Genomic DNA, 72,089 nt, shown 5'->3' with positions numbered 1-72,089 from the left:
CTCAAAATTCTTAACTTTGTTACTGATGTTGAATATATTTGAAATTTCCTCCAGGCACTGCTATTATACCCTTCCAAGGACATAATGCATACAGCACGGGAGGAATGGTTCCACAGAAAATTTCTGCGCTTCAATCATCATTCCAGCCTAATTTAGCAGTTTCCTGTGTTGCAACTGGGTCTTCAGTTAGGGAGTCTTCTGTTGCAGAGAGCTTGTTCACACAGCCTTCTTCATCACTCAAAGCTAACTCACCTAGTCCGAAAACCCCTCCACAAGCATGTATCACACAAGTTGACAACTCCATCTCTCCGGTGGAGAATTCTTCAGTTATTAACTCAGCCGGCAGCAATAACCCTAAGGAGACAAGTGCTTCAAACTGCGCTATGATTTCGTCTTGTTCTGAGTCTGTGTATGTGAGCCCTTCCAAACATATAGCATGTTATTCAATGGAGAGAAGTCATTACTTTACATCTTCATCACCTGGGAAAACATATTTGAAGAGGCCGGCAATGAGGGAGCATGTGAAAGGAAGACTGGATTTTGGTGCTTCTAATGTGCCAATGAGCTCAGATCAACCCCTGACAGATGATATACCAATGACTGGATCCAATGAGGATATTTTTGACATGGATGTCCCTAATTTTGATATATTTGGTTCAGATTTTTCCCTATCTGAGTTTCTAGTGGGTATTGACCTCAGTTGTGGCCAAGGCACAAATCCTGCTACTGGCGTTGTCTGTGGGTATATTTCTTTACTTCATAGCTGCTGTGCATTAAACCTATCTTATCATGATACTAACATAACGTTTCTTTTTTGAATTTTCTAAATCCCATCCAGAGAACCACATGAATCAGGGTTTGGGAATTTGGAGGCTACCCAATCTTTCTCTGAGTTTCCATCAAGTTTAACTCTGTGTGAGAAAGACATGAATATTCAAGGTAGTTGCAGCATTGTTACTCTTCTCTATCAACTTGGACGACTTATTCATTTTTTGTATAATGTAAAATTTCTCCAATTTTTTTCACATTCAGGTCAAGATTCTATGGCTTCAGTCAAATCCTACAAAAAATGCATAACAATATCAAGTCCTGGTATGGATACACCAACATTATTCCCTTTTATTTATTTCTTTTCTGTTTTTTGTGGATAAATTTACAATACTGACATCTGCATTTGCTTTTGGATTGCAGTTAAGAATAGAAGAAGCATTGCACTTGACCAAGAGAATGTGGTAACAAGAAATTGATTTCCTTTTACAGTTGAATGAGCTTTAGGGTTAACTATCACCAACAGTAGTTTATAACTAAAGGGGTCTTTGTTTGAAAGTTCAAGAAGCTCACAGGCTTGTGCAATGTCGCCTTTGTCTAACATCAACATGCCTGTCATTGTTGTCATCTTCATCTGTCTTCACTCCAAAAGTTTTTTCGTTTTTTGTCTAAATGCTTGCAGAACAACATTGTAGCTTCTGACAAATATGTATGTTCTCTAACCTTGCTAATTTGAAGATTTGTTCAGTACATCTTTGTTTCTTTTCATCTTGAATGTTTGTTATGATGTTGTGGTAAACATGTTGAGATCTTCCAGGATACATGGGTCTGACAAATGGCTGCCTAATCCACTTTGTGAGAAAAATGTTAGCTTAACAACCAAACAGCTTCTGGTCTCTTCCTGACCTTTTCAGACTTAGAACTTGGAATTTCTTTCTATTGGAATTTGGCATTTACTGTTAGCTTAAATGGTGAAATAGCCTTATTATTTCAGTTTAGCCATCTTCTTAAACTAAGCTCTCTGACATTTCTTCCAGAACCTTCTTGTTGTGAAAACATATTTCCAGTTTTGAAAACATTCAGTTCTTTTGGTGTACAGGTTTTGTATTCTTGCTTTGACTAAGTGTAAACTGATCGTGTTTTGGTATTCACCACTTATGTTCGACTGTATTTCTTTCCATCCTTTTGACTGTTTAGAAAATGTTGTAAACATGAATGGCTTAAAACTTGAGCAAGAAGCCAATATAATCATTGCCTGCTTACAAAATGGTTTGACAAAAAATTGTGGCAAATGACCAATTTTAGGCCTATCCCAAGCTTTTGTGTAACCTGGACTCGCAGTGCTCCATTAACATCATCTTCATAAATAAAGTTAAAGGTAGCCATTCTTATGATTTATCAAGCCAAGAACTTCTCCAACTTTTCAACTTCTTCGGTGCTTCCAATGTAAAGTGGAACACGCTGATGAATCTGCCAAAAGCATAACATAGGTCATTAATCCTTTTCTCGCTAACTGCTTTAGATTACTTATTTAACTGTGATCTTACCTCAGTTGGTTCAATATCGAGTACTCTTTGATGTCCATCTGATCCTTTTCCTCCCGCTTGTTCAACTAAAAAACTCATAGGCGCACACTCGTACAGTAGCCTTAGCTTTCCATTTTTGCTCTTCTTATCCCTAGGGTACCCATATATCCCACCGTAGAGAAGGGTGCGGTGGAAATCACCGACAAGGCTACCAATGTATCTTGCAGAATATGGCTTGCCACTAGGGCCAGGGTCCTTAAGGTCATCAATGTACTTCTTCAGCTTATCATCCCATAATTGGTAGTTCCCTTCGTTGAATGAGTAGATTTTACCTGACTTAGGTATCTGAATGTTCTCTTGCGTTAAGACAAATTCTCCGTACATTGGGTCTAACGTAAATGAGAACACTCCTTTTCCAATAGAGAGCACAAATATCACTGAGCTTGAGTACATGCAGTAGCCAGCAGCCAATAAGTTGTTGCCAGGTTGACACACATTAATGACACACATCTGCTGCACTTCTTGAAGCTGAATTATGCCATTCGTTGAACAATTAGGAGTTCTTCATGTTAGGTAAAACTTAGAAATTCAAAATGGCTTACATGTAAGATGTGAAAGAGTTTAATGATAATGTGAGAAAGTTACTGTGCTATTTTCATCGGATTCAGCAAGGCACTCATCATTTGGACTGTAAATCCCAAATATAGATCCGGTGGATACAGCAGCATCAATGTTGGATGAGCCATCAAGAGGATCAAAAACTACAATGTAGTTGCCAGAATAACTTTCTTCCACTGCAACTGGTACATCCTCTTCCTCTGATGCTATGATCCCCGTTCTTCCACTTGATCTAAGGCAGTTTGAGAATACCTGCATTTGCATTCAAACTATCCTGATTAGACTAAAGAAGGTGGAGGATTCTAGTCATGCCGTGGACATGCTATTAATAGGGAGTATGGACTGCCGATTATGCTAATGGGACTAAGTAGCAGGCAAAGGGCTTATTTAACTTCTCATCTCCAGTCTGTATGGTATTTCTCCTAGGCCATTCCCTATTAGGCCGGCGGTTAAGGTTGTCATTTCTGTGGACCTATTAGAAAACCAGTTTGATGCCTACATGTTAACGTAATATGTTGCAGGGGGTGTCTCCGGAGTCCGGAGTAACTGCTAAGGAGGAAGCTTTCATTCTGTTTCATGCACAAATAACAAGTTAAAAATGTGTCTCAAGGGTTTCGCTTGGGGCTTAGTAGGTGGTCCCATTACTGTGTCCATTATCAACGATGATGCAGTATAGCAATCCAATCAAAGCTTTGGTTCATCTCGCAAACTTTTTATCAAAATTTTAGTCGATATGTACACAGTACACTCAAACCTTTAGATAATTTTTTTTTTCATTATGTACACAGTGTTGGGGTTAATACCGATACCAATCGATCCCCACTACACAAATAACTTGTAATATAAAAGTATGAAACACTACAACTCCAGACAAATTCTAAATATTCACTACAACCTAGCTATTCTAAATATTCACTACAACCTAGCTAGCATGCCCAACTCTCTAAACAACTATCAACAACAAATAATAATATAAAGATAATAACAAGCATATCACAATACAAAGATATACCGTGGTTCGGCCAATGGTACCTACTTCTACAAGAGTTAATCTTTTTATAAAGTGGAAAAGAAGATTACAATCACTCCTTTCAGTCTCTCACCTTACTAAATCACTCATCTATCTTTACAGGCTATTTTCTCTACAAAGATTTTCTCTCAACCTTAATTGCTCTCAAAATTGGGTTTCAATTGTGTTTCTTCTTGTGTTAGGTTTTCCAAAACCTTGTTTTAGGTTTATATACCAAATACCAAAATTCGCGGTTACTATAGCGAATTAGAAACTTCAATTATAGGCATGGCATGGGCGCTGCCTCGCAAGGCCAATGTCGAAGATGCCCCCCCTCAACAACCTGTTCAGGATTTCCAAGATTACCAAAGGCGGCACGCCTTGGGTTTAGTCCAATCAGAGCGCGCGTGCTCAGACCTTTTCATGCAGAACTGATTTCTCTTCTTCCTCATTCTCATGTGAGGGATAACTCCAACACACAGTATTACACTCAAAACTGTTGTTCACCTTCACGAGACTTGTTGGCTCTGCATCTCAATGCACATTCAGTGATGGAGCTTAAAGGACTTAAGGACTACAGTCTTAATGATTTGCCAATCTATACATAACTACCACTATCCATAGAAATCATACATAACCTGAAACCAGTTCTTATAATTAAACTGATTACATTACAAAATTCAATTTCATTTCTCATTTCTTCGCCTCATAGAAATATAGCATTTAAATCATATAGTCGTCTATACTATATATACGACTATACCTTGTAATATATATATCCAATGGTCCTAAGAACTGGATATATGTATATGAGCTGTTCTGTTCATATATGTAACATGTAACGTACCTCATTAGAAACAACATCAAGCTTCTTCTGATCTTCACCTTGAATATTAACTGCACCCTGAATACCTGTTAAGTTCGAAATACTAGCTCTTTGCACCAATGAAGCAATCTGCTTACATGCCATAGAAATGCTTGACAGAACTATAGTGAGTTCTGCATCTATGTTCCCTGTTTGTTCTTGTTTCAATAACCACCCTGTTAATGTTTGTATCTCAAATGAACTTCTCTTCTTGGTTTCGGCCCCTGTTGTCACTGAAACTGCTTCACACCGTACTCCTACTGGGGTGCCAACTCCGAAGCCTAGGTGTTTCTTGTTAGTAGGACATGAGAACAGTGTTTTGTTATCTACATGAGAAGGTGATAGACGTGAGGTTGAAGAAGAAGAAGAGGAGAAGAGAAGTTGGCATGAAGTTGGGATAGCTGCAGCAACCATGGCTTCTCTGATTACCTTTATCTTGGGGACCTTTTTTTTTATGTGTTGGAAATTAATCTGTTTGTATGTTCATTTTATATTTCTTGTCATAATGTTGATATTTTAGATTGCATTATGAAAGTTTGTAGTGATTGTAAGGCTAGTAACCATTTCGGTTTTAGTGGGTCCCTACTTATCTCATCTCTAGCTACAGACGGTTTCTGAATTCTGATCCTTGTTTCAACTTGGAACTTCAATTCGATTTACTCTCGGAGTCTTGGGAGTTGCCTAAATTTTGCTATTTTTATTTTCATTTTCTTCTATGTGATGGATTGCTATACTTAGATTCACATGCAGAAGGATATTGTAAAGTAGCGTTTTAATTATCCCTTACAAATGTGATAGGGGAAGAGAATGGGTTTGGAAATGGGAAATACCGATTAGTTGTTGAAATTAACCGCCACGTATTTATCTCGATTAAGGGGAGAATCGAATCAGTCTGGCGTAGTTCATGTAGGGGGTATTTATAGCTGGTGAACGTGGAGATCTATCCAACACGAGTACTGACAAATACAAATGTATTGTTCAGATTGAGAAGGAGTATGGGAATGGTGTTGGTTGGAATTCTGTAATGATAGTGAGTGGTTACAGTGGTTCGTAATTTGCGGTGATGGAATGTGTAAGTACGACTTTAACAATGATTGCTTATAGAAAATAGGATGTGCCATGAGATAGAATGCTCTGTGTGAGGATGTGCGAGTCGATCTGTTCTGGAGCGATCTCATAGCTTGTGGGTGTGAGTTGATGATGTAGGTCGCTCTGAAGGCAGTTCGGGGAACGAGGTCAGAGGTCGGTGTGGTATTTCCGCTATGCTAGACACGTGCTTGATATTCCTGAATGAAAATATCACTCCCTCACACAACCACCTCTCAGTAGGGTATGCTGTTCATTGAAGCGACCTGCTGAGAGAAAACGGTGGTGTGTGTTGAGCATGAGTGAAGAAGCGAACCGAATCATGTGAAAAATACCCAAATGCTATGGAAGTCGATTAAATTGTTGTATGACGAACCGATGTGGGTGATAGTTGGCGCCATTTGGCGTGAGAATCTGGCAGTTGGTGAGGAAACGTGTCGCCGCTTTTTCTGGAAATTTGAAAAGATAGGTCTTTGGTAGACGTGTGCGGGCTAGGGCTTAGGTTGTAATCATGATGCATTGGGAACTGGAGAGGCGGTTGTATAAAACAACTTTTGGAGATTCGGAAAGCCATTTTTTGTTTCGTTTCCAGAAGCGCAGATACTAGAACTCTTCAGGTTAGTGCTTCCGCCATTGTTGGTGCTCATTTTTCTTGTGTTCTTGTTTGTTTCATTCAGTTGTTAGGTCGTCTTTAGCTTCCCTTGTTTAGGATCTGTAATCACTAAGAAAAGGGGATGTCTGATTCGGACGATACTCGATCTGAAGAGATTCGAGAAGTGTCGTTGAGTTGTGGGGAAATGGAGGATGAGAGGGAGGAATCAGTAGAGGTTGAGAGTGAGGATGTGAAGGAGGAAGTACGATCTGAATCTGTTGCTGCTGTAGCTAGTACGTCAGGTCGTGATGAGAGGTCGTCCTCTAGTGGGTTGCCTCCTAGGGCTGTAGATAAACGTGCAACAAAAGCTTTCGCTTATCTAAGGGAAGTGTATGGTATCCAGGGGGGTGACGACCTGGAGATACACGAACTGGACAAGAACGTAAAGGTGTTCAGTGAGAGGTACACACCACCGAACTACAAGATAATAGTATGCATGGGGCAGCTGAGGGGTATGAGGATACCGTTCTCGAAGCTGACTTGTGACTTTTTGAACTTCTGTTGGAAAGCGCCTTGCCAGTTTGTGGGTAATACCTGGCGGCTGCTTAGGGTATTTGATCTGCTGAATGCGAGTGGTGAATACCGCCTAGGGGTCGCTGACATTATTGAGCATTACTCAGTAAAGCGATCTCGTGCTTTTAACATTAGCTTAGAAACGGTGACAGGAAAATCTAGTGTGTTGGATGGTGTGAGCAATGAGGCTTGGGAGAGGAGGCCATTGTTGTTAGTGGGGAACTTCTGTGCTCGAGGATGTAGTTTGCAAACTAGGGTTTGCAATTTTTTGGGTTGGTAGGAGTGAATTATTCTGTTGGTTCAATGTTTGAGTGGTTGATATGTTAACTGACATGGTTTTGTGCTATTTTTGCAGAGCTCGTCATAAAGAAGCGAACTAATCGGGAGGTGATAGAAAAGTTTGCGAAGTTAACTAGGGCTTAGAAACGGGAGAAACTTCCTGAGGTCGCCCACTTCTTTGTGCAGCGAGAGGTCGCGTGGTTAGGGAGAAGAGGAGGAATCAGAAAGAAAGGGCTTGGGGCCAAACTGTTCGTGAATCTTCTAGTGAAGTAGCGATGGAGAAGAACAAGAGCGATCTGATGAAGAGGGAGGACAGGAATCGCAGCCTCTCTGGTCCTAATCGACCTGCCGGAGGTGCTGGAGCCTCGGGGGCTGGTGGGTCGGTTAGGCGATCTGAAGGGGGAGGGGGGTCTAGTAGCTCTCCCCTTGAGTTGGATGAGATGGTCTTCAAGCCTTGTGAGCGGAGCAGCTCGTTGAAGAGAAAAGTTGCTGAGGCTAAGCCTAGGGCTGCTAAGGTTGCAATGGCTGCGGAACTTGTTGTTGGGGGCAGCTCTGGTGCTGGTGGTGAGCGAGTTGGGGGTAAAACCACTCGTAGCACTAGGTCGAGGCCTGCGCCCGACTTGAGTCTCCTGGATCTAGAGACCTTTGGGGTCAGTCAGAGTCCACCACCAGTTCCCCGAGAGCCTAGCTCATCTACGAAGTTGAAAGTCTAGAGTAAGGTAAATGGGAAGTCTGTTATGACTGATGATGATTTGGAGCGCCAAGTGGTGTACTTGGACGACCAGGGGGTGCAGCGAACTGTGAAGTGAACCAATGTCAGCTTCAAGTCGAGTAAGATTGCATCTTGTTTGATTGATTACGTGTCTCTGGATGGCAGCCGTAAGGAACTGGACTCCAAAGGCCTTGCTAACAATCTTAGGCGAATGGATGTGGCTCATTGCCTGGTAAGTGATGCTCTTTAGATCTTGTTCATTACTTCTGTATCTGCGTCACAAATATCGACTATTGTTGTACTTTTATGTGTGTAGCTTGCGAGTGGATATCAGATGCTGAAGGAGATTGCTCAGATCCCTGAGTCAGAGAAGGAGTCCGTCACCAAGCTGAAGGAAGAGGTGAGAAATGTCTAGGACGCGTATGCCGTTGATCGCGAGGAGCTCGAGGAATTGAAGAAAGAGCACCAGAACGCTTGTTTGACGAAGATGGTGATGAGCACCGAGTTGGAAGAAACAAAGTTGAATCTGCATGTCACAAGGGAGAAACTTGATGCTGTGTAGGTAGAGATTGTCAAGGTGACTGGGTACGCCCTGCACTGTAAAGACGTCGCTCGGTAGGCTACTGAAGCATACGAAACCCCTAGACGTGGATTTCCTCGAGCTGGAGGCAGAGTATAAAGCTTTTAAAGAGGGGCATGAACACGGGGCTCCCAGTACACCAGTGTTAAACATACTGGGAGATGCATATGATGCTCCTATCTTGCCTGGAACTACTTTGGAGGTCCTTGAGTCCCAAACTAAAGATGTGCTTGTGGATGTAGATGCTGCTGATATGTGATAACAGCAAAAAATTGATAGTTTTACCTATGAATAAAATGATAGAATTCGAACGCAAGTAAAACTAAAACTGAACTAAGTCTACGGGACTATTTATCAAAGATTTTTCTACTTTTGAATCTATCAAAATAGAGTTGGAGTAAAAGATTCGTTCCACTCCTAGTTCTTTAGAATTAGAGTTTCCTAAGATTATCGGTTTATCCAAAGTCAATGAGAGATTTACGAATTTATACTACAATGCAAATTATACTAACAAGATATGAATTTATATGACTACGGAATACTAAATTGATACTAGATAAAGAATTAGGGGGGATTGATTCCACCTTAACTCGATTTAATTAACTAGCGAAGATTCGTCGTAATCCGAATTGCAATTCTTTCGCATAGCAATTGGTTCTTCCTAATCCCTAGTTGTTCATGGTAATCTCTACCAACTAACATCTAGCATATGAAACAATCAAACCCCTTCTCATGGTGAACTAATCGTTTCTAGAATGGAATAGAAATTATGACTACTCTACGCTAGCACAAATCAAGCTTCATTAAGGCTTCTTCAACCCCCTCTAATGGAGGTTTAGCCTAAAATCATTATGCTATCATTTCCAATTGAATTTAAACAAGACATAATATAAAGATTGTAAATTTACTATATTGAATAACGACATAATTTAAATCTAACTTAACTACTAAGAAATTATTAGCAACTAAGTAATTTAATTTAGAGCTAAGTACTTTAATAAATCAAAACCGAAATTATGAAGAACTAACTATTTTATTGATCTAATGAAGAATAAAACAATGATTCAATAACTAAATTAATAATCTACTTTGTTCTAAACTAATTACTTGAACATAAAACTAGATCTAGATCTAAAAAAAACTATTCTCTAATGGCTACTTGCTACTTAACCTAATTATTGCTTAAGAGTTAAGTCTTGTGTGTTGAAATGGAGGAGACCAGATCCACATTTTCGTGCATGGGCTGAGGAGCCATGTTTTGGGCCGAAAAATCGAGCCCAAAGCCCAATTTCTTCAGTCCACAGAGCCCTTTTCAGCTAGGATTTGACTTTAGTAGACTTTTTGTCCACTTATGTTCCTCTCATTAGGTCAAGACATGGACCAGTGGAAAGCTCTTTCCGAGCCGGTCGTTTTGACATAAGGTAGGCTCAATTCCGAGGTCTGAGTCCAAAGATATAGCCTTCGGAAGTTCTGCTGACTTTTGTGTCCTGTTTCTTCCCGCGTTGACTTTAACTTTTCAACTTTGACCGGGCTTTTTAAAGACTTTTTCTCCTTGAATCTTGGCCTTTAATCACAGGACTTCTTAGCGACCAACCCTTGCTCCTTTATCTCGCCAAAGTGACACATTTCTGCACATAATTGACTCCAATGCCTGAAATACATAAAAACACGTAATCAACATTAACTCTTATTTATTACTCGCATAATTGGTCTAAAAGTATTATTGTTAAGGAGTTAAAACTACAGTTTTGGGCTCTTATCAATATGCTTGTGGATGTAGATGCTGCTGGTCTCGCTACTGTTGCAGGTGATGGGAACGCTTCAGAGACTAAATTGGTTCCCCTGTCTACCGAAAATTTGTCTGTTCTTTCTTGAATGTGTGAGTTGTGAGTGAATTTCCCCGTCCTGATGTTGTATGTTGTGATACATTAGAGCTGGTTTCCTGGGGTAACATGGGCAGTTTGCCTTTCTTTCTTGGTTGTTAAAATACTGAATGAACTGGCTTCCCAGATTGTTCTAGGGAGCTCGTGGAATGATGAATGGTGGCTAACCGAGTTTGATTTCCTGAGTAGACTCAACAGCTCGGCTAGTAGACGAACTGGGGCCTGAGTTTGGTAAAGCAGTTTGTCCTTTTGCCTTTATGATATGCCTGTTTTGCTTCTTCGTTTATTTAACTCCTTGATGGTTTGAATGTGCGATTCTTGATATTTTTGTAATTGTCTAGTTGTGTATACGACCCTTAGTAAAAATGGGTGAGGCTTCGTAGCTTGTGAGCCTGATTGAGCGTTTTACTGCTTAATTCTAGCATTGTAGGGCTCGAATTGTGAAAGGATGGGTGAGCGTCTTGCTCTTATGAAGCGTTCTCCCTTATAGATTGCTCTGGTGAGAAGAGACCATAGTACATGCGTGGCTCGTGTAGGAATATAAACAGTTTGGGATACCGAATGATGGTTGCCAGGTGGCCTGACGTTTGGCGTCTCGATGTAATTATGATGCTCCTTGGGAAGGTACGTTACTTGAATATAAAAAGAACTGTTGCAAGCAGTTTAAGAGTATTAGCTCGACCATTTCTTGACGATGCTGCTCCAAGGTTCTTGTGCAAGCTTCTTGATCATTTTAGGTAGGTGTTTTTCATTGTTTTGTTCTTCTTGTCTTGTTGCCTTGCGTTGCTGATCGTTGGGTGTCTTTTAGCATAACTGATAGCCAGGCGTCGAGGAGGTACGGCTGATGATAGAGGGGCAATGGAAGCATCCCCCCTCGTAATGGAAGAGATAGAGTTTGAACCCCGTTGTCATTATGATCGCGGCAAAAGGAAGGCGGTTCCTCCTGACCCAAAGAGTAACAAGTGATCTAAAGGTGTAGGTCGCTCTACTGGAGGCATTGTGTTCAGGTCCCCCAGTCGGAGGGATGGGGACGACCTAACGGCTGAGGAACGTGGCGACCTGGGTTAAGGCCAAAATGCTGCTGGTGACAGCTCTGCACAACGTGTTGGTGACGTGGGGAGCGAGTTCTTCTACGTTGGGAGGACGGGGAAGAAGCGTATGGTCAAATATTCTGACTGTAGCTTCCACTCGGCACCCATAGCGACCTGGGGACCTGGGGACTTGGGGTAGTATTGGACGGTGATAAAGCAAAAGTTGAAGATGAAGACTTGGGGACGCTGTTAGGGACTATGGACATAGCTTGTTATTTGGTAAGCTCTTCATCTGGTATGGTGTCCTGTTGTTTGATGGGTGACTCTAACCTTGGTATTTTATTTGTAGTTCCTTGCTGAGTATGATAAGCTGAAAGATACTGTTCAACGTGCTGACAATGGTGATAGTGCTAAGGTTGAGTTGGGGCGTATGCGAATTACATGGGAGGTTGACAAGAAGAAATTGAAAGCTATGACGAAAAAGCACCAGGACATTGCTGATGAGAAGTCGGTGTTGGTTAGTTCAATGATAGACTTTCAAGAAAAGCTGGCGGTTGTGATGAAGTACGCTAAGCATTGCCAGGGCATTGCACGCAAGGGGCATATGACCGGGCACGCGGCGAATATATAGTACTGGAAGAGATGTACTTGCAGCTGAAAGAGGCATGTGATCGTGGGGCTCTAGGTACGAGTATGTGTATCGTACCAAGAGATGCGAGGAACGCTCCCTCGACCAGTGCTGCTCCATTTGTGCCTGCTGATGATAAACACATTGTTCCTGGTTATTGACTATGGTTGCTGGACTTGTCTTTTGAATGTAAGTTGTGAACTACTTTGAATGTTTTGCATGTTCCCTTCCCTGGTAAGAGATTTAAACTATAGAACTGGCTTCCCAGGCTTGTTTGGGCAGTTCGCTTTGCTTTATGGTTACATTGCTACAGAATGAACTGGTTTCCATGTAAGTGGCAGTTCAATATTTCCAAAAGTTGTATGCAGACCAATCTGGATTTCTGGATAGTCCCAGCAGATCGGTGAATTTGTGAACTGGTTTCCTGAGTTTGTTAAGGCAGTTCAAATTATAGATGTTTATGGAATGCATGTCATTTGCTTATGCTTACCTGCTAATACTTATTGTTTTGTCCACAATAAATAAGGTATGCAGGGGCTAAAGCGCCTGAAAATTAGCTTAAGGAAGCGTTTTGCTCATAGAGAGCGCTCTCACTTAGTTAATCCTAGAATTGTAGGTAGGCAACTAGTAAGAACTGTATAGGCTATGGAGCCTGGTAGCTCGAGTGAGCGTGGTAGCTTAAGAAAGTGTGTTGCTCGTGGAGAGCGTGTTGCTTACGGAGAGCATGTTAGCTTAAGAAAGTGTGTTGCTCGCAAAGAGCGTGTTAGCTTAAGAAAGTGTGTTGCTCGCGGAGAGGGTGTTAGCTTAAGAAAGCGTGTTGCTCATGGAGAGCGTGTTAGCTTAAGAAAGCGTATTACTCGCAGAGAGCGTGTTAGCTTAAGAAAGCATATTGCTCGAGGAGACCGTGTTTGTGGTTCGCATGTGTTGGTGGCTCTTTCAGTGTGAGTTCCATGTCTGTTGATGAACTTGAATGGAGTGGGTTGCCATAATACGCATACGTAAATTATACCAAACTTTGCAGCAAATAGGAACATAGATTGCAAAACATTATACTTTTATTGATAAAATTTCTTTAATAAATAAGTGTTCCAAGAGCGTGGTAATGGTTTCCCCTATTGGATCTTGATCCAGTACGCACCATTGCCGACGACTCGTTCCACTATGAAGGACCTTCCCATGTTGGTGCTAGTTTGGAGTCATCTTGAGTCATTTTCAGAACTAGGTCACTAGGTTGAAAGGATCGAGGATTGACTCGCTTATTGTATGACTTCTTTAGAATCTGATGGTAAGACGCCACTCTGATAGCTGTTAGGTCGCGGCGATCTTCCAGTAAGTCAACCTCTCAAGCTAGGGCATAGTCATTTTGCCCAGATTCGACAAGTTCTGATCGAGTCGTGGTGACTGTCAGTTCGGTAGGAATAACGACTTCCATACCATAGCATAATGAAGATGGTGACTCGCTTGTGCTAGAATGAGCTATAGTTCGATGAGCCCACAGAATGTTCTCTAACTGATTTGGCCATTGGCTCTGGTTCTTTTCAATCTTTTTCTTCAAGTTCTCCAAGATTGCTTTATTGCTAGCTTCTGCTTGGCCATTGCTTTGGGCGTACTGGGGAGTGGAAAATGCATGGACGATCTTCCACTTGGCTAGAAATTCCTTGACTGTTTTTCCCTTGAACTAGGAACCGTTGTCCATCACCAATGTGTGTGGCAAGCCAAATCTAGTGATGATGTGTGTCCATATGAAGTTTCTGACGTGGGACTCTTTGACATGAGCTAATGGGATTTACCCATTTAGTAAAGTAATCAGTTGCAGCTAAGACGAACCGAAAGCCAGTGCTTTTTTGTGGGATGAATGGTTCTATGATATCTAAGCCCCACATGTACGTGAAATGGCCAAGGGCTGGCGATATTGATTAACTCGCAAGTTGGTTGAATGATATTGTGGCCAAAAGTCTGGCATTTGATGCACTTAAGTACGTATTTTTTGGCATCGACCTACATTCGTGGCCAGAAGTACCCCTGGGAGATCGCTTTGTGAGCCAAGGAGCGACCTCCAGCATGGTTCCCGCATTCACCCTCATGGATTTCTGCAAAAATCAACTGACCTTGTTCTGGGCTTATGCACCTCAAGTGAGGTCCGCTAGCAGACTTTCTGAATAGTTTGTTGTTGATTAGGCAGTAACGACGTGCCTGATATTGAACTTGTCTCGCTTTGGTACGTTCTTCTGGGATTGTACCATGTTGGATGTACTCTATTATGGGATGCATCCATGTTTGACTCATCTGACTGTCAGAGAGTGGGCACAGGTCACTGATTTCCAGGATGTGTTCAGTTTGATAAGTAGGTCGGTTAATTACTTAGATGAGTAATTGTCTAGGGGCGCAGTTCGGTGTTTGAGTAGCCAGATAAGTTAAACTGTCCACGTGACGGTTCTCATCACGCAAGAAGTGGTGTATGGTGGCTTTCTTAAAAAAGGAAGTAACTGATAAACAACTTGAAGGTATTTAGAAAGGTTACCTCCATGGGTAGTGTACTCTTTAGCAATCTGGCGAACAACTAGTTGCAAGTCACTAAAGACTTGAAGTTCCTGTACACAGAGCTGTAGGGCCATTCTGAGTCCCATGATTAGTGCCTCGTACTCCGCCTCATTGTTAGAGGTCGCGAAGTCGATGCGAACTGACTTCTCAATCATAGTTCCATCTGGGGATACTAAGATGACTCCGATTCCACTTCCTCCGGGGTTATTAGAACCATCCACAAAGAGTGACCAGATGGACTTGTCCTATTTTTTCATGGATAGGGTATCTGTTTCTGGTTCCCAATTCAGGTCATCGACAAAAAAATCTGCTAGAAAGTCTGCAATGACCTGTCCTTTCTGAGAAGTGCGTGGGACGAACTAGATGTGATGTTCACCGAGCTCTTCTGCCCATACTGCCATGCGAATTGTCTTATTTTCTTTAAGAAGGATTTTCTTCAGTGGGAGGTCGGTGAGTACTTTGATTGGGTGTGCCTGAAAATATGGCTTGAACTTTCTTGCAGAGTATAGCAATGCGAGTACTACTCTTTCAATGTAAGAGTAGTTCTTTTCAGCTGGTGTTAACGTCTTACTTGTAAAGTTGATCAACTTCTTTGAGTTGTTGTCCTCCTTGAAGAGAACCGAACTGATAGCAAAGTCTGACAGGGCAAGGTAGAGCCCCAACATTTCCCCATCTATTAGTTTTGCTAGGACGGGCGGTGTTGTCAAGTATTCTTTGAGAGTGGAGAACGCATGGTGGCACTGGTCGTTCCATGAGAACTGTTCTCCTTTTTTGAGAAGCTGCAAGAAAGGTCAGCATTTGTCTGATGCTCTTGATATGAATCGGTTGAGTGCTGCAACCATTCCTGATAGTTTCTGTATTTGATTCTTTGTCTTTGGATTGAGCATTTCCAAGAACGTTCGGATCTGGTCTGGATTGGCCTCGATCCCTCGTTGTTATACCTGATACCCAAGAAACTTCCCGGAGGACGCTCCAAAAAGGTTTCTTTTGGAGAACTTCTGCTCAAGGTGAGTGAGGTGGTCAACCGGTTTCTTGCTCTTGACTACCATGTCATCGATATAGACTTCCATGGTGTCACCTAACATGTCAGTGATGAGCCGTTGATAGGTCGCTCCAGCATTCTTAAGGTCGGACGGGAGGACGTTGTAGCAGTAGATTCCCTGTTCTGTGATGAATGACGTTTTCTCTTGATCTTTTTCAGTGAGTGGGATCAAGTTGTATCCACTGTATGCATCCATAAATGACAGGAGCTTGTGGCTACAGGTCTGGTCCACAAGTCATTCGATTCTAGGTAAAATGAAGCTATCTTTAGGTGTTTCTTGGTTAACATTGGTGAAGTTAGGGCAGAGGCGAACTGTGTCATTCTTTTTTGGAACTGCTACTATATTAGCGATCCACTCTGAGTAGTCGACCTTCTGGATAAAGTCGACTTGTTTGAGTTTGTCGATGTCATCATTGATTGCTTTTTGGAATCTCAGGGATAACTTCCGAGGTTGCTGCCGAACTGGGCTAGCATTAGGGTTGACATTTAACCGATGACATGCAACACTAGGATCTATGCCAGGCACATCGATATACGACGAAGCAAAAACATCTTTATTCATTGATAAAAAGTTTACAAGCTGGGCCTTGAGTGTAAGGTCAAGGTTAGCCCCTACGTAGACGAACTTGGGATCGTCTTCTGTTCCTAAGTTCACTCGCTCCTTTTCTTCAGTTTGAACTGTTGCTTTTGAAGATGAGGCGACCTCTGGGGAACTGGTCTCTAGTGGTGCTTTGTCGATCTGAGGAATGGAGGTCTTAGCAATAAGAGTTGGAGCGACCTCTGTGGTTACGACAATAGGGGCTGATACAACCTCTGTGGTCATGACAACTAGGGTTTGTGCGACCTTTGGAATCTGCACTGGTGGACTAACAAGTACTGGGGCGACCTCTGGGGTCCTTACTGACGAATGGACTTTTTTGATAAAGCCCTCAGCGTTATGCTTTGGTACTTTGGATTTGACCTCAGCGATTAAATCTTTAGCCATCGTGTAACTGGTGGGCTCGCTCCTAGTGCTGATAGACATGTCAGTAGACTTGTTCACTGAGAGGATCTGCTTGTAATGATAAGCCTCGAGCTTATTGCTGCAAAGCTCCATCATACCCCTAGGGTCGGAAAAATGGAGCACCTGATACAATGTTGATGGTATAGCTTACATTTGGTGGATCCAACGCCGTCCTAGGATGGCATTATAGGACGACTGGATGTCTAGAACGTTGAAACGCGTATTGAAGCTGACTTTGTCTTCCCTAGATCCAACAGAGACTGGGAGTATGATGTCACTAATTGGGTCGGCTCTGGAGCCATTGAACCCATAGAGAGGAGCTATTGGGTTTATAAAGACCGGTTTGGGTAGGTTCATCTCTTTGATGGTATGGTAGAACAAGATGTCACACGAACTATCGGGATCTATCAGGACATGTTTGACTGTCCAGTCGCTGATTTTGACATGGACCACTAAGGCATCATTATGAGGGAGGCAAACCTTGTTGAGGTCGGCCTCTGTGAAAGTTATATCACCTGAGCTGCGGCCTAAACTGTGTGGGGTAGGTACGACCTGTGAAGAGAACTGGTAGACTTCTTGGAGGCCCTCTGGCGCCTCCTTTTCTCTAGAGGATGCAAATGTAATCATCCCGAACGCGTGATCATGTGTATCGCTCGTCATTATCTCTGTTTGACGAAGTCTTGGGCCATGGATGGAGGGAACGGTTGCTGGGGTGTCCTCTGCTACGAGAGCGAGCTTGGACACTATGGTGATTATGGCTAGCTGGAGATTTACCGCGCTCTCTGCGAGCCATGAGCTTATGGCGTAGGTCGCCATCAGCGATATTAGTATAATGCTTGATATGTCCTAATTCGATGAGGTCTTGGAGGTAGTGCTTGAGCCCCCAGCACTCATTGATCTCATGACATTTTGCTCGGTGGAAGGCGCAGTAAGGCTTGCCAGGGCGATCTTCTGGTTGCCGTATGTCAGGTCGATAATATGCAGCTCGCTTGATCTTGTCTAGTATGTAACTGGGAGATCGGGTGAGTACGGTGAACTCGCGGTTGTTGCTTGGTCTATTCCCAGTCTTCTGTACTTGCTGTCTGGGTCGCTTTTTTGAAGCTAGGGGATCATTAGAGATCGATGCCACTTCTTGTTCTTCTGTTAAGCCATGACGTTTCATGCCTTCTTGTAACTTGATGTACTTATCTACTCGAGCGTACAACTCAGATAAAGTTTCTTGTCTTCCTTTCATGAGCAATCTGGACAGCGCTATGTTACGTACTCGGCAAGCGTTGGAGAATTCCAATGTGGCAAACGACTCTTTGAGGCCGTTTTCCATGCCAAGTAGTTCGGTTTTGAACTGACCTAAAAAGACGCGGATTGCTTTATTTTCGGCAAGTGAGAGCTGGAATAGTGAATCTAGATCTGCTTTTTTATGTATGTTGTGGACGTACTAGCTAGCAAATAGGTCGGTGAGATTCTTGAAGTTCTTTATCGAGTCTGGCTCGAGTGAAAATAACCAATCGAGGCGCCATCTTGTAGGCTGGCGGGAAACAGATGACAATGGAGATGATCGAACTCCTGGGCACTATAGAGTGCAAGGCTCTGAATGTATCGAGCTACATGTTGACCTGGACACGTGCTGCCATCATACATTACGAAATTTGGTTGGACAAAATCTGGAGGGGAGGGTTTACTGAGTACCTCAGCTGTGAAAGGGGATGTGTGGTACGTCTTTAGCATCTTCTGAACGATCTGGGTGGCGTCCTTCTTGACTACGCTTTGATCTATTCTTTGTTAAAGCTCGTTAATCTGCTGATTTATTTTGTTGATACTGACCTCTGCTAACGTGCCAGGTGGTTTTTCTGCGTCTACTTGTGCTTTTAAAGTAACATTCTCTTGCATGAGCAAGGTAATGTGCTCATTCATTGTTCCTAACTGACTTGCTAATCTCTGGATTTGAGCTTCGAGGCTTGCCATGCTTCGTGGGCTTGAGTATTTATGTTTTTGGAAGGTGGTTTCTCAAGAGATCGAGATCACAGACGGCGCTAATGTAAAGGAGCGTTTTAATTATCCCTTACAAATGTGATAGGGGAAGAGAATGGGTTTGGAAATGGGAAAGACCGAGTTCGTTGTTGAGCGAACTGCCTATGTATCTATCTCTCGATTCTGGGGGGAAAGAAGAATTAGGTCTGGCGTAGTTCATGTAGGGGGTATTTATAGCTGGTGAACGTGGAGATCTATCCAACATGTTTACTGACAAACACAAATAAATGGTTCAGATTGAGAAGGAGTATTGGAATGGTGTTGGTTGGAATTCTGTAATGATGGGGAGTGTTTACAGTGGTTCGTAATTTGCGGTGATGGAATGTGTAAGTACGGCTTTAGCAATGATTGCTTCTAGAAGATAGGATGTGCCACGAGATAGAACGCTCTGTGTGAGGATGTGCGAGTCGATCTGTTCTGGAGCAATCTTGTAGCTCGTGGGTGTGAGTTGATGATGTAGGTCGCTCTGAAGGCAGTTCGGGGAACGAGGTCAGAGGTCGGTGTGGTATTTCTGCTATGCTGGACATGTGCTTGATATTCCTGAATGAGGATATCACTCCCTCAAAGATATTCGCACAATATATACTCATTTCATTTTACATCAGATTCGTTTCCCTTGAACTTTTATTTTCTTTGAACTAAATTTTTATTGTAACTATGAAAGTTCTCCAAAGATAGAGGACAAGCGAACTACAAATTGTATTGTAAATCATTCTTTAAGGTACTCGCTATGGGCACAACCCATTTGTGTTGGGCGGACCCAATTTTTTTTTTACAAATTTGCCATTGACAAAACAAATGGTAATTTGTGTTGAGTACCCCCAACCTACATCAAAGGTAACTTGTTGCAACCTTTTATTGTTCTTACCCTAAAAGACCCCACTTAAAAAAAAAAAAAAAAATCTCAGTCCAAGAATTTCCAAAAACAAACATATCTAGACGGCCATAAATGAACGCGGAGATAAACTCTCGGACAACTTGCTTTGGCCCAATTCTCTTCCATGAGGTTGTGTCCCAATACATAATACTTCCTCCTTGTCTTGTGTTAAATTTGAGATTGTCAATCAGTGTGCACCTTAAACAATAGAGATAAAGGAATCAGTACAGAGAACTAAAGCGTACCTCGCATTGCAGTACTTGATATAAAGAATTTGAGTATTATCTTTGGTTTGAGAAAAAAAAAATCGACATAAACCAAACATCTCATCCTAGATATGAATAAAAAGTAAAACTTCAGTTATAAATATAAAAATTGAGTGTAATACAAAGGAAGAGAACTTTGGTGTAATGTTAACCAAAATTTACTTTGAGGATAATTGTCCTTCTTATATTATTATCAAAAAAGTACTTAATAAATCTCAGTCAGTGAATGGTAGGCCACAAAAGGGAGTGAAACTTTGCACATTAGTGGTGATACTGAAAAAATTAATAGAGCAAGCACAAGGAACAAATTCTAATACAGTTGCAGATCGTAATGCTAGAAGAGGAGGTTATACCCGAAATTCTTTGCTTGATGCAGGAATTAGCCGAGAGTTTCGTGTCGTGAGAGATAATAGACTCAATCAAAATACTCATATGGAAAAAAGCCGAGCGAAAGTCCTAAACTCAACCTCTCACGAAGGTTGGAGACTGGTACGAAGGGTGGTAACTGGTTAGAACGGGTTTATCGGTTTTTGCTGAATTGGGTGGGGGGTGTACGGGACCAAGTGTAGTGCCCAACAGAAGTACATACCCCAAATTGAGTCGGGATCTGCCCAACACAAAATGGAGTCTGTCAATAACATGACTCTTTTTTAATAAGCTAGAAAAACCAAATGCATCAAAAGTGAATGGGATGAATGGTGCTGGTCCGCTGTGCATTTGTGCTCCCTGTCAATTTTGTTTGATCACATAAATTTTCTCTTCCACTTTGTGATTATTTTAGGCCCAATAATCGAATGTGTTGGCACAATTGAAACAGAATTTCGACCCAACCCAAGGAGTCACAACATTGACAAAACTATCACTTAAGTCTATAAACTTACTAAAAAATTCTACTTTACTCCATATACTTTTATTTGAGCGAAAATCACCTTAAACTTGCAATGAAATTTCACTTTACCTATCCGGCCCTTTTATGAATTGCTGATCTGTTCCATTTTTTGCCAACATGTTTTTTGCCTAGATCAATAAAAGAAAATAAAAAAAGAAAAGAAAATAATACACCTCATCCCTCCCTCACGTGCACATCGAATCCCAAACTCGCGAAAAACAAAAACCTAATTTTGTAAACCCTACTACGATATTACTTCAAGAAAAGGATTGCTTACTCTTCAATGGAGATTGGCCCTTTGATATTTTCCTGGTTTTCTGAAAATCGCAGCTCCAACTAACTTTTTAATGGAGATTCCCTCTCGATATTTTCTTAAATTAATATTTGTTGGCATAAGTCAAACTAGAGAATTGTATATGCATTTGATTTCGCGCATGCACGTGAGGAGCATGTGAGGAAGGGATGAGGTGTATCATTTTACACAATCATTTCGTTTTTTTTTGTTTTGGATTAATCTAGGCAAAAAATGGGACGGATCAGCAATCCAGTGCTTGAAAAGGGTCGGATAGGTAAAGTGGAACTTCATTGCAAGTTTAAGGTGGTTTTTGCTCTAAAAAAAGTATATGAGGTAAAGTGAAATTTTTGTGCAAGTTCATAGATTTAAGTGGTAGTTTTGCCAAGACCAACATTTGGTCTTCAAATGCACTTCTAGGGACAGTAAAATCCTAAACCAATTTGAAATTATAATGAGTTAGAATGGCCCTTAGGCATTAAGAGAACTCAACTAAAAGTTTGGTATTTTAGTATACTTGTTGGATGATCAGAAATGTACTAATTTACCGAGTTTGTAAGGATTTGGTCCAGGCAAACTTTCAATGCACAGCCAGCGACACACGTCCAAGTGTCCAACAACATTTCAGTAGGCAGAACCTCAGCACAAGGCTTATGCTTATTGTAGTGCTCTAAGAAATTTATCACTATTAACAGTAATAAATTGCTAAGGTGAAAGATCAAGATTGAAATCGAGTTGAAATAATATTTGTTCTTGAGTAATAATATCGATTACAGTATTATCTCTTTTTCTCTCTCTTACTCTCAGTTTTCCATTTTGTTGTAATGATTTCCAATGAATCAATCTTTTCCTTGCTAGTCTATTTATAGTTCTTTTAGAATAACTTGGACCAATCCCCTCTTGACATGTGTCCATCCTCTCCTTCTTCCTTCATTTTCCCGCTTTCCTACAACATATCAATTGTAATACAAAATATCTATAATAACCGCCGAAATATCGAATTGACGATATTTGCCCACGACATCGCCCCCTCTCGAAACTTTCAAATTTCAACATGCAAAATTTGAATGCTTCGAGAATCTATCAAAATATGAACAGTTTCAAATTTTAAAAATTTCAAAAAATCAGGCGGTTACACCTAGAAATCTAAACAGTTATCACGAAATATTCATTATAAAAAGAGTTTCACCGCTTTCTCTCTCTTCACTTTCTCCCAAAAAACTTTATCTTTCCAAACCCCACCACCATTATCGTCTTCAGAAAATCTTCATTTTGTCTGTATTTGCTGTTACTTTCAACAAATTCTTCTGCACAATATCAGGTTAGTACTACAAAGTAACTTAACATGTTATTGCTTATTCCGATTCCATAGTTTCTTGAAAATATTTTAACTATTCTCACCATCTTCTTTTTTCTAGATTATGTTACTTAGCGTTTAGGCTTTGAATACTTGAATATTACCTGTGTACCCTTATACTAACTAGATTTTTAACACCAATCTTTGACAGTATGGCTAGGAGAAAAACTTGTGTTAACTTTATACGTACTCTCTCAAAACAATCCCGGCTTCGACATCAAGAACGTATGCGTTTGAGACACACCTCTTCACTTCGAAACCCGAAATTATCATCTCGAGACACTGACACGTGCTTATTACATAATATATTATATTCTTATACTATATATAACGATAGTAGCTCAAATAAAGGATATAATTCTAATAAAATTTTTATTGTTTTTAGTGATACCACCATGTCGAACGAAAGTACTGAGTCTACAACTCGCATAAACTCGTCTGCTTCTGCTTCGTCATCCCAACGAACTGAGTCTGCCGAACCAGAATGGCATGCCTCGTATTTGGCTGATGGTTTACCCTGCCATCCATTCGAGACTGTTGATTTTGACACCGATCGTGAGATTATTGATGACCAGAGTATTTGGAGTGGTGGTTTGAACCCTTGTTTTCTAGAAAGACCCAACTTACATCTAGTTAGAGCTGCCTATCAAATTCCAGACTGCGTCCAACTTCGACACTATGCTGGAAGTAAAAAAGGAACTCAATGCCAAAGTGGCGAGCTCAACACCACCATTATCACTATTGGACAATTGGCTGCCGGCTTACGCCTTCCCCTTTCTACCCTTGACCGAGAAGTACTGAACTATCTAGCCATCTCTCCTGGTCAAGGCACATGCAACTTTTGGAGATTGTTGTACATTTGCAACTTCTACAATTCTCATCTTGAACCCGATGTCCGGTCTTCGAAGAGAATTTGTCTTATCGATATCCAAAAACATTATTCCTTTCTTGAACGTTACGAGAAAAATAACCATGATACGAAAGTACCCAGTGGTTATTTTTATCTTAAGAAATGAATTGGCCGTGCTGGTATTATAAGGATAAACCGAGATAATGACTTCCGATGGCCATTATACCCTATCATTGTTTCTGGTCGGTGGGAATCACTTGAACCGATAGCAGTTCCATCTTTGGCGCACCCTGTTTTTAACCTCAATGGTATGTTATCTTTCGATATCCTCTCTTTCTTTATCTCGAGCCTTGATTATGACTTATCTACTATTGTGAGCTTATTTCAGTTCCTAAACCATCTTTGATGAGAAGTCTTGGGGAATCTGCTAGAGTAACAGATCTTCTAAAAGGCACTGATAAAGAGATCAATGTTCGAACTGATATTTATGGCAACCCACAACTGACTGTCGAACTCATTGATATCGCCAACTATGTTGCTCCTTTATACTGCTTAAAGAATTCTGTTCTTCGAGGTCAAGATTCCTTACCTTCCAAACCACCGTCCTCACAACCTTGTTCTTCCTCGAACAAACGCTACAAACGACTTTCAACTTTCTTGAACTACCGTTAATACTCCCCATGTTATTTTACATATTTGCAAACCGGTTTTAAAATTATTGCAGATCTTTTCCCTCAAATCAAACAAGAAATTCCTGACTTCTATAATTATCCTCTTTTGAATGACGTATTTGATCAGCATTGTTTATGTTTCACAGATATGGCATCTCGTATTCCACAAGTTCCTGTCAAATCCTCAAAATTATTGGATAAGATTTTGAGCAAAAAGAAAACCACAGATGGCAGTTCCTCCCAAGCTCCTGCTTCCTCCCGAGATAAAAATGTCGATCCCATTCATCATTCAAAGAAAAGAAAAGAACCAACCAATCCTTTGGCTCCACCAGCCTATAAAATAAGCAAACCCATCAGACCTACTGACACTGCATCTATTACTTTACCTTTTAAAACTTCCACCATTCCACCTAACACAAACCCTATTACGTCTGCCTCTTCTTCGCGCTCCAGTGACTTTGAAGTTAAACTTGTTATGCGAGATCAAACCAACGTCTAAAACACTGCTTCTCTGTTATCTGAACCTGTAGTACCCAGTCTCAGGGAAGCTCTTGTGACAAATACTATACTTCCTCGAGATAGGCGAGCAATTGCTGCAATCAGCTCCGATGAACGATTTCAACTTCTATGTTCTTCTATTGAAAAAGTAAGTTTCTATGATTTCCCTTATTCTTATCTACTTATTTATTATTCATAAATCATATATTCTCCTTCTCAGGTCAAAATTGCTATGGTGGGGCAATTTGATTATGAAATGTCTTGCTTTCGTCGATGTAGAGAAGAAAATGCTCAACTGAAGAAAGATAAACATCATCTTGAGCAAACTCTCGAGACCGAAAAGCAACATTCTGCCAAGATGAAGAAGTTTTTTGACGACACCTCAGCTATGAATGAGAAATTGTCCGCATCTTATCAGTCTATGGAGAAAGAACTTACTCAAACCAAAACCTCCTTTGCTACTGAACAAACTGCCTGGACGACTCGACAAAACAATCTCGAAGCTGAACTGGAAAAAGCCCATGCCCAAGTTGCTTCATATGCTGCCAACATGGAATATGTGCCCGAGACCATGAGAAGCTTACGGAGATACATTCCTGACGATGTTGCCGAAAAGAAAGGGCTAGATTCTGACACTGAAATCGAGTGCCCCTCCGAACCTGCTGATACCGATGCTGTAGATTCTACCCTTCATGTAAATGATGCTGTTGGGACTGGCAACCCAGAGATATCTACTCCACCTTTTAATCTTGACACTTTCATTAGTACTCCTAGTGCTGATATCGACATCCTCTTTGGAGCAAAGAAAGCTGATTTGAACCCCAACGAGGATCTTACTCCACTTTAACTTGTTGTCTTATTACTCTATCACTGTAATGTTGATATAATGATCCATTTATTTTTTGTCCACGATCCCGATGACAAGCTTTAAATGCTAATTCTGATTTAAACCTTCTTTTGTAATCTTTCTAAAACTCCTTTTGATATGTGAACAAAATATCTTTTTGCCTTCTATAGATTTCTCTTGCATACAACACTTATGATGTTTACCACCTTTAAACAGTAAATAAACTCCTCTTCTCTAACATGTATATAAATTTTAAACCAAGTTTTGATATCCCTCCCACTAAAAGAAATATCGATACTTAGCATATAATTATATACTTTTAAAACGAGTTTCGATACCCCTCCAACTAAAAGTAGTATCGATACTTATCATATACTAAAAAATTTCAAACGAGTTTCGATACCACTCCCACTAAAAGAAATATCGATACTTATCATATAATTATATACTTTTAAAACGAGTTTCGATGCCCCTCCAACTAAAAGTAGTATCGATACTTATCATATACTAAAAATTTTCAAACGAGTTTCGATACCACTCCCACTAAAAGAAGTATCGATACTTATCATATAATTATATACTTTTAAAACGATTTTTGATACCCCTCCAACTAAAAGTAGTATCGATACTTATCATATACTAAAATTTTTCAAACGAGTTTCGATACCACTCCCACTAAAAGAAGTATCGATACTTACCATATAATTATATACTTTTAAAACGAGTTTCGATACCCCTCCAACTAAAAGTAGTATCGATACTTATCATATACTTAAATTTTTCAAACGAGTTTCGATACCACTCCCACTAAAAGAAGTATCGATACTTATCATATAATATTATTCTTTGGCATGTATTTATTATAACAATTAAATATTCTATTGACTCAGAAAGTACAGGCTCAGATACCAATACTGATTGTACTAAACCACGTTATTAAACTTTACACAAACATCTCTCAAACCTCTGACTGTCCCATGCACATACAACGAATAAAATAGCTTTTTCGTACCTCTTCCTCGTTTTCATGCCCACCTACCATTAGTACTTCTTTTTTTTCTTATCAAATCCTTAATAAACAAACTTTTTCATCCTACTATTTCTTATATAAAACGCCTTACAATCTTTGCATTTTAACATACAACTTTCACACTCTTCACTAATTTTCTTACAAATAACACCATGACTGCCCATTCTTTCTTCCTTATTATTCGGGCCATTAATATGGTTTTACCCAATCATTTTGATCCCTCTCCCTCTTCCCCAGAACGCTGGTCTGATTGCAACACCACTGACCTTTTTGATAAGGAAGAGCAGTCAGAAGAAGAGCCTAAAGAAGGAGAGGAAAACAAAAACGAAGAAACTGATGAGGAAGAAAATGAAAATGCCCCTAGCGATGAATGGTTGAAAGATCCCCATTGTAATGACTATGTTAAAGATAACGAAGATGATAATGAAGAAACTCCCAATATTTACTCTGATGAAGATGATGGTGAAGATGGTGATGATGAAGATGAAGAAGAAGATGAAGATGAAGATGAAGATGAAGATGAAGATGACGATGAGAATTATGATTAACTTTGTTTCTTATATTTTATCTTCTATTGTAACCTGTGATATGCTGCTTCGCCTATCCTTGCTCCCTTTCTAATGAAATATTATCGCACTATATCTGATACTAGCTTCCTTAATTACTAATATATGCTTCTGTTTTTGACATAAAAATAAATGCATGTCGATATTCGACACTCGACATCCACATTATATTTAAATATTATTCCTAAAAACATACCTTACTTCATTTGTATTCCTGCGTCGATCAATCAACCCCATGTATTCCATATCTCCTCCATTCGCCTTTATGCTCAAATTTAGATTTTATTGACTGAACTCGCATTGCTGCCAAGAACAGGATTTTTATTGACCTGGTATCGAGATGAAGATCTACAGATCACCAGGATTTTATTGACTTGAACTCGCATTTCTGCCAAGAACAGGATTTTATTGACTTGGTATCGAGATGAGGATTTACAGATCACTAGGATTTTATTGACCTGAACTCGCATTTCTGCCAAGAACAGGATTTTATTGACCTGGTATCGAGATGAGGATCTACAGATCACCAGGATTTTATTGACCTGAACTCGCATTTCTGCCAAGAACAGGATTTTATTGACCTGCAATCAATCATATAACTCCATATCTACAAATATTTATTATGACAATATCTTTATTGAATGTATAACCTTGATACCAAATATTACATCATGATACTTGAAATATCCTTTATTGATAAAATGCTTTCAAATTGCTTACATTTTGAGGCTTTGGTAATATTACACCTTCAGCCGTTTTTAAGTAATAAGCTCCATTTACTCCAACCTTGTGAATGATATAAGGCCCCTCTCAGCTTGCCGCTAGTTTGCCAGCCCCTTTTTCTTTAGTTGCTTGAATGACCTCTTTCAATACCAAATTACCCTCATGAAAATGCCTTTCTCTAACTTTCTTGTTGAAAGCTTTTCTCAGCTGCCTATGATAGGAATCGAGTTTTACCCTGACTTGATCCTTTGTCTCCTCTAGACTGAGCACTTCTGAAGCCATTTTTTTCATTATTCTGACCGCTCTCTATCATCCTTGTTTTTGATGTTGATACCAACATTTCAGCTGGCGTTACCGCCTCCATACCATATGCCAAAGTGAAAGGCGACTCCCCCGTGGCTATTCGAGGTGTTGTTCTATAAGCCCACAAAACGCTATTTAGCTCATCTACCCAAAGACCCTTCTTGTCTTCTAGTTTTTTCTTGATAATATCCATAATGGTCTTATTTGTTGCCTCTGCTTGCCCGTTACCCTGAGCATAGTATGGCGCCAATGTGAAATGCTTAACCTTGTAAGATTCCAAAAAAACTTGCACCTTTCCTCCTTTCCTTTGATATGCTGCAGAGCTATGGCTTCAACCCACTTCATAAAATAATCTATGACTGCCAATATGAACCTTCTTTTACCTCTCCCTGGTGTAAGCGGTCCTACAATATCCATCCCCCATAGAGCAAAAGGCCATGGGTTTAAAACACAATGTAACTCTTCAGCCGGAACATGTATAGCTTTCCTATGAATTTGGCATTTTACACACTTTTTTGCATATCGAAGGCAATCCCTTCACATTTGAGGCCATAAATAACTCTGTCTCGTGATTTTATTTGCCAACGATCTACCAGCTGAATGGTTTCCACACTCGCCTTCGTGAAGCTCCACAATGATTAGCTGCGCCTCCTCATACGATATGCATTTCAAATGTGGCCCTCCAGGATTCTTTCGATATAACTCATTATCAACCAATACATATCTTTAGGCGCTCGACTTAATTCTTCTAGCCTCATTTTTATTCTCCACTACTTTTCCCTCCGCTAGATATGAAATATATGCTTCCATCCATGACGCCCGCAGTGTATCAATTTCCATGACTTTTTGCTGGTCGATGTCGATGCTAGGCTTTTGTTGCACTCCGATATGCAGAGTACGACCCTCCGTGTTTTCTAGCATCGCTGCCACATATGCTAAGGCATCCGCATGCCTATTCTCATTTCTGTTGAGATGCTGAAATCTTATTTTACTGAAATACTTCAACTTGGATTTTATAAAATTCAAATAATCCACCATATTTTCACATCTTGCTGAGTATCCCCCATTGATCTGACGGACCATGAGCATCGAGTCACTAAAAATAGACAATTCTTTAACATTGAGAGACTTAGCCATCTCGAGCCCAGCTATTAAAGCTTCATATTCAGCCTCATTGTTGGATGCATGAAAACCAAATGTTATTGCTGTCTCGAGCCTTTGATTTTGAGGAGTAACTAACACCACTCTGATGCCACAACCTTTTCCTCCAGAAGATCCATCAACAAATAGTCTCCAACCATTCGTTCCAGCCCATGGATCATTTACATCGATAACATCTTCAGGCTCTTGCATCATTGCAAATTCCTCTTCTTCCATGCCCCAACTAGCATCCTCAGATGGAAAATCAGCCAGGAAATCAGCTAATATCTGACTCTTTTCTACGGTTTTGATATTCGACTCCAAATTCATTTATGAGTACAGACCATTTAGACATCCTTCCTAACTTCGTTGTCCTTGCCAGAATTTGCTTTAACGGTAGATTCGTCATCACTATCACTAAATGTGCTTGAAAATATGGTTAGCATATTTTTCTAACATTGAATATCGAGTCTCAACCTCGAGCATTGTTTTACTTTGAAAATACACTAGTCTTTCCAACCCACCTTCAACTTTCACCAAGACAGAACTTATAGCGAAATCTGATACAGCCAAATAAAGGAGCAAACTTTCTCCCTCCTCTGGCTTTGTTAGAGTCGGTACTTCTTGGAGATATTTCTTTAATTCAGAAAATACTTCTGCTTCATGGTTGTTCTTAAAAGTAGACTACAATTAGGCAATCGAGCAAGTGCCGATGCCCTCTTGGACGAAACATCGTTGACAATTAACTCTACTTAAGGTTGTTCCTATGTTTATGCTATTAATATCTTCCTTCCTTTTATGTAAGCTCGGGCAGCCATTCAATGTATTACCAAGAGCAAAACATCAAGGAGTACTTCCTAATAGGGCGGCCATTCAATGAATCACCACTTAAGGCAAACACAAAGAATACTTCCCCTAGGCAGCCACTCCCTGAGCTACCCCTTCTAAGGCAACACAAAGAATACTTCCCTAACTCTAAAGAACTATACTACTAGAAGAAAAGTAAAGAACACTAGCATGATATTAATATTGCAAAACATAAACCCTATTCTATACTTCCATCCCCGGTGTGGGCAATGGAACTAATAACTAAAACATAAAGAACTAACCTGATTGAAGAACACCATGAACCAGAAGAATCATTAAACCTTAAGCACTGGCTTCATCTCCTCCCTTGAAGGAGAAGATTAGCCTTCCATAAAGAAGGAAGAACACGAAGAACGAGAAAAATAAGAGTCGAAGAACATAAAACTAGAAAGACTAATTTATTAAGACTCAGCTAGTTAAAACCGATCTTTTATTATTAATCTCTCTCTGCCTCAAGTTATGGAGACAAGATTATAAGTGAATTGGCAATTTACATGAGGCACTTAGGTCCTCTATTTATAGGGGTTACAATGAGCTCTAGAACCATTCCAAACCGTCATTTGTTTCCTAATACAAATAGACTTCTTTCAGAGTCCAACTTCGTCTCCAAAACTGAGAAGGAATTGGCTACAGTGTCGATTCATGCATCCGGGCCTTATTTTATCGTCCCCGGACTTGATCAATCGTCGGGGCCGCCGATCCATGTGTCCCAGACGTGTAAGCCTATTTTGTCTCTTCTGCTCTATTCTTTTATCCTCTTTTGCGGGCTTTGGTCAAAGCAACGAATCCTTTGGCCTTGGGCTTCCAAATAGGTCCAAGTCGCATCTTTAATAGCTTCAATTCCTTGGCCTTCTCCATGATTGTCCACGGGCTTCCCATGTGATCTTTAATGCTCTGAATTGCTCCATTTTATCCCTTTTTCTCTAATATTCTACAAAACTCTCTTTCTCACCTGTAGAATCTTAAAACATAACTTACAAACACTATTAGTCCACTAAGATGGCTAAATAAGAGGCATAATCGATGGTTAAATTGCACTTTTTGAGCACTTATCACAACTCCCAACTAGCCTTTTGCTAGTCTCTTAGTAAATAAGATAAAAATAGATAAGTGATCAAAATCACATCCTAATAACAAAAATAAAATCCTAACTCACTTTTGCAGGCATCGTGATTGCATTTACCATATGCAACAAGGCTTTAAACCTTTAAGTTCCCCAAAAAGGACGAAGTTATAGTCTCGTGAGGGTTTTCGGGTGATATACCCACAAAATCAATCAATAGCATGTTCAAGAATGATAGTATTTTTCAGAGAAATTCCTTACCCACTTAGTGCTTACTCCAACAGAGGCGGTATCCATTCATCGAACTACATTCTTTGCAAAGACTCATAGATTATGATGGGAGATAGTAAAATTGACAAAATTCTCAATCACGGCTTATGTGTGTACTTTGTCAATCTTCTATACTCTCCTATCCAAGAAACGGAATCCCTAGTTTACCATAGGTAGATAATCTCGACTTTCAATCCTCACCGGTCATACTCTCAGAAAAGAATCTCTCAGAAGATGGTCTACTATTTTACCTCATGTATGTGGGGAAAAGAATAATGCATACGAACATCCCACATACTACCTTGAAAAACAGACTTCTGAATAAAAGTAGTCTCATGGAAAGAATGTCAATCACATATGAAGTGTTGGGTCCTTCACTTTAGCATTCTCTCACCTATTCTAGACTTCGTACCATACTGTAGTGATAAGTCATGGGTTGTAACTTGGCTTGGGTATTGGTTTATGAAGGAAAGGTAAAAAGGATTCTAAAGTTGTTTATGAAAAACACTAAGAGTTTTGCTTCTTTCTTTGGAAGATTTATTCAACATCTGTATTGCAGAGAAAATTCTTCCTTTGTCTTAGCTTTTCCATCCATTCTGTTCAACTTTTTTTTTTTTTTTTTTTAGTTAAAGCTCGATGGTATATCCTTGATTAGTCTTGGATATGCTTGTTTTCCACTAGCTTCTTTCACTTTGAACGTAATGATGGACTTCATTGTATCTCTCCGATATTTCCTTGTAATCTTCCTTTTTGTGGTCTTTCTTCCTCTTTGTGCCCCTCGTATTCTCGAAAACATATGGGTATGGCTGATAAAGATTTTGGCTATACTCCTTGTCTGGAGTTGGGTGACGGGTAAAGGGTTTTATGAAAGAAAATGGCTTATTGTAAGGCTCAAAAGGATTTAACATGATGGTCCTACTAGGTGGGATAAAGGCTGAATGGGTTCACTACTTGACTTATCAGTATGATACTCTATTTCGAATATACTACAAGACCTAATGGCTATCTCCCCAGTTGATGTCACTTCGTGATTACCCAAATCAACGAATAATGAGACTATATTACAACGACATAAAGAACTGAAAAATGTTGAGTCACTAAGACTCGGATTTTTCGTAAGAACTCTCCAAAGAATAGGTATAAAGCTCAAGTCTTATGGGCTAAGTCTAAAAATTCTACTTCCAATTTACTAGGGGTTTAAATCTCTCTTCTAGCAAAAGTACACAAAACTGACCAAGTACTATGGTGGTGCGTTGATAAAGAATTCTATCAATAAGAACTATGTCCGAGCATAATAAATAGTCTAAGTGGTAATGAAATCAATAATATCAACTATCTATCAAACTCAACACTAAGCAGTATAGAATATATCCCAGACTCATCATTAAAATTCATTTTTCTCATGCTACTGATATAGAAACCAAAAATATTTTTGTTTTTTTTTTTGAAAACTAATTTTCGAAATTCATTTCTCAAGTACACCCTCCCCCTACTTATGCATGCATTGACCTCAATATATAAAGAAGTAAATGAAATGGATGAGAAAAAAGTAGGATATTACCATTGATGCCGAATATCAGAATTAGTTCAAGAAACAAATTTTTAGGTCTTTTTACGTCAGATCCCCAAGACATAATGTGAGTCTTTTAAAGTAAGATCTTCAAGACTTTTGAGTCCTTTATAGTCAGATCCTCAAGACTAGTACTCCCACCCACTAGGTTCCACTTTGTAGGAATTCTTTTGATCTCTCTCAGCATGTGATTGACAAAAGTATACCTTATACCAACAATTTTCTCTTAATGGCTGTAACCCATGACAAGTTTCAGAATGGCAATTCTTACAGCAACCTAGCTTACGCACTCTCCTGTTATGTGCAAATGGACTTTTACCGAATCCTACACGAGCCATAGAAATAATCTTCCTTTGAAGGTCAATCAACAGGGAGTAAATCCCATAAACTAACAGTGGGGAATACTTAGGTTTCCATCTCAAAACCGATCTTTCGACAACATGCTTACTTCCCGAGACATTTTCGCCGATCTACTAGAATTCCTTCCAGTGGTATCCCTTCCTTTTACCATGAAGTGACACTTTTCCTAGTTCGTAACTAAGTTGGTATCGCGAACAACGTTTAAGGACTAAGGAGAGATGATCGCACAATCCTCAAAAGGACATGTGAATGTCTTCTTTTGGTCCTCGTGGTGAATATGGATCCGAAAGTATCCCGAGTAACCATCAAGAAAGTAGTAGTAAGCTTGTCCAAATTAATCTTTCTAATATCGATTGATGAAAGGCAATGGAAAATGATCTTTCCTTGATCGCTATTCAACTTCACATGTCGATGCAAACTCTCCATCCAAATCAAATCACGGTTGGAATCAACTCATTGTTCTCATTCTCGATTACTGTGGTTCCGGACTTCTTCGGCACAACTTGAATTGGACTAACCCATCGACTATCAAAAATAGGGTAGATAATGTCGGCGTCAAGGAGTTTGACAACCTCTTGCTTAGAAGTCTTGGAATCCTCTTCCAGATGAATCCTATGTTGAACTATCATAGGGCTGATCCCCTTGATATCATCAATTGTCCAACCTATAGCTGACTTGTGTTTTTTTAAAAGTGCTACTAACCTGGATTCCTGCTCTGCAGTCAAATCTGATGCAATGACTACTGGGTAGGTTCCCAAATCTCCCAAGAAAACATACTTGAGTGTAGACGGTAAAGTTTTCAATTCTAGCTTAGGTGGCTCCTTCTTAAGCTCTTTAGGTGGTCCATCAGGCATAGGCGATTCAAACTTTTCTTTGAACTTGCTGTCATCCATGACAGGTGATGAATCCAAAATCGCATTGATTGCCTCAACACTAAGTTCCTCACAATCTGAGTCTATCAGAGCTTTCAATAACTCATCAGCAGGATATGAATGAGTAAGATAATCCTGTGCTAACGCTTCAATCATGCATACCTCGTTCACAGCATACACCTCCTGTGGTTGCTGTAACATATGGAAAATATTGGTCTCGACTTTCATATTACCAAAGGATAACGTCATATTACCATTTCAACAGTTGATGAATGCATTTGCAGTGGCCAAGAATGGTCTGCCTAGAATGATTGGTTAGATGTCTACCAGATGTAGGTTCTATGTCGAGTACTATGAAATCAACCGGATAATAGAAATCTTCGATCTTGACTATGACGTCTTCAATTAGTCCTCTAGGTATCTTCACTGATCTATCTGCCAACTGTAAAGTAACATCAGTTGGTTTTAGATCCTTCAAGCCCAACTTCTCGTAGACGAAATATGGTAGAAGATTTACACTGGCACCCAAATCTAATAAAGCTTGTTCCTCCAAAGAATCTCCAATTCTGTATGTAACAGTTGCACTTCCAGGATCTTTCAGTTTCACAACCGATAGATTTTGTAGGTACGATGAACATCGTTGAGCGATAAAAGCTTCTTTCGGAATGTTGGTCTTCTTCTTCACTAGATCTTTCAGGAACTTGGCATACGAGGGAACTTGCTTGATGGCAGTCAGAAATGGGATATTAATCTTTAAATTTTGAAATACATCGCAAATCTCCTTTATCTTGGGTCATCTTTTACGGTATTCACTAGTCTTGAAGGAAACGGTCTTTGGCAGATTCTTCAATATCGGTTCTCTTCTTTACTGCCGGTTGGCTTGGTAATGGATAGTGGAGTGACAGTGGAGTCACTTTCGTGATGGCTTCTTCTTACTTACTTCCACAAGAGTTCCCTTCAACTTCTTTTGCAAATGTTTCTTGCCCGGTGGGCACAACACTAGATATATCTAGAATGTTAGAACTGGGTGGGATGGTGGGGACATAAGTTACCTTAGGCTCCACGTAATCTTTTCCTGTTTCATAGACAATCTTGTTATCAACTTTCTTGCCTGACCTCAGAGTGGTGACAGCATTAACTTGTTCATGAGTAATCTCCAGGTTATCCACCTACAGGACACCTTTTCCTTTCGGATTTGGCTCCGGCTGGCTTGGTAATGTTCCTTTCGATCTTTCCGTCAAGGCGGCAGCGATTTGCCCTATTTGGCCTTGAATGACACTAAAGTTATTCTCCAACTTCTGGGTTCTTTGATTTGTCTGTTTCAGCTCATTGACAATGGTGGTGATAGCATCTTCCAGATGTGGGGTAACTGCCTTGCTCGACTGAAGCGTAGGGGCAATATATCCACTCATAAGATCTGGTACTAACTCTCTGTTTGTGTTGGGTTGGTATTGTTGGTTCTCATATGACTGTTGATTTCTGTATGGTTGCTGGCGGTTTTGAAACCGATCTTCGGTTATTCGAACCGGTTGGATGATTCTCGAATCCCGGAGGAAAATTCTCTCGATTTGTATTTTGTGGCTTCCAATAATTATGTCCCCGATTGAACGGGTTATTTCTTCCTAAAGAGTTGATACTACATGCCTCTGCGTTAGTATCTAGATAATCTGAACACTCTTGATGGTGTGGCCTTCATCGTAACATAGCTCACAAATTGCATAACAAGGCTTGGATGGTGAGGTTTAGCTTGGAAATTGTTTGCTTTTAGAGGATTCATGGAGAACTCCATCAAACTTCTTGTTCAGATTTTCAAGTCCTGTTGATAGGCTTGCCATAATTGATAGCATCGCTTGATTTGGGTCTTCTTGAATTTGGTTGCCAAATTGCTTCTAAGACTCCACTCCACTCTAGCTTCGTCCTCGTTGCTAGTACTCCATTGTTGAGTGTCTTCAGCTAAATTCTCGAAAAAGTTGTAGGCTTCCTCTCCATCCAATGATGTAAACTTACCTTGATGCATTGATCAGTATCATCCAGCTTGTTCATAGTAGAAAGTCCTCGAAAGAAAAAATGAACCAGTGTGCTCTTATCATAACCATGATGTGGACATGAGACTAGCAGATTATTGAATTTCTCCCAGCTTTGATGATATTCTTCAGTCACCTTCCCTTTGAAATTGCTGATGGCTTGCTGCATGGCATCTGTCTCCGCCTTCGAGTGAGAGTGGGAAAAGAATTAACTTGATACTCTCATCCCTGATATTTTGGTTCTTGAAAGTTCTGAGGACTGATAGAAATTTGTTCATGTGAACATAAAGCTGAACATTGTCTGAACTATTAAACTTTGGAAGCATAGAGATTACTGATGCTCTAAGTTCAAACTGATTAGCTTCTGTCTTTGGAAAAACAATACTGCTGGGTGGGTCTCCAATGATTGGTGAATAGAAATCACTCAGCTTATTCCTTTGTTGTGCTTGCATGGGTGGGATAACCGGGGATTATTTGGGTTCATAACACCTCCATCATTGCTTTGCGGCCATTGTTTCAATCTCATCTAGTATTCTTGTGAGTCGGTTGTTAAACCTTGTCCACTTTGTTGTTCTTTCTTACGGACGATGATATGGACGACGGGGCATATACTAGAAAATGCTATGCGAAAATGACAAAAATCTATCCTACAATGCTTGAATAATATGCAACTATTCTAAATTATACTAAAATGTAAAACTACTTTCCTTCAACTAGGTTGGGCTTTGCAGCTAGTATCTCGCCCGTTGTCTAAAGCTGTCTCTTCTAGGGTTATAGTGAATCGCTTGGATTGCTTAAGTACCACGGCCCACATACGATAGTCCGTTTGTCAAGATTCAGACAAGAAACACTAGAGTTTGATATTTTGCTGTGTTGGCTTACAACTTCAATTGTTGAAAAGATCCTAAATGCAATTATACTAGAAAGCAATAAAACTAAACTATGATGCAACTATACTAAGAATGAAATAAAAAGAATGAAGATTCGACTAACCTGGATGGTAGATCTTGTGGATGATGCGGCTAAAAATTACTTCAAGATCCAAACTTCTAATCTTGAAAGAAAATGTTAAACATAAACAACTTAAAACGGCAGCGGCGCCATTTGACACTCACTCCTTTTTGTGTGTTTAGATGGTATATGAATGATGTAGATAGATGATGTAGATGTATGATGGTCGTTGAACAAATAGAAGCGTATCAAAACCTAATTATCCCTCAATAAGTAAATGATTAGTAGGGTATCGTTCCACTTTTAAGTGTATGTTTATATGAAGGACAGGACTGGAAAGGGGGTTTGAGGGATTAAAAACTAATATTGTAGAGATTTAGATTCTAATGCTAAACTAAACTAAATTAACTAAACTATTGGGAATTTATAAGAGAAGGAATTCAAGAGATTAGAATCCACCAATACTTTTAATCTATGACCTTCTGCTTCATGGTTGTTCTTACAAGTAGACTACAATTAGGCAATCTAGCAAATGTCGATGCCCTCTTGGACGAAACATCGTTGACAATTAACTCTACTTAAGGTTGTTCCTATGTTTATGCTATTAATATCTTCTTTCCTTTTATATAAGCTCGGGCAGCCATTCAATGTATTACCAAGAGCAACATCAAGGAGTATTTCCTAATAGGGCAGCCATTCAATGAATCACCACTTAAGGCAAACACAAAGAATACTTCCCCTAGGCAACCACTCCCTGAGCTACCCCTTCTAAGGCAACACAAAGAATACTTCCCTAACTCTAAAGAACTATACTACTAGAAGAAAAGTAAAGAACACTAGCATGATATTAATATTGCAAAATATAAACCCTATTTTATACTTCCATCCCCTTGTGTGGGCAATGGAACTAATAACTAAAAACATAAAGAACTAACCTGATTAAAGAACACTATGAACCAGAAGAATCATTAAACCTTAAGCACTGGCTTCATCTCTTCCCTTGAAGGAGAAGATTAGCCTTCTATAAAGATGGAAGAACACGAAGAACGAGAAAAATAAGAGTCGAAGAACATAAGACTAGAAAGACTAATTTATTAAGACTCAGCTAGTTAAAACCGATCTTTTATTATTAATCTCTCTCTGCCTCAAGTTATGGAGACAAGATTATAAGTGAATTGGCAATTTACATGAGGCACTTAGGTCCTCTATTTATAGGGGTTACAATAAGCTCTAGAAGCATTCCAAACCGTCATTTGTTTCCTAATACAAATAGACTTCTTTCAGAGTCCAACTTCGCTCTCCAAACCGGAAGGAATTGGCTACAGTGTTGATTCATGCATCCGGGCGCACTATTTATCGTCCCGGACTTGATCAATCGTCACGGGCCTTCGATCCATGCGTCCCGGCACGCGTAAAGCCTATTTTGTCTCTTTTCCGTTTCTATCATTTTATCCTCTTTTGCGGGCTTTGGTCCAAGCAACGAATCCTTTGGCCTTGGGCTTCGAAATAGGCTTTAAAATAGGTCCAAGTCGCATCTTTAATAGCTTCAATTCCTTGGCCTTTTCCATGATTGTCCACGGGCTTCCCATGTGATCCTTAATGCTCTAAATTGCTCCATTTTATCCCTTGTTCTTTAATATTCTACAAAACTCTCTTTCTCACCTGTAGAATCTTAAAATATAACTTACAAACACTATTAGTCCACTAAGATGGCTAAACAAGAGGCATAATCGAGGGTTAAATTGCACTTTTTGAGCACTTATCAACGTGGCTCCAGCATTTTTTAAACCAAATGGCATTCTGATGAAACAGTATATTCCTCCATTAACCACGAATGCCGTTTTTAACTGATCTAGTACAACCATCAGAATCTGAAAATATCCTGAATAACCATCACAAAAACTAATCAACTCGAAACCAGCGGTTCGGTCCACCAACTCATCAATTTGATCAAGGCATAGGATAATGATCCTTTGGACACTTTTTATTTACATCAGTAAAGTCGACACAGATCCGAACTCTACCATCTTTCTTGGGCACAACCACTATATTTGCTACCCATTCAGAATGCTCGACTTCTTTGATGATGTTATTATCTAACATCTTTTGTATCTCTCGCTTTGCTTTGCCTCTTCTTCAGATATTGGTCTCACCTTTCTGTGCTTTTGATGTATTGGAGTTGCATTTTCTTCCATATTTAACTTGTGCGTACAGATATCTGGATCGATACCAATGAGATCCGACATCGACCATGCAAAAACATCCTGATTCTCCTTTAAAAAGATTACCAACTCCTTTCTTATATTTTTTTCCATTTTTGTACCAATGAACGTATGACGTTCACTTTCTCCTATCCCGATAGTAATCCTTTCCACTGCTTCTATTGTTTTTCTTTCCCATGGTTGCTCCTCATGTTGTTTCAGCTCTTGAGTGAACTTTACCTGCTTCTGTATCTCCATATTGATGTCGGCAGGTGAAGTTTGCTGTAACTGCTATGTAGAGTTTTCCACGACGCCCCCAGTATCTTGGGCTTTACCCTTCATCATTCCCTTTACTGTAACAAAATTACACTTTTCTGATTCTGATTGATCACCCCTAATCTCATGTAAACCAGATATGGTTGGGAATCTTAAAACTTGATAAAATGTACTAGGAATAGCACGCATTTTATGTATCCATTTCCTTCCAAATATAGCATTATGATCAGACTGGTGCTTGATGACCACAAATTTTGTCATCACCGTTTGAGGCCCCGCTCTTACTGGCGATTTTATCTCTCCCGCTGGTCTGGTACACGTTCCATTAAACCCATACAAACTGAACTTTGGGGGCTTTAAATGTGACTCATCGAAACCAATTCCGCTAAACGCCTTCCAAAATAGAATATTAACTGAACTACCACAGTCCACTAATATCTTCTGTACATCATAACCCGAAATACGCAAAGTGATTAGCAAAGCATTATCATGTGGTAACATTAGCTTGGACAAATCTTCCGATACGAACATGATTGCCCCTGGAACACTAGCCGATATCAATTGCTGGCTCACTGGTACTGGCTCGATATTGACCTCGAGCACTTCTTTGACCATTGAAATCTTCCTTATCTTATTCGAACAATCTTTTTCTGAGGAATTTCCCCCCGATAAATCATGTTTATTACCCCTAAAGGTTTCTCTCGTATCATTGCCGTCTCTGCTGGCCTGATATCTGCCCAAAACTCTCTCAACTTTCCATCTTTCATTAGCCTGTCTATTTCATTAACTAACTGGAGACATCTATTTGTCTCATGGTTCTCGACCTTGTGAAACTGACAATACGGCTTCCCCTTTATTTCTCTTAGAATGTATTTCGGCCACACAACAAAATCTTCCTTTTCTATTCTTCGCAAAATATCTTCTGGGGTAGAATTCAGAGCTATAAAGTTACTAGGATCGAGTTCCTCTCTCAAAGTCTTATCATATTTTCGTCTCTGCTGTGGCTGATTATCTCGATTAGAGTAATTGTCCTGAGGTCTCTTATTCTCTGATCTCGAGGAATCTCGTCCTTCATGGCGATCCTTATTATCCTTTTCTTTTTTCCCGGCATCGGTTACTTGTAAAATTGCCTGCGCATTCGCAGTTCTCAACCCTTCTTCTACTAATATATCTCTATCAACCTTGTCATACAACTCCTGCAATGTTTTAACTTGTTTCCTTAGTAAATACTTATGCATAAAAGATCCTGGCATTAATCCTGCTTGGAACGCTATGACAGCCGTCATTTCCGATTCATCTAACCTTTCCACCGACTGTGTCTCAGCCTTGAACCTTGTTAAGAAATCCTTCATAGATTCTTTCTTTGCTTGTTTTAACTAAAACAAAGCCGACACCTGCTTAGGTTTCACCCTCTGGTGACCGTAATTAGTTATGAACCTTTCTTCAATTTCTCTAAAGCTTGAGATTAACCCTCCGAATTGTGCGTAACCACTTTAAAGTTTTGCCCTTTAAGCTTGAAAAAAGATCGACATAGTACAAGATCCCAATATTCGGTACCGATATATTGAACTCCATGTCGGTAACTAAAAGATGGTCCATTGGATCCATAGCTCCTTCATATTGGTTTAATTTTGGATTCTTAAATTTGAGGTAACGAAGCCCTCTCTATCTTTTTTATTTAATGGATTTCTACCGACATCATCCGCTAGCTTCCTTATCGGTCTTTATACTTTTCTAACAACTGATCCCTTTAACCGCTTCGACATCATTTCTTGCACCATTTTCTTTGTAACTAGTACTTTTCCTTCTTTCTTCAGGCTCTTTGTCGGTGTTGTTCTTGCCATTGATTGTTCTTCTCCAATATGACTCCTTCTTCTCTCCTCTAAATAACTTTTTGCACTATTGGAGTTCCCCGAACTTCGATTCTTCATCACCCTTCTCATACCTAGCGCCTTGAAAGACGCTTCTCCTTCTCTTCCCTTATTAGTTTATTCTCAGTCATTAACATCTGATTCTGCTTTTCTAAATCATTCATCCTTCTCAACAAATCTTTCAATGACACTTCTTTCTCTTGTATCTCCTCTGCTTCTTCTATCATCCTACTAGTGGATCTTCGAGTTCTTCTCTCCTCATTCTTAGATATAGCATGAGAAGTGCTTCCCTCATTAACCATCATTGCCTTATTTGCTGTAGCACACTTTGGAGGCATTCTAATTACTCTTTCTAACCAAAAACTTCAATTAATTGATTCAACCAAAGAAAAAGACAACGAGAAATCACAGTCGCAATCTTTTTCTTCGAACCCAGACGGCGCCAATGCAGTGCTCTAAGAAATTTATCACTATTAACAGTAATAAATTGCTAAGATGAAAGATAAAGATTGAAATCGAGTTGGAATAATATTTGTTCTTGAGTAATAATATCGGTTACAGTATTCTTTCTTTTTCTCTCTCTTACTCTCAGTTTTCCATTTTGTTGTAATGATTTCCAATGAATCAATCTTTTCCTTGCTAGTCTATTTATAGTTCTTTTAGAATAACTTGGACCAATCCCCTCTTGACATGTGTCCATCCGCTCTTTCTTCCTTTCTTTTCCCGCTTTTCTGCAACATATTAATTGTAATACAAAATATCGATAATAACAGCCGAAATATCGAATTGACGATATTTGCCCACGACACTTATTTCGCCAGTTCCCATGGCCCCATTTGGCATTGTTTCCTAAAGAGTGATTGGGCATTTGCCATTTCGCCACTTGTATGTACTTCGATTCGTAGCTTACCTACGAATGTCTTTGCTTTTGAGCTAGTAAAGTCGCTACTTCTTCTAACTACTTCTTGGACTACAATTTAGACATAGTTTTAACTCGTGACAAGGGAACTGATCATTGATAAAGAGTTCGACTTTGCAATCCATGATTTTACTAGTTCATAACTCATAAGGTCCTGAATTGACTTGTGCATAGTAAAAAAAAACATATTCTATATTTTCGGTTCTCCATATCATCGAGAGACTATTGACAATCCCAATAACTCGAACATCCATGGCAAATTATAGTTGGATGCTTAATTATAGTTGCGTAGTTTAAAGTTTAAATGTAAGATCTGCGGCATATATGCTTAATTATTATGGTTGGAAATCCTGCTCGTGCCGCATGGCAAATAAAAATCTCTAAATAATCAATCCACCTCCAGAAATCCTTCAAAGAAAGAACCGAAATTTTTTAGTACTTTATGAATGAAATTCATATAGAGAGCGTTTTCAACAAGCTGATCCTCCTTTGGAACGTACAGTCTTGCTGATTTTTGATCTCGACCTACAGCAAGACTCCATGAGAATCCGCTTTCTATCTACACTCATGGGTCATGATGACGTGATTGTCAAATCCCATTTCTAATGTGACATATGGAAATGATTTTGGCAATTTCGACCGCGCTGCTAAAACACAATTTGTATTCTAACAATTGTCAAATTCCATATCAAGAAAAATAGAAATGCAATATTGGGCAGGGACAAGTTTGCTATCCAGAATTTTTTTATTTTTTGTAATTAAAAAATTAAAACTGCTCGATTTTGGACGTGGGGCCCAAGAAATTGGAACAAGACAAGTTTTGCCGTCCATAACTTTTTCAATTTTTTTTAATAAAAAATTAAAATAACAAATTAAAATGGCTGAAACGAGACAGCTATTCCCGCCCGAAATAGAACCTCAAATTTTATCCAAATGCGTTGGTACTTGACACGTTTTTAGCAATTTAGATCGAATTTAAAGAAAAAAAACCGCTTAAATTTTTATGTGTCACAATTTTTTTAATAAAGTCGATAAAGTAATTGATGATGATGCTCTAAGCGATTTTACTTTAATTATGAACTATGAAAACCTTTTTAATTTAAAGAGTATTAAAACCCTTAGGAACAAATTCAACATTACATAACGATTATATAGGGGCTTTTATATATATATATATATATCTGATCCGAAATCAAATTCAACGGACGTATAACGATTATATATAGGCTTAATTTTAAAAATAAAATATCAAACGGACGTACGTATACGGAAAAAAAAACCCCATCACGTGAGAAAGAAAAAACCCCCAAACCCCTATAAATTAAAACCCCAAAATGAAAAAAGAAAATAAATAACCAAATAAGTGAATAACCCACTTTAATATTCTCTCTCCTTCGTGATTCTCTCCCACTCTCTCTTCCGTTATTTTTTCTCTTACCCTGTTTTCTCTCTCGTCTCTCTCTCTTTAGTTTAAAAAACAAATGAACAATTCGAGGTCAGTTGTTGATTTGTTCTATAGTCCTGTTACTCCTGATGGATTCTTTCTCATCAGTGCCAGCAAAGATTCAAGTCCGACTCTGAGGAATGGAGAGACGGGAGATTGGATTTTACTGCGAAAATATGGGATGCATTGACTGGTGATGAGAATCGTCCAGATGCAACTCCAAGAGAAGTCGATTATTCTCTTGGGTCAATTGCGTGCGTTTCTCTCCTGGAAGGGAATCTTATGCTTCAGGATCAGAAGATGGTACCATTAGAATATGGCAGACAGGTCCTATGAAGTATGAACCATGATGATGGCGAGATTCCAGCAAATGGGTCAGTTGGGAAATTAAAGATTGTTATGGATGAGGTGACACAGAAGATTGAGGGTTTTCAGGTTGCCAAGGACAAAAAGGCCGAAGAAAAAGAAGAGTCATCAGATGTCTAAAGATTTAGTTTATGCAGTGTGAGCTGCGATAATACCTTGTGTGTATGGGTATGCACATCTTCTTCTTGATATTGCAACACCCTTTTGTTATTTAGTCTTGACCCATACATTTTTTGTAAGCTTTACTCTACCTTTTTCTGCATTAGTGAATACCAAACGTAAAGATCCCCAACGTGTCGAATTTTTTTTTAGTTCAAGGTATCTGGCAAAAGTCAAAACTATTCTTCAAAAAAAAAACTTACCAAAGCTCTAATCTGGATCCAGTACTGCGTGCAGTTAAGTAGCTATAATCCGCCATGGAGGTGTAAATGGTCTAACAATCCTTTCAAGATCCTATCATATAGTCTCAACTGTTAGTGTATTAGACCATTTGGCGGTCCTATTAACCTTACTCTATAGTATGCACCATTATGGGTCGATCCAAGGATTTTTTTTGATGATCTATGTATCTGGTTCTTCATCTGAACAAGAGAATTGTGCTTTTCTTATGGTTGGCATGACAACTTTGAAAAAATGATTCTAGCCTCTAATAGTGTTAAATAGGATAAGTGTAGTTCAAGTGGTCATTTCCACGCAGTATGAGAACGAAAATTTGTTGTAGGGCATCTCACCAGAAAACAAGACAAAGTGACCGTGCAGTCCAGTAAAGAATTCAGGTGGATGACTGTTAGCCTTACATATAACCCCAAATTAAACGCAAAGAGGAAAAACTGGAGGAAGACTGGTGATGTAGTTAGGCAGGCATGAGGACAATAGAATACTGCCAAGTAGGATGAACATGATCTCTACAACTGAGCTTCAATCTCGTTCTTCAACTAAGAAGGACGAAAGAGCTCCTCAATAGAGTAATGGACTATTCAACCAAGGACGAAAGACCTCCTCGACGGAGTAATGTACTACTGTGCAGTGCAACAATTGTGCTGATCACATTACTGCAGTTATTAACAAGGTCTACAAATTTCAAACACAAGTTTCCCTATTGACAATAATAGGAATTCTTCATTTCATACAAGATGACAAATCTTACGACAAGGATAAATCATACAGGCACACACAGCTTTATATCCATATGTTCACAACCATATCTATTACAACGGGCATTCGTTTATGACCCTCCTTGAAGCCCTTGTAACGAGTCAGCCATTCTTCCTGAACATGGTTATTCCAGCTTGCGATGTCCAAGCAACAAGCACAATAAAAAAGAAACAAAATACTTAAAAGAAGATCTATGCACTCTTCAAAATACACCCCTCCCAGTATCCTTTAACATGTAAACTTCAAAACTCATCTACTGATTGTTCACCCAAAGAATCCTCATCTGTTGCATCATCGTTGTATAAGGAAGATTGTTCACTGGTAGTCAATTAACACTATAATAAGTATGTGGTTGCTTTACAAAACAATAACAACAACATCCAGCGAATAATGCAAATTTAATTTCTTACTGATTTATGAGCTCTGGACAATTCCTTGCATCTTTGTCGCATAAGGAAGACTGTGCACTGCAAGTCAATTACCACTATAATTATAAGCATTTGGTTGCTTTACTAAAAAAACAAACAAATAATGCAAATTTCTTACCGATTTATGAACTCTGGACAATTTCTTTTATCATGAGTCACTCCAACCTGGTTACAACCATTGCATCGTCTGGCTTTATTTTGTTTCCCCTTCCTGAGTGCTTTCTCTTTTCCCCTCTTAAGCCTTTTTCCGCACCTTTTGCCCTCGCTTGACTTGGTTCACAATAATTATTTTTTTCAGGTACTCCTAAACATGACCAGAACCAAAATTTTGACTACCTTTATCCAGCGGTGCTGTTGCACTTGTACCACAACTAACCAAGCTGTTAATATTTTTAAGTGTACTACTTAAAGTATCAGTAAATACTTTAGTTGCTTCCTTACTTCTAAGGGCTTTATCAACTACAAGTGTAGACATGTGAATTAATTCACTCCGCTTCATAAGATACGATTTATCGTCTGTTATCTCAGTTCCACCCTCATTAATGACTATCCCTGTCTTTGTTGTTTTACACCAACGCGTTAAAATGTACTGGTCCGGCAACTTATCAAAATCATGCATCCTGTTCAAATGTGACAAAATGTGCCTGCAAGGGATCCCTGAGCTCTCAAATTTTTTGCAAGTACATGAAGCAAAATCCAAATCCTTTTTATACATAATTTCTCCTAGACTTTTCTGCCATTTTTCTTTGAACTTTATAAACTCGACAACTTTCATTCTCACTAAGAAGCTCAAATCTATAACTCAAACTCTCTCACAACTCGTCTTGAAATTTAAAAAACATCTTATGTGTATAAACTTCAACCATGTGTACCAAAAAATTGTGGAGCATTTTCATTTTTGGTTTTTCAACCATATCTTTATTATCCGCCATTAGCTCTTCATGGTGTTGGCGCACAAGTCCCTTACCAAACTGAACCATAAAATCTACCAATGAATTTTCTTTTGAAACATACCTTTTGAAGAATGAATGGGCACTTTCTGCTCGTTGGCTACTGGACATGCCAGCAGAAAAAATATGATTCACATATGCAGGCACCCATTTGGATTGGATATCATACATTGAAAGTAGCCACTTATTTTCATGTAAGCCACTCCTCTTAATCAGATCCGTCCACTTCAAATCAAACACTTCCTTCGTCTTGGATCCCCATATGCAGTTTGAGAACCCCCCATAGTACTCACTGTATTTAGCTGTATCTAATTTCTCTGGGAAAACTTCATTAGTATGTGCCAACTACAATACCTATGATAGAATATACAAAGGCTTTCAGATAATGCGAGTTTCGAAGCATTCAGATATTTAAACAAAATGCATGCATAGTCTATATATACTCTCCACAAGATTCAAATATCACAATATCAACAATTCTTACAAAATGGTTCAAACTAATGCAAAATACAAAATGCATGCATATTCCTTCGTCTTGAACTTTTTGTTCATTTTCTTTGAAGTATCAGATCATGGAGTAGCATGTTGTTTTGTTCAAATTGTTTAACGAGTACGTACTTCTCTTCCCAAAAAACTGAGTCCTTTACTCGATACTACAAAGTTGCATTAAAATAAATGAAGTCGTTTATCTCAAATCAATAGAGCTCAGTTAGGGAATCAGTTTTTGGAAGTCGGCATATAATTGTTGTTCTTTAAAATTGCTGGAAGCGGCAGCATCAATGGTACCGTCATCTGTGAATTTCAATGCAGAAGTCTCAAAAACCCAATCAAGATTAGTGTTTGAACTTTAAAGGGCAATTTAAATGACTTCTAACTAAAGATCAATGTAGAAATGTCAGAGCATTATACATCCCCAAATCAGACATTGTGTCCAAGCAGTACTGAAGCAGAAATAGGGAGAATATAGAAATCAAAACAAACTTAAATAACAAAGTGCAAGGACGAGGAAGTTTACATCATCAAATTGTTTTATTTCATTGACGCAAAAAGCTACCGCAGAAAGCTTATTTCAATAACTCTGCATGGTATACAGATTGTTGGAATCAATTTGTTATAAAGCAAAATTCATTTACTGGTCTGATCAGCAGCATAGTTCTTGAAATTTATTAGAACTTTAATATCTAGGCTGGCCTAGCCATCCTGCTTTCCAATGTACTGCCTTCAGATTTCAGGGGTGCATTTTGTATCTTAGTAATTAGTTTCCACCAAGCAAAAAAAAAAAAAAAAAAAAGAGAAAGTCACACGCTTGTTTCTGGTATATGTTGTCATCACTATTTATTGCTTCACCTATTTGCACTAATGATCAATTGAGATAAATGAAAACTGGATCATCTTATGATCATGTAGCAATGGTTACCTAAGCTAAATGACTCAAAAGTCATGGGACATAAAATGCGCTGGCAAACACCTGTCGGTCAAAAGTTCATCAAGAAAGGTTGTATATCTTAGCACGCACTGATAGTTTTTACTTCTTGTCTTGTTCCTTGCTTCCTTTATTATACTTCAAAAGATTATTGCAGCATATGTTTTAATCTTTAAGAAGAACAAACATTTTGCTAGTAGCTACTGAACTTTCATAAAAAATAAATGCATACAAATAAGTCTCCATGTTATACCTCCTTCTAACCTCATAGCTACCTAATACTTTATTTGCAATTCCATCCAAACAGTAGGTAACTCACAAGAAGTAACTATACATAGATACACCACAACGTCACAAACACATAGGAAAGAGGGAGAAAGACAATATACCCTACATCAATGAATCCCAAGATAAATGAATTCCAAGATCCCAAGTTCCACAAGATACAAAATGCATGCATAGTCTATAGATATGACCTAGATGGACATGCTTTAACACGTGAATAACTATAAGCATGTACCAGTACAGTTATGAAATTTTGAATATCAAAACCCTATAACATGAATCCAATGACTTCACATCATTCAAAATACTAATTTAAACTTGCTAACAGCATAACTTTATAATACCTGTGAAAAGTAGTTTGAAGCGTCTGAGAAATTGCTTTTGTCATTGCTGGATCCTGATCTGTTATAATCATCTTTGGGGCCTCACCGGGCATAGCTTCTAAAAATTTGTTGAATAACCAAACAAAAGATTCCGTAGTCTCATCGCAGAGAAAAGAGCAAGCAAAAAGAACGGTCTGACCGTGATTATTAATCCCGAATAATGGTGCAAGTATCAACCCATACCGATTGGTATTGTACGTAGTATCAAAGATGACAACATCACCATAAAACTGGTATGCTCGTCTAGAGGTCATATCTGCCCAAAAACAATGAGTAATTCTCTTTTCATAATCTGCCTCAATTTTATAAGTGAAAGAAAGATTCTTTCCATGCTCCAATTTCATATACTCATGAAACATATCTCCATCATGGCCCTTCTTCTTCTTACGCCTATCCCTTTTCTTATTGTTTAAATCTTTTTGCGTGAAACCGATATGTTCTATCCCTCCAGATTGCACTCCAAGAAGGCTAAATTGTTGATGCTGTGGTATATTTACCATGTCAAACTATTGTGTTAAGCACTTTTGGGCATCAGAAACACCACGATGAGATCTTAGAAATTGTACTCTACTAGGGGTTGACAACGAGTGAGTATGCCCCTCAAAGAATACACTAACTGCAAATAGACAAGAATTTAATTTCACCATTGCAATTCTTGCTTTACAGTCTTCTTTTATAATGCCCCGACGCCTTTTTGCCGCAATGTCTGCTATCACTGTACTTTTTCCTTCTTTAAAACAGACATACTCCTTCCTTACGATTTCGTCATTCGTTTTTCTCTGAGACCAACTTCGAATACTAAGCCCAGCTACTTTTGCATATGCATTGTAAAAATTCTTAACAACATCAAGTGATTCAAACTCTTAACCCTTTTTAGGCTTGAGATCATGTGGGACTTTAGGACAGTAAATCTCAACACATTCCGCAGGCGCACTAATAGTCTCCATATCAAAATCTTTATTCTCCATTTCAATATCGTCTGACAAAATTCTACCAACATCAACATCAGAAGCTTACAAACAATTAAAGCACAAAATAGAACTGCACATAGTCCATTTTTACGTGAAATTTATATGGCGGAATCCTCTATTCAAATTATTGAATATGATATGACCGTGATATTAGTTTTGTGAAATCAGTTGTATGTCATAGTGTTCACGGGTCAAAAGAAAATTAACGGTTAATGACTATTTTATTTGAACTTGCACTACAACAGAACATGTTTTTAGTAGCGCCATACCCCATCGCTAAAGGTGCCTTTGAGCGTGGTAAAAGATCCGGTCGTAAATGCGCACTGGATATGGCGCAAAAGGCGTGGCTAAAAAGTGCGTCTCAAATACTCAAATGCAACGCCAAAAATGGCGTGGCAAATGTTCCTAGTTTGTTGCGACACCTATGGACACTGCTAATACACTAATTCCGTTGCTATTTCATTTATGAAAATTAAATTAATTGCAAATTTATTTCAAACTATTTGCAGCGCTTGGCGTCGCAAAAGAGAGCTTGTAACAACTAGGATGGCGTTGCAAAAGTGATACCTTTAGCTGCATAATTAGGCATTGCAAAAGGCAACCTTTTGCTACACTATTTCCGTTGTGGAAAGTTTAAATATTTGGCTACACAGTGCGGAAAGTTTGAATTTTTAGCTGTACATTTGGCGTGGCAAAAGATGTTCATAAATTTAGCGACACACCAAGTGTGGCAATAGGTGTCTACGTTACGGTAGAATCAAAGTTTTTAGCTGCACCAAAATTGTTGCGAATGATATAAATTTCATAAAAGCACACGCTTTATTTGGGACGCATTTAGCATTACAAATGGCGCAATTCATACATATACATGTACATTTTCATTTACATAATCCTGCCCAAAACAAAATTTATAGAACACAGTAACCCTATAACAATTCACTACAAATCATAACAAAATGAATTTAATTACTAAATCATTCAATACAAAAGATCTTAAAGAATTCACATAACTATTTTTTGCGAAAAAACATCATTTCACATAATTTTAACAACGCTCAACTAAATTTAAATGAATTATTCAAAACTAAAATTCCACAAATAATGTCTATAGCATGCTAATTTGAGCAGCATCCACTCGGAGCTTCTTCTTGATTCTACTATTTCTGACGACCAATCGACCAATCTGGCACAACAAATTATAAAAAAAAAATCACTTTAGTAAATTTATTAGAAACATTAATAAACCTAATATACACAAGTTGCCAATGCATGTGAAACTATACACCTCCTATATGCGTAATTTGGTGCCCATGGCCAAAAGCTTAGAAAGAACTTATCAAAGTTATAACTCGATCACATTCATGAAGGTACATATCAAATATGAAGACAAAAATAGTCAAAAGCTAATAGATTTTGAACTAAATTGTACATGTAAATGCCAAACCATTAAAAAACCTCGTGTCATAAAGTTATCACCAATGAAACAATAAAATAAGCAAGGCTAAACATCAAGTAAATCAAGCAAACAAGCAAACAAACTCAACTTGAAACCGATTGATAAGACCCCTATTTTATGCATGCAGTACCATTCTGGTTATAGCTTCAATAACCAACACGAAAAGGAGGGGAAGAGAGGACCTTCCTGCCTTAATCCTCCACTTTTCCACCACTTTAAACCAACTGATAAGACCCCTATTTTATGCCTGCAGTACCATTCTGGTTATAGCTCCAATAACCAACACGAAAAGGAGGGGAAGAGAGGACCTTCCTGCTTTAATCCTTTTGAACTTGTGAAATGACCCACTGGAGTGCCATTAATCATTATTGAAAAATAAGTAGTTGAAAGGCATGTCTTGATCCAACTTCTCCACAAAAATCATATCGCATAAGAAGGTAGTCAAGGAATGTCTGACTAATATTATCAAAAGCCTTTGTAAAATTAATCTTACAAAAAAAAAACAGTAATACCAGATAGTCTTCTTGAATCTATGAGTTCATTAGCGACAAGAACCTCATCTTGAATCTACCGTCCTTCTATTGACGACCCCTGATAGTCACTCACCAAAGACATTTACAGCCTTCTTGAAGTCGGATAATCAATGCTAATGCAAATATCTTAAAACCTCCTCCCAAAAGGCTAATCGGCAGAAAATCAGCCAAGTTAGAAGCTCCTGTCACCTTTTGGACTAGAGTAACAAAGGTATTAGTATGCCGTCAATTAAGAAAAGAATCATTTGTAACTCCTTGACTACATCCATGATGTGTGCTTTCAGAAAAGACCAACATCGTTTGTAAATTACCACTGGAAACCCTCGATTTGGAATTTTATAACAAGATCATAATCCATCTCAGTATGATCATCAAAGTGATCAACCCAGGAAGGTGAAACTAAGAACCAGTCTAATATGCTCATTGAAGGCCACAAGTGCTTGTTAGCATGTGTGAATTGAGCTCCCTCCAATGTAAACCAAAATTGTTAGTAAACTCATTGAATCTATTTACATCTATTACTTCTGAAACCCCCTCGGTTTTTCATTGGAGTATCGACTACGTTGAATGCATCGGCTAGGCACCAAGGGAAATCACGATAGTACCCGCTTCACCTAATTCAGACTTGAATTGTTCTTTATCTGCATTATCCAACAGCCCATAGACGGCTCGGGAAAACCTACTTGAAACTAGAGTTCACGCCTTTAAAAGGGAAAGAAAGAGTGAAAGCACCCTTTGCTTTGACGGTATGTCCCGCGATGCGTTTCGAATCTGGCTTCGCTATGGTCGGTTCAAAGAGGCCGCAGAAGGAAGCAGAGGGGGGGCGATCTGAGCAGGGCAACACAAGCTTTTGATGAAGCAAAGAATGCTCTGAGAATCCCTATTCGATCACGAGATTGCAAAGTTGAGAAACATGACCGCCGGAGGTCGCTGTTTGCTGCTTTCAGCGATCGATTCGAAAACCGCTATGGTCATGGTCTCAAGAGGCTGCAAAGGAAGCAGAGGGGGCAGAAGCTGATGCAAAGGCAACACAAGCTTTTGTTGAAGCAGCAATGCTACAGAATCCCAAGTCGATGCAAAGATTGCAAAGTTGAGAAACATGACCGCACAGGAGGCTGCTGCTGCTGCTGCTTGTGCAGCTTTCAAATGCAGAAACTGCTATGGCTGAAGCTGAATTAGTTGTCACTCCTTTGGCTCCTCACTTCAAACTCTCTGGGGTCGTATTATCCACTCCTTTATCAAGGTTAGGTCGACCCGACCAGGATCGAGTCGAGTACGACCCAACTCTAGAGGCGAATCGGGAAAAAGGATGCTCCACCTTGCCGGTCGTTTATGCCCATATATACACCCTCTTACTTCTATACTATAGGCTAGGCTTCGATCGAAGTGTGTTGAGCTTGCTGAACGGTATGTCCCGCATAAGACAATAGAATAGGTGGATTTTAGATGCCGATGCGTTTCGGTTTTCGCTGGTCTCCAGTGTGGACCGCTTCCTCGGTGAGAACTAGTCGCAACCCGTTTTATAAGGAGAACAGAATATGGTTGTTCTCCTTTTTAGTTTTATAACTAGCGCTTTGGGACTGGTTATCCCGTGTGGGATAAGGCAGTTCCAACAGATGGCAGAGTCAGATGTAAAGGTATCGGGCATGGGGTTTCTGACAACATTCTTGCATATCTAGTATGCACCAAGAAAAAGTGTATAAAAGGCATGTTACACACCTCATTATCGCCTCTAAGCTAGTGGGTGGGACTGTTGCCTGATGTCCCAAGGCCCTTTTCCAAGCAGTTGGAAGCCCTTCTTATGACAATACATCAGACGATTCTAACATTACTTGTAATAGGCAATGATATATAACTACTAAGCAGATCAGTAAAGATTTAGATTTTTCGAACCACTATGAACAAGAAGTAAAAATCTTAATGAAGAAAATAAATCTGATAGGGCATCTTCTGTCAATGGCTATATCCTAGGAATTAAGCACTACAGCCGTTGCTCATTTCCCAGGACTGACCCGACTCACACAAATGAGGAAAAAATGGCTTGTGAGAGCACACAAGATTTCACACAACAAGTTAATAATTATAATAAAATAGAAAAGGAAACACATGCATAGACGTCCAGAATTAAGTGCATTGAAAAATCCAGCCCCTAAATAACTAGGCACCAAAACTCACTGAAGATTGAAACTAAAGTTTTCCTTTCCATTTCCTCTGAATTGATCAAAGATGTATGAAAAAGCTCTCCTGAGTAAAATGTGAGTTCATTTAGAGATTACCCCTAGAGTCGAATCGTGTTTCAACATATCAAAAGTTAAAAACAAAACGTGTTGTGAGAAGTGCAAACTGGAGCTAACACCAAAATAATGTCCAAAGTCTACCCATTGCAAACAGCATGCAAATTATGGCTTTTAACCAGTACAGAAACAAACTAATCCAAGACTGCAAGACCAAAATACTTCTTTTGGGCACAAGATAAACAAACTAACGCTGTATTTCAACTTCCGGAACTTGGAGTCATACTCAATTCTGTTGAAACTTATCAGGTTTATAGTGATAAGTGATAAGTTCCAACTCCATAAAATTAGAAATTGCTTAAATCAGTCTAATACAACTCCTGGTTCTTCAGATTTTAGGCAGAAAATCAAAAACAACTACCGAAAGTTGTGATTTCAAATTTCAATACACTCTAAATTAAGTAAACAATCAAACGACAAAAATACACCAAAGAACCTAAACTATAGATACTTGCAACAGACAAAGAGCTTGGGGAACCCAAATTTCAAAACACAATACATAAACAATACTGCATCATACAAACAATGGCAATGGCAAAAAGACCACTACCAAGCCAATGCAAAGTTTCCTAGTATGCGACGTAATTAACCTTGTAGGTTAAAATATTTAAAATAATTTTATTGCAGATATACAATCTACTGATATTTTCTTTGTATGGTTTGTTTTATGCCCATAGCATATCTTCTTCCATCAATTAATCAAGTGAGTGATCCCCATGATACATTTTAGAAAGAAAAATAGCAAATAAAACTATGAAAGTGAGTGATCCCATGATACTGTTGGAGATGTTAGAGTGTATCATCTCCAACATCACTCTAAACCCCCAATTACAAGAAGCATATTACAAGCATATATAGACAGAAATGCATTCATATTATATGAAAATTTAAGGTCAGCTTATAACAAGGGCAAGATAGGTTACTGAAGTAGAATGAAAATGAACAAGGGCCTACTGAAGTAGAATCAATATATTGTGATGTATCTCGAAAAGATGAAAGAAGGCATTAGAAACTTGATATGGAAATCAAGGTAGGATAGGTTGACTGAAATTCTACCAGAATACAAGCTCACTATGTTCCTGATTTGCATTGGTTCTAAAAGTTACAAAAGATGTTCAAATATGCTACTCTTATACTGACGCCAATACAGAGAGGGAGGGCAATGTTTTATTGCATTATCCAAATGCCGCAAAATAACAATTTAGTACCCTGTTTTTTATTTTTGGACAATTTAGTACCCCGTTAAAGAATGATCACAAAAGGTAAAATAAGACCCAAATATTGCAATTATATGCATGAAAATGTCAAATTTAGTTCTTTACATATTGATAGCATCTCTACTACTATGGATATAGCACTAAGGACATAATAAAAATCAATACAGAAGCCTATTTCCTTTATAAGGAGAACAGAATATGGTTGTTCTCCTTTTCGGTTTTATAACTAGCACTTTGGGACTGGTTATCCTGCGTGGGAATAAAGGCGAGTCTACTTTCTCCTACGTCAGATCGAAGTAATTTAGCTCTGGGGAGAATCTGGCCATTTTCACATGCCAATCGAGAATGGGCTAACTACCTGTATAGAGGCTGCAAAGGAAGCATATGGGGTAGCACAATTTCATTAAAATAAAAATAAAAAAATGTCATACAATATCTAAGGAACTATAACACTGGTTATCTGACGTCTTAAAGGTTCAGACACACCAAGCTTTCAAGGAATTATCAATGCCTCGATGTGTACACCTAATTGTCAATCATATATCCCTAATTGTGTGAAAAAAGAAAAAAAAAACCAATACATCATTAATAGAAGATAAGATGCCAATATTTCTTACTTGCTTAAAGTTCTCAAACTACGTACCATTGAGAACCTCCACTGAACTGTAGCATCCAAGCCTCCATCCTAGCTTGAATGGCCAAAACATCTTCCAATTTAGTTCTTTGGGATACCATTTCAGCAGTGAGCTCGTTATTACGTTTTTCAGCTTCCTCAGCCCTCGTCCTTTGTACTTCCTCTTCAGCACTGCTCCTTTGCACTTCCTCATCTAAGTGAATGGATCTCATCCTTCTAGCTGATGGTGGCATGACACCATGCCCAAGGCCTTTATAATATCCAGATCTTACACCCAATACTGTACTAAAAATTTCATACTCAGTCTTTGGCTCACCACCTTATGCTTCAGACTCAACTTTAAGTTGTTGCATCCGGTTCTGTAAGTTTAAACTAGGGATAAATATATGAAATTAAAGTGCAATGGTAAAAGCAAGTAAGAGTCATTTAACTTACATAATTTTCTTGAGCTACAGGACTAGTCCATCCCTTACTACTAAAGTGGGTTCGACGGTAGAATTCAATCTTTCCCACAGTTTGTTGGGTTTCAGAGTCGCGCTGAAAAATATTTGAAAACGCATAATTTATTTTAAATAATAGTACATAACTCCAAAGCAACATAAATTATGTAAATAAAAAATAGTACCGATTCCTCAAAGAAATGTAGAAATGACTTTGAACCAGCACAATGGTTTGTTGAGAGCTTTTGTCGATTACTTGAATTCTGCTCGCTAATTTTCTGAAGTAAAATGAATATTGTATTACAAGTTGTATTTGAATCATATAATCATATAATCAGTGGCTCATTAGACTCAACTTTAAACTAAGATGGGATAGATGCAAAGAGCTGCATTATTGCTTAATCTCAAGTCAGGAGGAAAACAAAAGGTCTTAGCCTTAATAAAAAAAAAAATTAGAATAATCCTTTCCTTGGAACATAGCCAGACTACCACTTCAACCTCAAAAATATAATTATATCCTCTTCTAGATTTCCTTAATTTCCTCAAAACACATGAAACCAATCACAACAATAATAACCAGCCAACAATAACCATTTAAAGGAGACCAATAAGTAAACTATCATACCTTGAAATCTTCCCTTCGAAACCAATCACAGCAAGCATCCCATTTATCTTGCGCCACGCCACTATAAGGATTTCTTCGTGCCACTGCATCATTTCCAAAATGTTTATAGTGCAAGTGAAGAAGACACCTATATCCTCTTAAGCACTCCCCTAATATCTTGTCCACGACGTACTTCACATGTGGAAGTTGCATATCCACATCAAACTTGTCCTACAAGAAATGCATTACAAAGTTACAAGGAATCATTCTGATATGCCATGCAACTAGAATAAAAACTTTATTACCTTAATGCGATCACGTAATGGTCCTCTCACATCCTCTTCCACTTTATCCCAATCACTTCCTGTAAGAGGTACATGTTGTCGTGTTACTACTCCAATCTCCCTCACGAATTGAGTACTCCACCTTCCCACAAGTCTTGCATGATCTTTGTGGATCTCTATCCTAGGTTTTTGACTAGTAGTAGCTTTGTAATCAATGAGTTTCTTATTCATAGCCTTGCCTTTTTTTTTCTTAGTTGGAACTGTTAACAAAAACATTCATAAGAAGAAGAAAAAAAGATGCCTAGTCTTTTATTATTGAACTATCCAATGCATTAAACAAATCAAAATATAATCTTATTACCAATACTTGATGTGTTCACTTCGCTAACTGCTGAAATTGGTTGTGCCCTCACTCGTCGAGTTACACCTGGCGTCATAACTATATATGCAAAACTTAAATTTGATAAAAAAAACAATTTATATCAAATGGCACATAATCTAAATACAATAATAAAGCACATTAAAAGTCATATATAAAAAGATTAATATAGCATTAAAATGGAGAGTTTCAATTCTTAATATATAAGCATGTACCTGACTTAGCACGAAATAGATCCAACAACATAACTATCACTTAATGTAATGTAATCTAAACAACCTGTCCTCGCTAGAATATGCTTTAACGCTTAATGTGAATGCATGGCATATATATATAGATATAGATTACCCACATACAAAATGGATAATGAAGTTTTTCATTAACATTCAGTCAATGTCTGTATCATCATCACTAGATACAACATGCTCCTCTTCAGAACAATACTCCATTAATGTGTCATCTATTTCATCATCTTCCTCGTCAATAATGAAATTGTCATCGGTTTGATGACTTTCCATAGCGGCCACGACCACATTAGCATCAACTTTGTTTGGGTCCAAATCCTCCCTATCTAGACGTATGGGTGTGAATGGTGCATTTTAAACCCCGCTGCTGCTTGCTTCATGAGTTTGATCAAGTTGGACATTGTCAATATTCACCCCAACCTGCTCTTCCTGTTGATATGCTACATCACTACCCGCTTCTTCTTTCTCTGGAACATCAAACATGTTTCGAGGCTTTGTCTTCTACACAACTTTCCAACTAACACCTAATTTGGTATCATCGACGTAAAAGACTTGACATGCTTGCGTGGCTAAGACAAATTGGTCATCTTTATACCATGTCTTGGAGCCATTAATACTAGTAAAGTGACCATCCGTTTGAATCCCCGTCTTTCTATTACCAACATCATACCAATCACATTTGAAAAGATAAACTCGATTCCCAAATAGATAACTAACCTCAAAAACATCAGTTAACACACCATAAAAGTCAATCTCTTCTCCTTGGTGTTCCCTTTTTACTTCAACACCACTATTTTAGGTTCGGAGATTTTTTTTCTCGACCCTTGGTGTGAAACCTAATCCCCTTAACAATGCATCCGCTATACCGTTTCACACATTTATCAGGCCCACATGCCAATGAATATAATTCATCCAAACCCAAAGGAGTTCTCACTGCACAATACTTGCATCTATTCATAAAATTAGTATACCAAATTAGGAAAACATAATTAGCATATTATCCAAGTTTATAACCATTGTATAAAAAAGTAGCAATACGAGCTCTTACACGTTTTTGAAACCAACTAGGAAACAACATTTCTTGTCTCTCATGTAAGTTGTGTGAGCTTTGCATTTCAAGCTCTGTCATGTGTTAACTGCATGCATATCAAATATATATAAACTTAATAACTCAGAGTAGTTGATGATGATAAAAAAAGACTCGGTAAGCTAAATGCAATAAAACTTACTCTAAATATGTTGAAATTTCTTCAGAATTATTCAATACATAGTAATGAGCCTTGGCATAGTCTTTTGGATCAAGAATAGAACTTGTATAGGCTCCCAAAGGCCGAACATTTTGTGCGAAAACACGAAATCCAACCTGTTGATTCTCATTACCACCATCATAGTTTTGTTCTTCACGATTGAACCGAGTTTCAACTCCTTGAAGATACATGGAGCAAAACGTGAGACATTCGGTGTCTACATACGCTTCAGCAATTGAACCTTCGGGGCGAGCTTTATTTCGAACATATTGTTTTAGCGTGTGTAGATACCTGTTTGCATATAACACACACATGTAATATATATATAGTAAATAAAAACTTGAACATGCTAATTTCAAATTAAATAAATTACTAACAGTAAACCTCACCTTTCAATAGGATACATCCACCTATACTGCACTGGTCCTCCAAGTATCGCCTCACGTGGCAAGTGGATAGCCAAATGGACCATTACATCAAAGAATGCAGGAGGAAATATTTGTTCGAGCTTACAAAGTATCACCGCAATGTCCTTTTCCATTTTCTCTAATACTTCCAATTTTAAAGTCTTGCAACATAAATCTTTAAAGAACATTCCTAACTCAACCAATGCAATGGCTACATCATTGGGCACAAAACCACGTATTGCAATTGGGAGAAGTTGTTGCAAGAGCACATGACAGTCATGACTTTTCATTCATGTTATCTTACCATCTTTAGCATTTGCATATCTAGAAATGTTAGATACATAGCCATCGGGAAACTTCACCGACTTCAACCACTCGCAAAAAGATTTTTTCTCTGAAGATGACAATGTGTAGCATGCTGGCGGCATTACAAACTTATCACCTCTTGGGATTAGATGCAACTCTTTTCTTATACCCAATGCGGCCAAATCTAATCGAGCTTTTACTGAATCTTTTGTTTTGCTATCTATATCTTACAATGTCCCCACTACATTGTCACAGATGTTCTTCTCAACATGCATAACATCCAAGTTGTGTCGTAGCTTAAGAGTGTCCCAATACGGTAACTCAAAAAATATGCTTTTCTTTCTCCAATTCAACTCCAACTTAGTACGCTTTCTCTTCTTGTTAGGCGTCGGCTTTCCGAATTTCTGAAGAGGTTCTACATAGTTCACCTGTGATAACAATTCATCCCTAGACAACTCTGTAGGTGGAAACCTGCTCTCCCTATTTCCATCAAATAAGTGTTTTCCACGAGTTCTCCAAGGATGCCTTGGCTGCAGAAAACGACGATTGGCCATATAACACAACTTTCAGCCATTCTTTAAATACATGGAAATCAGATCCTTGTTACAATTAGGGCAAGCCCGGTTTCCCCGTAGTCCAACCCCGGATAAATTACCTAGTGCTGGAAAATCATTTATAGTCCATAACACTGCAGCGTGCAACCGAAATGTTTCCTTTGCTACTGCATCATACGTCTCCACCCTATCATTCCATAACTTTTTTAGTTCATCAATCAAAGGTCGTAAATAGACATCGATATCATTCCCAGGCGATGTAGGCCCTGAGATCAGTAGGCATATGAAGGTGAATGGTTCTTTCATACACTTCCATGGTGGTAAATTATACGGCATAACCAGTACCAGCCACATACTATATTGGCTGCTCATATTGCCAAACAGGTTAAATCCATCGCTTGCGAGACCAAGGCGAACATTGCGAGGATCATTGGCAAACCACTCATGTTCCTTGTCAAAATCACCCCAAGCTTTAGAATCTGCTGGGTGTCTAAGTACGTTCTCCTCATGCTCAAGTTTTTCTTTATGCCATCTCATATCTGCAGCATTAACCCTCGACATGAATAGCCTCTTGAGCCTTGGTTTAAGTGGAAAGTAACGCAACACCTTCTGTGGTATTTTTTTAGTCTTGCCTTCGAAGACTTGATACCTCGGCTCATTACATTCTGGACAATTTTGAAGATTTTCATTTTCTTTCCAAAACAACACACAATCATACTTGCATGCATGGATTAAGATATAACCAAGTCCCAAGTTACGCATTAATGCCTTCGCCTGGTAATGGGACTTTGGGAGTGTCTCACCTTCAGGCAATATTGCTTTAATCAACTAGAGAATCATAGTGAATGATTTGTTACTCCAGCAATTGATTATCTTCAAATGAAGCAACTTCACGACACAATCTAACTTTGAAGATTTATAGCCTGGATACAAAGGTTGACGTGCTTCACTCAAAAGTTCATCAAATGGATCTATATTACCTCCTGATTCCATGTGTTCCACATTAGGCACCAGATTATCAATGTGTATTGGAGCCTGCAAATCTTCAAACATGTCATCCAGTCCATCAAACTGTACCCCTTCACCAACATCATCGTCATCATCGTCACTTTGTTCCTCATAGTCTTCTCCATGAAAAACCCAATGGGTGTAATTCTTGTCCATGCCGTAAAGGTCTAGATCGTCTTTTACCTCATTGATGTGCTTGTAATTCCTATTTTTGCATTGTTTGCATGGACATCTAGTCCCGCCGCTAAATGCAGTATGACCACGAGCAATCTCAACAAAATCTATAATTCCTTTTTTATAGTCAGGCCTAAACCTATTCGGGATTGCATCCAACTCTTATCCTTCTAGTAATCAAAGAAGAAAACATGAATAAAGTATGTTGCACCTTTAATAAATATGGCAAAGGAAACATATCTCACCAAAGGAAAAAAAAATACTTGTACACGTCACATGGTAGAACAAAACAACACTACTAGATTAAAGTGAGGAAAAAATATCGCAGTCACTCGATCTATTATCATACTTAAGCTGGTATGAATAATTGAAACTACTGTATAAAGACAATTTGACTTGCTGCATCCACAATATAACTTATATTTGACTTGCTGCATCCAAATTTAATCATAAAAGATAAGAAATGTATATATCTTATTTATATAGTAGCTCTTCATGACTACTTCTCAAGCTAATCCCTAATTCCTTTTTGATACACTGGCCAAAACCTATTTGGCAATTGCATCCAACTCTTATCCATTTCAGTGTTCCCTACTACGAGATAATAATTGTACATCACAAAATAAGAAAACCCAAACATTTACACTAACCAAGGACAGTCCATTAACAATCCAACTTCCTACACCACTATTGATAGAAATTAATTTAGGCATGCATATAAGAATATACGAACAATTACCAGAAACAATGTGTAATTTAACTTCACAAAGTGGTCTTGTATTCAAGATTGTATTCAACCAGACTTCTACTGTCCTTAAAATGCATACACATGATAGAAAGATTGAAAAACAACCAAAATCAGAGAAAAAGGGCCAACAATCATCACCGTAACTCGGTTCTAATACATAAGTCATCTTAGCAAGCATGCACACACGTTATGGAAACCAGCAAGCACATAATTCACCCATAAGCTCATTGTATATAACTATGGCAGTTTACGGAAACTAGTTTTTTCCAATAGTTATGGCAGTTTATTAGATTTACAATTTTTTCAATCAAAATAGAAATAGTTAAATTAAATACACTACAGTAGAGGAAATCTCATTGTATATAACTAAACCAAGTGCCTAATAAGAGTCTGTTATGGTGGAGATGCAAGTGCAAGTGCAAGTGCAAATGGGGATTTAGTGACGTCATGTTCAAATTTCACTCCTAGGTTCTTATAAGAACAAAACTGAGAGGACAGATGATCCTACAAGCAGCAAATGCTTGTAGCTGATGATCCCATCAGCTCAAAAGAAAAAAAAATCCATCAAGTTAATATGATACGAGAATAAATGTAATTACAAATACTAAAAAATGCTAGCAAGATGATTCGGTTACCGCGGTATGTGACAAGTGAAAACCAACGAACAATTTTCTACACCAATAACTTGGCATACTTGAAGTAAAATAAATTTAATCTTAATATAAAGTAAGGAGAATCAAACAAAGAATTCAATAATGAAAAACAAACACCCAAACGAAATAATCATACAACAAAACAATGGCAAAAAAATCAATCATACTCATAAATTAACAAAAATATTACAAAGAAATTTATTAGAACCTAAAACACATCAAGGGAATTGTGTTTAGAAACAAAGGGAGAGAACCTCAATTCCTGTAGATAAACACTAAAAAAAAAAGTAAATAAATTACGAATCGGGGATAAGAGAGAATGGAGTATATCTCAAGTCAAAGATCTTGGCGATCATGAAAGGATGTATGCTAGTATATGTTAAAGAACTCCCAATCAAATAATTCAATTCAATTGATGAATTGACTTAGAAAATTGGGGATTCCCACGGTTCGGTTTGTTTGGCCAAATCTATTTCCATAAGATGAATTCTACTACTTCCCGGTAGCTTAGTACGATAATTTGATATCCCGCTCGTAAGTCTTGTTTGGTTTCCCCGGCTGGTCTTGTTTTAGAGCATATGTCAATGTTCAAACACAAAAGGATGCTTCCCGGGTTATCTCTATCCGAGTGGCCTAATTTCGTTACTATTAGTTGTACTTAAAGGGTCTAAAAGGACCTTAAGGTTGGCTGCAAGATTGAGAGAGTGGGTCATACCCTGATTGTGATTTGAATTTGTTAAGGTGAAACAAGAAATTATTTGTGTCACAACACCACTAATCCTCATTTTATCTTCTAAACAGGAGGAAATCATTAGAAGGTGTCATAGCATGCGAGAAAACCAAAGTGATAGTGACAACAAACATGTTGGAAAGCATGATAAGTCAGTCCAACTCCTACAAGGGCGTAAGTTTCTGACATTGCAATAGCAGTGAGAGAAGGTGTTGATGCTATTATGCTCTCTGGAGAAACAACTCATGTGAAGTAGGTTACCTTGGTCTTATTTTTACTTCTGCATCCTAAAAATCTGTTTTCTGAATTTCTAGTTCTTTAGAAGTAGCGATTCTAGTATACTACATTACCAAAGATTCAAGTTTGACACTATAACCAAAGCTTCAAACTTTAATTCCAAAAAATACAAAACCAAAAATCAGAACTTGAAGTATATAATTTCTAAATTTAAATGACGTACCTGTCGAGAATTAGTAACAAAAGAAATGGCTTTTAGCAATTTGAAGAAACAATTTTTGTGGTACACTCGGCCTCCTCAGTCGATGAAGAATGGTTTTTTTGTTTTGCTTTTATCCTTTTTTTTTTTTATGAGTAGCGCGGTAGTTTCTTTTATCGGGTAGGGTTTATTTTGGTTTCCCAAATTGTTAGCGAGGTGACTGCCAAAACAATTCCTACCTAAAATCATCCCGCCCAATACTGTTACGACACCAATGGCGCTGCCAATTACAATCGTGTAGAAAAATAGAAATTGGGTGAAAAAAGGAAACTGTAATATTAAATTTATTAAAGACGCCAAGGGCATTGCCAAAGGTAAAATACTTTTTTGCGGCCACTGCGCCGTAGGTGGTGCTCAATTTTTTCATTAAAAATGAAATTTCAGTTAAACAAAAAATTTAAACAAATGCTTTTGCAACGCCAGCTAGCGTCACACTAGTTATATCCCCATCAGGTGGTACTAATAAGACGGAAACGTTTGAGCAGCGCCATTAGGCGTTGCAAATGCTATGCTTTACCAACGAAAAGTAGGCGTTGCAAAAGGTTGCGTTGCAACAGATCCCTTTGTTGTAGTGATTGGCACAATGTAGCGCCAAATATTACGTGTGATGAGAACACAAAAGAAAATAACTAGAAAGTTTATAGATACTTACAATTGAAATAAGTCCTTAAAACTAATTTAGTAAAGGCTGTAAAGCGGTAGTAACATGCCAAGTTCTTCTAAACAACTTCGGCAAATAATAATAATTTTTTTTTTTTTTTTTAAGGCTTTGAAGAAAAAAATAAATAAAATGGAGGTAAGAGAACCAGAAGAGGACGTGAGGGAAAAGAGAGAAAATTGGAGGGAGAGAAAAGAGTGGGAAAGAGAGTCACGTAGGAGTTGAGGAAATATAGGATATTTATTATCTTTTTGGTTATTTCATTTTTTTTCTCTTTTCATTTATAGGGTTTTAAGTTGTAGTGTGATGGGGTTTTTTTTTTTCTTTCTCAATGTGATATTTTGTTTTTAAAATTAAGTCCGTATACGTACGTCCGTTTGAAAGCGGGAGTGTATATATATATATATATATATATATGTTCTGCTCACTTTACAAAAGTTATGTTAGAATTAGTGATCGGGCATTTGCCATTTCGCCACTTGTATGTACTTGTCAAAATATTTAGAAAATAAGGAAGCAAATATTATGGGGATCCCATATTATATTGACAATACGTATTGTAAACTTGGATGGAATTGGCTAGAATCAATAAAGACAACAGGCTTACAAATTCTAAGTCATGAAGCCGGCCTAGTTCCATTAAGTGGGTGAAACTCCATCACACTGCTAATATTTTCTTGTTAACTTCGTCCATTGTCCAATTTTTCCATTACACTGATGACTTTTCAGCCAGGAACTGTTTGACATGTAGAAGTATTCAAGCTGTCCATTGATGTCAACTGAAGAACCATATCAACCAAGAGCATCTTTCACATTTGTTCCTGCATGTTGACTCACCAACTCCCCCGAGAGTCTTCCAAGTAGACTCCTTTGCCATTACGGCCAAGTCCATATATTGTCACTACTGGTTTGGCTTGTTTTTTAAACTAGTCGCTTCGATTATGAGTTGTGAAAAACGACTATATATATATAAATATATATGAGACATTTTAGCTTGGGTGAGATTGGTGGCATGCAATGCTCCATGGTTGATTATGAAGCATCATGCTTTCTCTTAAACAGATTGTTTGTTAACGGACATGTTATATAGTGTCTTGAGCAGTTTATATAGTGTTGTATATAAATTGCCTATAAACAAGTTAATAACCGTAAATTAAAAAACTGTTCAAGACACTATATAAACTGCCCCACAGTCCGTTTAAGAAAAAGCCTATATGAAGCTTTTCTCAAATCTAGCCAAATTAAGGAATTTTTGAACAACTAGAAACCTTTTAATGGTTAACAAAGAAAATATAGGAAAAAAAGATCAAATTCAGAAAATTAATAAAGAGAGTTCGTGAGCCCATACGTAATGGGCTCATCAACTACTACATACATACCTTAACCGCTTAACGTGTCCCTAAATTTAGAGACGCGTTAAATTTAGCTAAGCGGAGAAAGAAATGTAATTTGGTGTGCTGTGTGAACATGCCAACTTCTAAACTTTATAAATAGGCAACATGGACGTTTGATCTGTTTCATAATTCTATCTCCCCAGCTATTTAAACGCAAGCCCGTCTATATCACTTGCTTTTGGTTAACAGTCGCCAACAATACCAAAGAAATTGAAAATTAACTCAATACCTATGGCTTCTTCTACGTTTTATTTGGCTATATTCTTCTCTGTATCTATCTTCCTTCATGGAGCTCTAGGTACCAAGCTTATTTTGTTACAGCTTTGAGTATAAAAAATTTGTTACTTGTTTAAGTGTACTGATTTATTTTTGATGTTATAAGGTGAGATCGTTTGTGAGGATTTGCCGAAAGGTCTATGCGCATTTTCAATTGCTTCATCGGGTAAGCGTTGTGTATTAGAGAAATATGCTTCAAAGAATGGAGAAGTGGAGTATATGTGCAAGACATCCGAGGTTATGGTCGAAAAAATGGCTGAATGGATTGAGAGCGATGAATGTGTAAAATCATGCGGGGTGGATAGAAACGCGGTTGGAATTTCATCTGATTCTCTTCTTGAGCCACAAGCTACTTCCAAGCTTTGCGCGTCTGATTGTTATCAAAACTGTCCTAACATTGTTGACCTTTACTTCAATTTGGCTGCTGGAGAAGGTGCGTTTTCTTTCTTTTAGTTTCTCATACATATAGGTAATTGATTTCTCTAAGTCATTTGAAGCTAACTATCTTTAAATTCCAACCTTCTCCGTCCAAAAAGAAAAAAAAAAAGGAAAAGGGCCCAGTATGCTACCTACTTACCTCTCATATGAAGAAACGGCTACGAATAAGTCACAAATTCACAATACTAATGACAATGAATATGTACGTCTCCATGTTATATAAATCGAAAATTCATTTTTCACTTTTGAATTAGTCAATTAGCTAGTTTTAAATTGATTGTTCACCATGATGCAGCTCTTTAAAACACCAAAATATTTTTGAAATTGGGATGTACCAAGAAACACCATGCAGAGCGATTTTCCGATTTGGAACAACTGCATTTTTAAGAACGAAGAATTTGCTTAAAATTGGTTATATGGGCGAACTCGAATGACGACAAACAGTTTGCTAGTTGATTACGCGGCAAAAACTATGCCCGAATCCATCTCAAGTCGATACCTCAGTAAATTCCACTGATCCATTTTGATTTTGAGCTTTTTTAATATACATGATGCCCCAACTAAAAAAGTTATTTGTTTGATCGAAAGATCGATGTATAGAATGTTGGTCAATAATTTCTCATTAGATCTTCTCAAGTCGATTCAGACAAGTTTCCATAGTAAAAAAGGTAAATAATTTCTAATTGTGCATACAAATGTCCTTCAGATAACCTTTAGCTGTAAGCCTGTACATATTCTATTGTTCTCCCAATATAGCTCTTTTATTACTTTACAAAAGTGCGATTCATCCTTTTATAATATGTGTGCTTCATTTCCAAACAAAGCTTTTCGTCTAGACATATTCCTTGGCCACTTTTGGTGCGTTCATGTATTTGACATTCAAGATGTCGATAAATAAATTGTCTTACCATTTCTATTCATAATGCAGGGGTGTTTTTGCCTGATTTATGTGAGGCTCAACGCACCAATCCTCGTCGTGCAATGATAGAGCTTCTGAGCTCTGGAGTGGCAGCTGGTCCTGCTACTAGTGAACTCTATGCAGAACCTCCTGTCGGATCATCGACGGTCATTGGAGATGCACCTGAACCAGCTTATTTCATTTAATCGGATTAAATTCTTTTCTCCTTGCTTAGATTGTCGTTTTAGAGTTAAATTAGTACGTGCACACATTTGAGGAATAATGAGGCCGGTAATCTAGCGGTTCTGAACTCTGACGAGTGTTATTATTGACTTACTGGTCTTATGTACTTCCCATCATTTTATACATTCAATCTATACATGCACTTAACATTGATAAGTTCTTGTTGGTTGTCATGTTCATTTGGTTGGTTATGCAATCACCAATTAATAGGCTATATATATATATATATATATATATATATATATATATATATATATATATCCGTTAGACTGCGACAATACATAAGGTAGAAAGACTTGCAACATGGACTCAACAAATCTTCATTTGATTCATTGTTCAAAGGGTTAACCAATATTACCTCTACTAGATGAGCCAATTAGGAGACTAGACTAGTAGGGGGAATTCTAATTGGCTCATCTCCTTGGGGTTCAAATTCGGCCTAACTCAAAACCTAACTCAAAAACTGAAAACTCAGGAATTGACTCATGAGTTGAATTCATTGTATTTTTTCATTATCAGTAAAAAGTGTTATATTAGTTGAATTCATCGTATGTCTATATATGCTAGATGATACACAAGATTTCCATAAAAAAACAGTTATAGGATGTTGTTCGGGTAGTGGTAAGTATTTCCATAGTCTTTGAATTATTTTGCTGTGTGGAGTGTGGCTCGTCAAACTCACGAGTGACTCAGTCGGTTTTCTCGCGAACTTGGGCGATTCATGCAAATCTAGATTGTAGAGCGAGTCTCATCGAAATCCAATTTAGTCATTGAGCCGGGTGAGTTGCCGGGTCAACTCAACGATTTTTCAAACACTGTTTGACTTCTACAGGGAACAAGTGAACATCTACCATTGTGGGGCTCAACCCATTCTTTTCCGTGGCACTAATTAACTTGTAAAGGCTTCCAAAGGCTCAATCGTGTATCCCCCAAACGAAGAGTCAAAGACTAATTGTTATGAGCTCAATTAGTCTTTAGCCCTTCATATGCTGGTTTGAGGTTAGACCTCAACCTGACTCCGTGGCCCAACCTACTTACAGGTCTCAATGGGGTTACCAAAAACAAAGAACATTCTTATGGTTGAAAGATATGAAGCAAAAGAAGTACTTTTTTTTAATTAGTATGAGATCCACATCAAAGGCTATCTCCCCTCCCCCTCCCCCCACACAAAAGTATAAGTATGGATGAATATGATTTGATCTGTAAATCCTAAACAATAGCCCATAATATAGGGCTTTAATCAACTACTGTCCATATTATCATGAGCCATTTATTAAATAATCCCTACTATCCAATAGGGCTTTGGTGAAAAACCCTATCCAAATATTGGCGTGGTTCAGGACGTCTACAGTCTACTTTATGGACCTTCGACAGCTTTCTAATCCCTTTGCAAATTTGCACTGGCGCAATGCAAATCGATATTAGACGATAATGATATGCCGCAGGGGCCTTGATTTTTTACTGTACTAGTTTTTGAGCCCGTTCAATGAACGGAGACCGTTTTCATAAAATTGATTTGATTTGTTTTAATATTTTTTGAATTATTATGTATCAAAAAAATTTAACTATAAAATACTGTAATGATTCGTAGAAATGACATTGAAACATAATAAAATAGTATTAATAAAAGAAAAAATATGGTTCAACAAACATTCTACCTACATTCCCGTTATTTCAATTCCACGTCCTTTATTTCAATTCTATCACATCCCACGGGCTATTTTAGTATTTATCTAATTTCCTTTTCTTATTTCTTATTGACAGAACAAAACCCCACTCTTCCGTGAAACACCCCACTTCAATTAAAAAAAAAATGTCTCTCACAGTGTCGGAAGAAGACTAGAACGAAACCTTGGCTCATTTCCTTGAATCCAAAATCCTACCTTCTGATCATCCTAATGGTAATCATAAGGTATTATCATCATCATCACCTCTTATTAATTAATTAACTAAAAATACTGAATTCTTTCTCTTTTCCGCAGGAACACACTAAAACAACAGCAACGGATTCATCACCTCCATTAAAGAAGAACACTTTTGCTGCCACTAATATTTGTTTGGCAGTTATGGAAGGAAAAAGTGCAAAGGTGATTACCAATTCACCATCAGTCTTTTCTTTTGAGAAAGGTATGTATGGAGCTGACGCCAAGTTCAGGGTGCATACCAATCCCACGAACACTATTTTTGGGATTCGGCGTCTTTTGGGCAGGAAGTTTGATGACCCCATGATACAGAAAGATATGAAGATGGTTCCATTTAAGATGGTTAGGGGTGACAATGGAGAAGCATGGCTTGAAGCCTATGGAAAACAGTTTCCCCCAATTTGCATCGCATCTCTCATTTTTTCCAACATGAAAGAGACTGCTGAGTCGCACATTGGAAAGTCAGTTTCTAAAGCTATCATTGCAGTTCCAGGAGAGATAGTTTTGCTCAATATGAGTAGTTACTAAAAGCCGAGATTATGGCAGGGCTAGATGTAATGATAACTAAAATGGGAATGACTCTGATGAGTGCTTTTAGCCCTTCCACTTGATCAACACTGCATAATTCTCATGGTTTAACAGCTGAACCATCAGAGTCGAAATCTTCTTCCGGTTTCTTATGATGCATGCTTTGTTTATGAACCTACATAGCACTATGAATATCGATCAAATTCATATAGACAGCAATGGTAATGATATTGGTGACAAGCTTAAGGTGATACCTTAGTTTGTCTGAAGGTTTGACGAAATTTTAGTCGGCATTGTGATAGTAAACTCTGTTTAAGTTGTCCACTGGGAATGCCAAATTTATATTTCTAAAAGCTGCCACAATGACTTGAGTAAGTTCCGTAAATAAGCTTTTAATGGCTGTTTACTTTGACATATAGAGGACAGCCCACAAAGAAAAAGAATGCATATGACAATAGGAGCACGACTGGAATTCCGAAACCCACTTTCAAGCCAAAATGATCTTGAATATACACTACGAGAGTCAATCTAATGATAGATGAAAGTCCAATGGAAGCATAGTACCAGTTGAAGTATTTCTGTAACACTCTCTCAGGGTTGTCTGTTTTAACTAATTGATATACACCAAAAGCAACGGCACATGGTCTAATACAACCAGCTCCAATTGATATGAGCAAAGACAAAGGGGTGGGGGATGGTGCTTCCTCCTCCAATAGCATTGCTGTTTCTGAGAGTGGGAAGGTTTTTAGCATGATTCCTCCTGAAGTCTTCCATCACATCCTCAAGTTCCTTTCTTCAAAGGTATCAAAATCCTTTCCCATTTCCTTCCTTACATTGCTTCTCATGGTCTAATAACTAACTGCATTCTTTGTTATTCGTTTTTGTTGGACAGGATCTTATTGCTTGCTCCTTGGCCAGCTTTCTTCTTTGGTGGTTCTGATATTCTCTCAAGTGCTGACAACCAAATTTTAGCAGGTAAGAAATATATATATATATATATATATATATATATATATAATTTCTATAAAAAAATGTTATTATTTATGAAAAAGCAACCTTTTTGTTTTCTGGTCCATGCATTCTAGAATTATGTCTATATGTCTGCCTGGTGATTTGACCAATTTTGAAGTTTTTAAATTGCACTTAAGAGTCCTGAAGCAGAAATTTGTCTAGAAGAGGGAATAATGTGTTTGGTCAAATGATTGGTTAAAGCCCTCGCATGAGCAAAGTATATTGAGCATCCTGCTTTATTCAAATGAAAGAAATTTGATCTGCGATATATAGTCTTGGTTTGGAGCATGAGTCCTTTGGAAATATTCCTTTATGATGGTTTTTGGGTACATTCCTAACATTATGGATGAATCTGTATTGTTGTCTCTCAAAGTAACAACACCATTTATTTGTCTGCATACTGATGTTATTACTATTGTTATTGTTTTCTTGCAGTTCTTTGGACAAGAGCACACTTTTTGAATATGAAACTCATTTCATTGTTATGGTCAGTTCCAACTTCCAAGTAACCACATTAGTCATGAAGACCAAATATTTGTTTGGTCTCCTGATTTTATTTCGACACCAAAACAATGTGAATATGAAACTCT

The 72,089-nt window shown here is 38.4% G+C and overlaps 5 protein-coding genes and 2 long non-coding RNA genes across 7 annotated transcripts in view; 2 read left to right on the top strand and 5 right to left on the bottom strand.

Annotated features, from left to right (window-relative positions):
* LOC147486444 (uncharacterized) overlaps positions 1-1,518 on the top strand; it is a 2,753-nt gene extending 1,235 nt beyond the window's left edge. Inside the window, exons 4-7 of the mRNA XM_086574998.1 lie at positions 55-742; positions 839-939; positions 1,033-1,092; positions 1,192-1,518. Of these exons, the coding sequence (XP_086431124.1) occupies positions 55-742; positions 839-939; positions 1,033-1,092; positions 1,192-1,247 (905 nt within the window). The 3' untranslated portion in view covers positions 1,248-1,518. The remainder of the gene's footprint in view (positions 1-54; positions 743-838; positions 940-1,032; positions 1,093-1,191) is intronic.
* Positions 1,519-1,907: 389 nt separating this feature from the next.
* HCEF1 (high cyclic electron flow 1) lies at positions 1,908-5,309 on the bottom strand. Its single transcript, XM_086574999.1, has 4 exons — positions 4,769-5,309; positions 2,940-3,164; positions 2,316-2,822; positions 1,908-2,238 (listed from the first exon to the last, which is right to left on the bottom strand). The coding sequence occupies exons 1-4, from the start codon at positions 5,198-5,200 to the stop codon at positions 2,167-2,169; spliced, it is 1,236 nt and encodes a 411-aa protein (XP_086431125.1). The 5' UTR covers positions 5,201-5,309; the 3' UTR covers positions 1,908-2,166.
* A 34,233-nt stretch (positions 5,310-39,542) lies between these two features.
* On the bottom strand, positions 39,543-40,142 carry LOC147486442 (uncharacterized). The gene has a single exon (XM_086573736.1). It carries the CDS (start codon positions 40,140-40,142, stop codon positions 39,543-39,545), a length of 600 nt encoding a protein of 199 aa, XP_086429862.1.
* Positions 40,143-45,294: 5,152 nt separating this feature from the next.
* On the bottom strand, positions 45,295-46,045 carry LOC147486441 (uncharacterized). Its single transcript, XR_015200702.1, has 3 exons — positions 45,829-46,045; positions 45,693-45,749; positions 45,295-45,600 (listed from the first exon to the last, which is right to left on the bottom strand). It is a non-coding gene; the product is annotated as an uncharacterized LOC147486441 (long non-coding RNA).
* Positions 46,046-48,675: 2,630 nt separating this feature from the next.
* LOC147486440 (protein FAR1-RELATED SEQUENCE 5-like) lies at positions 48,676-49,251 on the bottom strand. Its single transcript, XM_086573735.1, has one exon. It carries the CDS (start codon positions 49,249-49,251, stop codon positions 48,676-48,678), a length of 576 nt encoding a protein of 191 aa, XP_086429861.1.
* A 7,040-nt stretch (positions 49,252-56,291) lies between these two features.
* Positions 56,292-57,112, bottom strand: LOC147486439 (uncharacterized). Its single transcript, XR_015201125.1, has 3 exons — positions 56,922-57,112; positions 56,482-56,574; positions 56,292-56,393 (listed from the first exon to the last, which is right to left on the bottom strand). It is a non-coding gene; the product is annotated as an uncharacterized LOC147486439 (long non-coding RNA).
* A 9,185-nt stretch (positions 57,113-66,297) lies between these two features.
* LOC147486438 (uncharacterized) lies at positions 66,298-68,197 on the top strand. Its single transcript, XM_086573392.1, has 3 exons — positions 66,298-66,481; positions 66,566-66,892; positions 67,826-68,197. The coding sequence occupies exons 1-3, from the start codon at positions 66,415-66,417 to the stop codon at positions 67,999-68,001; spliced, it is 570 nt and encodes a 189-aa protein (XP_086429518.1). The 5' UTR covers positions 66,298-66,414; the 3' UTR covers positions 68,002-68,197.
* Positions 68,198-72,089: the final 3,892 nt, after the last annotated feature.

This window comes from Coptis chinensis, chromosome 7 (genome assembly GCF_015680905.1).
Source record: "Coptis chinensis isolate HL-2020 chromosome 7, ASM1568090v1, whole genome shotgun sequence".
In the NCBI taxonomy this organism is placed as follows: Eukaryota; Viridiplantae; Streptophyta; class Magnoliopsida; order Ranunculales; family Ranunculaceae; genus Coptis; species Coptis chinensis.
Note: the sequence above shows the minus strand (reverse complement) of the source record. Positions and strands in the feature narration are given on the sequence as shown.

Excerpts from the sequence above, each read along its gene's own strand:
- HCEF1 (XM_086574999.1), bottom strand. The coding sequence starts at position 5,200 with ATGGTTGCTGCAGCTATCCCAACTTCATGCCAACTTCTCTTCTCCTCT. Across the intron at positions 3,165-4,768 it reads TTGATGTTGTTTCTAATGAG|GTATTCTCAAACTGCCTTAG; the intron begins GTACGTTACATG and ends ATGCAAATGCAG. Across the intron at positions 2,239-2,315 it reads TCGATATTGAACCAACTGAG|ATTCATCAGCGTGTTCCACT; the intron begins GTAAGATCACAG and ends TGCTTTTGGCAG.
- LOC147486442 (XM_086573736.1), bottom strand. The coding sequence starts at position 40,142 with ATGGTCAAAGAAGTGCTCGAGGTCAATATCGAGCCAGTACCAGTGAGC.
- LOC147486440 (XM_086573735.1), bottom strand. The coding sequence starts at position 49,251 with ATGGTAAATATACCACAGCATCAACAATTTAGCCTTCTTGGAGTGCAA.
- LOC147486438 (XM_086573392.1), top strand. The coding sequence starts at position 66,415 with ATGGCTTCTTCTACGTTTTATTTGGCTATATTCTTCTCTGTATCTATC. Across the intron at positions 66,482-66,565 it reads CTTCCTTCATGGAGCTCTAG|GTGAGATCGTTTGTGAGGAT; the intron begins GTACCAAGCTTA and ends TGATGTTATAAG. Across the intron at positions 66,893-67,825 it reads CAATTTGGCTGCTGGAGAAG|GGGTGTTTTTGCCTGATTTA; the intron begins GTGCGTTTTCTT and ends TTCATAATGCAG.